Below are 60,948 nucleotides of genomic sequence, written 5' to 3' on the forward strand. Positions count from 1 at the left end.
TCCACAGTCTTTAAGAGAGGTTCACAAGACGTAAGAAGGCTTCTCACCCCAGTGTGTTCTGCATCTGGTGAGGTTTTATATGGGTAGAGACACAAACTGTACTGAGACTGAGGAAAAAACAGGGCCAGGAGTGTGACTTGTGGGTGAGGAAGAATTCAAACAGTAAAGTAAGCGGAATGAAGAGACGGAGGGGAGATGACAATCGGGGTACTTATTTACTCTATCATACTGATTTGTGAACATTGTAAGCATACAACTCCATGAACTGTAACAAAAGAAATGCCCAAATGCAGATAGGAAATTCATGTGCTTATTGAGCTTTGAGGGCTTCGAGGAGGAGTGATGGGATTAGCAAGAATCTGTCTGGGATGACTGGTGAGCCTGGGAGTCCTAAAGTGTTTGGGAGTGTTGATGGGCTTGGGGAGTTACATTAGTGTGAGAGTGTATATGTGTGTGTGTTTTAGTTGCTCAGCCATGTAAGACTTGGAGACCCCATGGACTATAGTCTGCTAGGCTCCTCTGCCCATGGGATTCTCTAGGCAAGAATACTGGAGTGGGTTGCCATTCCCTTCCCCAGGGGATCTTCCTGACCCAGGCATCGAATCCAGATCTGCTGCACTGAAGGCAGATTCTTTATCATCTGAGCCACCACGGAAGCCCTCATGAGCCTAGAGATGAGGACAACTCACTAGTCAAGTGATGTGGAGTGACAGGCAGGAGGCTCTTGCTTTATAGTTTCATTGACTACAAGTTTCATCTCTACCAGGTAGAGAGGGCAGCAGGAGCTGGTCATGGATAAGTGACTGAACTTAATGTTTTCAGACAAATGGGGCTTCTTCATGGGACAGGAATTCAGGGAAGCAGCAACCCGTGTCTGTTTTGGAAATCTATCTCTGAAGTTCAAAAGACAACAAAGTCTCTGTTTGCTCTCCATTACAGGAGGTTCCCCAAACAGAGAAACGAAGTGAATCAAATATTTGAGAAGAAGAAACGGAGTCTTGGTTCTTGGTAAAGTCACAGAACAGAGAGATGGAGACAGGATGAGAATGAGGCAGAAGGAAAAGGGAAGAAAAAACAGACAACAGATCACACAGAGAAGAGCAGTGGGATCAGAAAGCAGAGTGGGAACAGGAACAGGCATTGAGGAGGAAGGAGGAGGAAGGAGCACAGGGTCAGGAAGCGAAGGCAGGAAGGAGAGAACGCAGAGAACAAGGACCATGGAGAAGCAGCAGGGAACACGGAGGGAAAGCAAGCCACAGTCCTGGAGCCACAGGCTCAGCTTTGGGGCTGCTCGTGATGCAGTTTTATCCTCCCTGCAGTCTACTAGGAAGCCTGGTTTTGCTCAAAAAGCAGCACCATCCAGGAATCCATGTGGCAAGAAAACTGGAGTGGGCAGCCATTTCCAGGAGGGTAGCCTCTAGGGGATCTTCCCCAACCCAGGGATTGAACCCGGGTCTCCTGCAAGCAGATTCTTTACCATCTGAGCCACCACTGGAGCCCAGGTACAAAGATTCAGATAATTTGCTATACCTGTAACTTTGGGGAAGCACACGGCACACTATTAGAGCCAGAACAGGTCCAGATGCTTCTGTAAAAGGATACACTGTAATTCATACAGGCCAATTCTAGAAGCTCAGAGGACGCTCAGGCAGGTAAAGAATCCCCTAGAACTCCTAGTTTTTCAGCTCAGGGTCCTGGGGACAACACAGAGGGCATTAGACCCTACATGGGCGGTTCCGTGTGACCAGACCCATGTACGGGCCCCAACTAGAGATTTGTGCAGGACAAGGAGGTCGGCATGGGTCCCGAAGCCCACGTGAGGAAATATTTGCTTGGGGCTCTGGCCTCATGGCTGTTGTCACAATCAATGACGCAGCTAATTAGAAGATAGCAAATGTCCTCCCAAAGCTTTTGATCATCTAGGAGAAGAAAAGGCATGAAATGGGACAGAGTGGCTTCTGTGGGAAGAGAGGAGTCTTGCTATTTCAACAGAACCAGGAGACTGGGGTGAATGGGGGGATAGAGGGTTGTGGGGCTGCAAGTAGGAGGAAACACTGAAGGATATATCTTTCTAATGCAGAACTCATGAAGTGTGTTTTATCAGTGACGTTGCTGGCATCGCCACCAACACTGTATCATTATATTACGCAGATGATGCACAGATCCTAGAGGCTTTTAACAAGTTTTCACAAGGCACAGCATCCAAGAGAATGGAGCCAGATCCTAGAATGAAATCAATGATGTTTACCTTCTGACTGAAGAGTCTGGCTGGACGTTTATCTCCGGGCTTTAGGTCAGGTGACCGACTTTGCATCACGCACCCAGCCCTTACCTCAGGTTTCCGGCTTTATTTCCGGTGCTCCCAGCTTTACTTCACATTCCCATCTTTGGTTCACACGCTCAGGCTGAACAGCCACGTGCCGGGCTTTATGGAACACACCTGGAACTGTGACGGTCCCAAGGCTTTTTACCTCAGTTTCCTGGCACTTACCTCACGTAGACCTGCTGTAAGTCATCTTGCTGCAGTTATGGCACTGACCTTTCCCACGGTTCGCGTCACTCTTCAACGTTTTACAGCACAGTTGGGGCTTCTTTTACATTCCCTGTCTTTACATTACTTGGCCCAGCTTTACCTTGGTCTATGCCAATTTCCAGCTTTACATATGCAGACCTGGCTTTACCTCACCTGACCCTGCTTTAGGGACCTTCCCCTAACTGGCCTGAACTCAGGTTTTCGGACTTTTTGGCCAGCGATCTGGCTTTCTCTCTCCCATCCTGGCTAAAATATTCTGACCCTGCTTTTCGCCAGGAGCCTGGCTTTATCTCATGTGCCCTACTTTATATCAGGACTTGATATAGGGAAGAAAGGAAGAATGAATCTGACTTTAAATTACATTTTTATTTTATTTATTTTTTTTTGACATTCCACAACATTGTTATGAAGTTTATTTCTTTTTCCTTTAATTTCTTTTTTTTAATTTTATTTTATTTTTAAACTTTACATAATTGTATTAGTTTTGCCAAATATCAAAATGAATCCATCACAGGTATACACGTGCTCCCCATCCTGAACCCTCCTCCCTCCTCCGTCCCCATACCATCCCTCTGGGTCGTCCCAGTGCACTAGCCCCAAGCATCCAGTATCGTGCATCGAACCTGGACTGGCAACTCGTTTCATACATGATATTTTACATGTTTCAATGCCATTCTCCCAAATCTTCCCACCCTCTCCCTCTCTCACAGAGTCCATAAGACTGTTCTATACATCAGTGTCTCTTTTGCTGTCTCGAACACAGGGTTGTTATCATCTTTCTAAATTCCATATATATGCGTTAGTATACTGTATTGGTGTTTTTCCTTCTGGCTTACTTCACTCTGTATAATAGGCTCCAGTTTCATCCACCTCATTAGAACTGATTCAAATGAATTCTTTTTAATGGCTGAGTAATACTCCATTGTGTATATGTACCACTGCTTTCTTATCCATTCATCTGCTGATGGACACCTAGGTTGCTTCCATGTCCTGGCTATTATAAACAGTGCTGCGATGAACATTGGGGTACACGTGTCTCTTTCCCTTCTGGTTTCCTCAGTGTGTATGCCCAGCAGTGGGATTGCTGGATCATAAGGCAGTTCTATTTCCAGTTTTTTAAGGAATCTCCACACTGTTCTCCATAGTGGCTGTACTAGTTTGCATTCCCACCAACAGTGTAAGAGGGTTCCCTTTTCTCCACACCCTCTCCAGCATTTATTATTTGTAGACTTTTGGATTGCAGCCATTCTGACTGGTGTGAAATGGTACCTCATAGGGGTCTTGATTTGCATTTCTCTGATAATGAGTAATGTTGAGCATCTTTTCATGTGTTTGTTAGCCCTCTGTATGTCTTCTTTGGAGAAATGTCTATTTAGTTCTTTGGCCCATTTTTTGATTGGGTCATTTATTTTTCTGGAGTTGAGCTGTAGGAGTTGCTTGTATATTTTTGAGATTAGTTGTTTGTCAGTTGCTTCATTTGCTATTATTTTCTCCCATTCTGAAGGCTGCCTTTTCACCTTGCTGATAGTTTCCTTTGATGTGCAGAAGCTTTTAAGTTTAATTAGGTCCCATTTGTTTATTTTTGCTTTTATTTCCAATATTCTGGGAGGTGGGTCATAGAGGATCCTGCTGTGCTGTATGTCAGAGAGTGTTTTGCCTATGTTCTCCTCTAGGAGTTTTATAGTTTCTGGTCTTATGTTTAGATCATTAATCCATTTTGAGTTTATTTTTGTGTATGGTGTTAGAAAGTGGTCTAGTTTCATTCTTTTACAAGTGGTTGACCAGTTTTCCCAGCATCACTTGTTAAAGAGATGGTCTTTAATCCATTGTATATACTTGCCTCCTTTGTCAAAGATAAGGTGTCCATGTGTGCGTGGATTTATCTCTGGGCTTTCTGTTTTATTCCATTGATCTATATTTCTGTCTTTGTGCCAGTACCATACTGTCTTGATAACTGTGGCTTTGTAGTAGAGCCTGAAGTCAGGTAGGTTGATTCCTCCAGTTCCATTCTTCTTTCTCAAGATCGCTTTGGCTATTCGAGGTTTTTTGTATTTCCATACAAATGGTGAAATTATTTGTTCTAGCTCTGTGAAGAATACCGTTGGTAGCTTGATAGGGATTGCATTGAATCTATAAATTGCTTTGGGTAGTATACTCATTTTCACTATATTGATTCTTCCAATCCATGAACATGGTATATTTCTCCATCTATTAGTGTCCTCTTTGATTTCTTTCACCAGTGTTTTATAGTTTTCTATATATAGGTCTTTAGTTTCTTTAGGTAGATATATTCCTAAGTATTTTATTCTTTCCGTTGCAATGGTGAATGGAATTGTTTCCTTAATTTCTCTTTCTGTTTTCTCATTATTAGTGTATAGGAATGCAAGGGATTTCTGTGTGTTGATTTTATATCCTGCAATTTTACTATAGTCATTGATTAGTTCTAGTAATTTTCTGGTGGAGTCTTTAGGGTTTTCTATGTAAAGGATCATGTCATCTGCAAATAGTGAGAGTTTTACTTCTTCTTTTCCAACTTGGATTCCTTTTATTTCTTTTTCTGCTCTGATTGCTGTGGCCAAAACTTCCAAAACTATGTTGAATAGTAATGGTGAAAGTGGGCACCCTTGTCTTGTTCCTGACTTTAGAGGAAATGCTTTCAATTTTTCACCATTGAGGATAATGTTTGCTGTGGGTTTGTCATATATAGCTTTTATTATGTTGAGGTATGTTCCTTCTATTCCTGCTTTCTGGAGAGTTTTTATCATAAATGGGTGTTGAATTTTGTCAAAGGCTTTCTCTGCATCTATTGAGATAATCATATGGTTTTTATTTTTTAATTTGTTAATATGGTGTATTACATTGATTGATTTGCGGATATTGAAGAATCCTTGCATCCCTGGGATAAAGCCCACTTGGTCATGGTGTATGATCTTTTTAATGTGTTGTTGGATTCTGATTGCTAGAATTTTGTTAAGGATTTTTGCATCTATGTTCATCAGTGATATTGGCCTGTAGTTTTTTTTTTTTTTTTTTTGTGGGATCTTTGTCAGGTTTTGGTATTAGGGTGATGGTGGCCTCATAGAATGAGTTTGGAAGTTGACATTCCTCTGCAATTTTCTGGAAGAGTTTGAGCAGGATAGGTGTTAGCTCTTCTCTAAATTTTTGGTAGAATTCAGCTGTGAAGCCATCTGGACCTGGGCTTTTGTTTGCTGGAAGATTTTTGATTACAGTTTCAATTTCCATGCTTGTGATGGGTCTGTTAAGATTTTCTATTTCTTCCTGGTCGAGTTTTGGAAAGTTGTACTTTTCTAAGAATTTGTCCATTTCTTCCACGTTGTCCATTTTATTGGCATATAATTGTTGATAGTAGTCTCTTATGATCCTTTGTATTTCTGTGTTGTCTGTTGTGACCTCTCCATTTTCATTTCTAATTTTCTTGATTTGATTTTTCTCCCTTTGTTTCTTGATGAGTCTGGCTAATGGTTTGTCAATTTTATTTATCCTTTCAAAGAACCAGCTTTTGGTTTTGTTGATTTTTGCTATGGTCTCTTTTGTTTCTTTTGCATTTATTTCTGCTCTAATTTTTAAGATTTCTTTTCTTGTACTAACCCTGGGGTTCTTCATTTCTTCCTTTTCTAGTTGCTTTAGGTGTAGAGTTAGGTTATTTATTTGACTTTTTTCTTGTTTCTTGAGGTGTGCCTGTATTGCTATGAACTTTCCCCTTAGGACTGCTTTTACCGTGTCCCACAGGTTTTGGGTTGTTGTGTTTTCATTTTCATTCGTTTCTATGCAAATTTTGATTTCTTTTTTGATTTCTTCTGTGATTTGTTGGTTATTCAGCAGCGTGTTGTTCAGCCTCCATATGTTGGAATTTTTAATCGTTTTTCTCCTGTAATTGAGATCTAACCTTACTGCATTGTGGTCAGAAAAGATGCTTGGAATGATTTCTATTTTTTTGAATTTACCAAGGCTAGCTTTATGGCCCAGGATGTGATCTATCCTGGAGAAGGTTCCATGTGTGCTTGAGAAAAAGGTGAAATTCATTGTTTTGGGATGAAATGTCCTATAGATATCAATTAGGTCTAACTGGTCTATTGTATCGTTTAAAGTTTGTGTTTCCTTGTTAATTTTCTGTTTAGTTGATCTATCCATAGGTGTGAGTGGGGTATTAAAGTCTCCCACTATTATTGTGTTATTGTTAATTTCTCCTTTCATACTTGTTAGCATTTGTCTTACATACTGCGGTGCTCCCGTGTTGGGTGCATATATATTTATAATTGTTATATCTTCTTCTTGGATTGATCCTTTGATCATTATGTAGTGACCTTCTTTGTCTCTTTTCACAGCCTTTGTTTTAAAGTCTATTTTATCTGATATGAGTATTGCTACTCCTGCTTTCTTTTGGTCTCTATTTGCATGGAAAATCTTTTTCCAGCCCTTCACTTTCAGTCTGTATGTGTCCCCTGTTTTGAGGTGGGTCTCTTGTAGACAACATATGTAGGGGTCTTGTTTTTGTATCCATTCAGCCAGTCTTTGTCTTTTGGTCGGGGCATTCAACCCATTTACGTTTAAGGTAATTACTGATAAGTATGATCCCGTTGCCATTTACTTTATTGTTTTGGGTTCGAACTTATACACCGTTTTTGTGTTTCCTGTCTAGAGAATATCCTTTAGTATTTGTTGGAGAGCTGGTTTGGTGGTGCAGAATTCTCTCAGCTTTTGCTTGTCTGAAAAGCTTTTGATTTCTCCTTCATACTTGATTGAAATCCTTGCTGGGTACAATAATCTGGGCTGTAGGTTATTTTCTTTCATCACTTTAAGTATGTCTTGCCATTCCCTCCTGGCTTGAAGAGTTTCTATTGAAAGATCAGCTGTTATCCTTATGGGAATTCCCTTGTGTGTTATTTGTTGTTTTTCCCTTGCTGCTTTTCATATTTGTTCTTTGTGTTTGATCTTTGTTAATTTGATTAATATGTGTCTTGGGGTGTTTCGCCTTGGGTTTATCCTGTTTGGGACTCTCTGGGTTTCTTGGACTTGGGTGATTATTTCCTTCCCCATTTTAGGGAAGTTTTCAACTATTATCTCCCCAAGTATTTTCTCATGGTCTTTCTTTTTGTCTTCTTCTTCTGGGACCCCTATGATTCGAATGTTGTAGCGTTTAATATTGTCCTGGAGGTCTCTGAGATTGTCCTCATTTCTTTTAATTCGTTTTTCTTTTATCCTCTCTGATTCATTTATTTCTACCATTCTATCTTCTAATTCACTAATCCTATCTTCTGCCTCTGTTATTCTACTATTTGTTGCCTCCAGAGTGTTTTTAATTTCATTTATTGCATTATTCATTATATATTGACTCTTTTTTATTTCTTCTAGGTCCCTGTTAAACCTTTCTTGCATCTTCTCAATCCTTGTCTCCAGGCTGTTTATCTGTGATTCCATTTTAATTTCAAGATTTTGGATCAATTTCACTATCATTATTCAGAATTCTTTATCAGGTAGATTCCCTATCTCTTCCTCTTTTGTTTGGTTTGGTGGGCATTTATCCTGTTCCTTTATCTGCTGGGTATTCCTCTGTCTCTTCATCTTGTTTAAATTGCTGATTTTGGGGTGTCCTTTCTATATTCTGGCAGTTTGTGGAGTTCTCTTTATTGTGGCTTTTCCTCACTGTGTGTGGGTTTGTGCAGGTGGCTTGTCAAGGTTTCCTGGTTAGGGAAGCTTGTGTTGGTGTTCTGGTGAGTGGAGCTGTATTTCTTCTCTCTGGAGTGCAATGAAATGTCCAGTAATGAGTTATGAGATGTCTATGGTTTTGGGGTGACTTTGGGCAGTTTGTATCTTGAAGCTCAGGGCTGTGTTCCTTTGTTGCTGGAGAATTTGCTTGGTATGTCTTGCCCTGGAACTTGTTGGCCCTTGGTGGTGCTTGGTTTCAGTGTTAGTATGGAGGCGTTTGATGAGCTCCTGTCAATTAATGTTCCTTGGAGTCAGGAGTTCCCTGGAGTCAGGGTTTGGACTTAAGCCTCCTGCTTCCAGTTATCGGTCTTATTTTTACAGTAGTTTCAAAACTTCTCCTTCTATACAGCACCATTGATAAAACATCTACGTTAAAGATGAAAAGTTTCTCTACTATGAGGGTCACTCAGAGAGGTTCACAGCGTTACATGGAGAAGAGAAGAGGGAGGAGGGAGTTAGAGGTGACCCAAATGAGATGAGGTGGAATCAATAGTGGAGAGAGTGGGGTAGCCAGTAGTCACTTCCTTATGTGCACTCCACCACTGGACCACTCAGAGATGTTCACAGAGTTATACAGAGAAGAGAAGAAGGAGGAAGGAGACAGAGGTGGCCAGAGGGATAAAAGGGGAGAATGAAAAGGAGGGAGACAGATCCAGCCAGTAATCAGTTCCCTAAGTGTTCTCCACCATCTGGAACACACATAAACTCACAGAGTTGGGTAGAGTAGAGAGGGGTTAGGGAGGAGACACAGGCGACCTGGTGGAGAAAAAGGAGAGTCCAAAGGGAGAGAGAGCAGTCACGCCAGTAATCTCGCTCCCTAGTGAAAAATGGGTCCTGAAGATTGGGTTCTTAAAGGTACAAAATTGGTAACAAATACATAAAAGCAAAAATTAAAAATCTAGAGTAGAGTTTGGAATTTCAAAAATACAATGTTAAAAAAAAGGAAGAAGAAACATAAAGAGAGAAAACAAACAAACAAAAACAATGTCGCAAAAATTATAAAGAAAATATAGGTACAAATTTGATATCAAATACAAAAAAGCATAAATTAAAAATCTAGAGTAGAGTTTGGAATTTCAGATATACAATGTTATATAAAAGAAGAAGAGAATGAAACAGAAAAAAAAAAGTCACAGAAATTATAAAAAAAAACTGTAGGTACAAAATTGATAACATATACCAAAAAGCTAAAATTAAAAAACTAGAGTAGAGTTTGGAATTTCAAAAATACAATGTTAAAGAAAAGAAGAAGAAAAAAAAAAAGTCAAAAAATTATAAAATATATATATATGAAGTTTGCTGAAGAAGAAAAAAATAGGGTCTTATTTTTTTTTTTTTGCAAAGTAATAAGTTATAAAAGTGAAAATTAAAGGAACAATAGAGGACTTAAAAAAATTTTTTTAATTAAAAAAAAAGAAAGAAAGAATGATCGTAAAAATAGTAAAAATATATCTAGGACTTTCTCTGGTTTTGTTGTATTGTGGATTCAGTTCATTTTTGGCTAGTTCCTTGGTCCAACTTATATTTCTCAAGATCTATAGGCCCCTTCCTATGTAGTCCGTAGTAACCACGGTGTTTTAATCTATTGCCCGTAGCTTCCAAGGCGTTTCCCTCTGTTATAACTTCTTCTGTTTGCTGGTCTCTTCAGTGTCGGGCTTCCGCCCTGACACAAAGGGGACAGTGGGGGAAACATTTTTTTTTTTAGGCTCACTTGTTCAGTCGCACTGTGGGGAGGGAGGGAGGGATGCTGCAAACAAATAACACTGGCGTGAGCTCGCAGTGCCTCAGCCACACTGGGTCTGCCCCCACTCATGGCACGTGTAGCCTCCCTGCCCACACTGCTTGGGCTCTAGGTTGTTCCGCCGAGAACAATCCGAGGCCGGCCCTGGGCTGCATGTACCTCCCAGGTCCAAGCCGCTCAGGTTCAGGCACTCGGGTAGTCCTCAGAGGCGCAGACTCAGTTGGGCCTGCATTTTGTGCTCTTCCCAGGTCCGAGCAGCTCAGGTGATGAGGTGTTTGGCGAGCGCCAATGCTGCGACTTATCGCCTCCCCGCCACTCGGTTATCTGGGCGTAAAACCGGCGCACCTTCTCAGGCAGATGTTGACCGTCCAGACCCCCAAGAAGTTTTAGTTAGCAAAGAAGCCTGCTTACAGTTTTATAGATAATGTCTCTCTGGGGCTGCGATTGTCCCCTTCTGGCTCTGGCTGCCTGTCACCGGAGGGGGAAGGTCTGCAGCCGGCTATCTCTGTTCAGTCCTTTGTTCCGTGCGCGGGCCTGGCGGTGTCTTAGGTTGGGGCTGGCTTTTCGCGTGGTAGATATCCCACAGTCTGGTTTGCTAGCCCAAATTACTTCGCTCAGATAGCGCTCAGGGTATTCAGGCCAGATTCTTACTCTCAGCGATGCAGCCCACGCAGCGCCTCCCTGCCCAGCCCCGGCTTGCTAATGGCGTGTGCAGGCGTCTGCGCTGCTCCTCCGCTGGGGGAGTTACTGTAGGGCTCGCAATCTGCGAGTTTTACTTGTTTATTTTTTCTCCCTGTTATGTTGCCCTCTGTGCTTCCAAAGCTCGGCGCAGATTCGGCAGTGAGAAGGTTTCCTGGTATTTGGAAACTTCTCTCTTTTTAAGACTCCCTTCCCAGGACGGAACTCCGTCCCTCCCTCTTTGTCTCTTTTTTTGTCTTTTATATTTTTTCCTACCTCCTTTCGAAGAGTTGGGTTGCTTTTCTGGGTGCCTGATGTCCTCTGCCGGCATTCAGAAGTTGTTTTGTGGAATTTACTCGATGTTTAAATGTTCTTTTGATGAATTTGTGGGGGAGAAAGTGTTCTCCCCGTCCTACTCCTCCGCCATCTTGGCTCCTCCCCCTTTTTCTTTTTTAAAAAATATTTATTTACTTTTGGCTGCACTCATTTTTTGTTGCTGCACATAGGCTTTCTCTAGTTGCAGTGAGCAGGGGCTACTCTTCCTTGCGGAGCACAGGCATCTCATTGCCGTGGCTTCTCTTGTTGCAGAGCATGGACTCTGTAGGCACATGGGTTTCAGTAGCTGTGGTGCAGGGATTAGTTGCCCTGAGGCATGTATCATCTTCCCCTGGCCAGGGATCGAACTGTCTCCTGCATTGGTAGATGGGGTCTTAACCACTGGCCCCCTGGGGAAACCTTGTTTCTTTTAACCTTTGCTTTCTACTGTTTTTACAAGGTAGTCACTAAAGGAATGTCGCCTATTGCCAAAAATATGCATAATGGCCTATCTCCAACCCTGTCCCCCCATGCCTGAATGTTAAACTAAAATACCTTTGTAAAGCTCCCAGGAAATATCCTGAACCAGCCCACCTGTGAATAGCTACAGGAAAGAAAAAATTAACACATCCCCTCCCACAGTCTGGCCAAAACCAGATCTTTGCAACAATTCATGGTCTTTTTATCCTCACCTCCCCTTTCTTTCGGAGAAGGCAATGGCACCCCACTCCGGTACTCTTGCCTGGAAAATCTCATGAACAGAGGAGCCTGGTAGGCTGCGGTCCATGGGGTTGCTAAGAGTCAGACACAACTGGGTGACTTCCCTTTCACTTTTCACTTTCATCCATTGGAGAAGGAAATGGCAACCCACTCCAGTGTTCTTGCCTGGAGAACCCCAGGGACAGGGGAGACTGGTGGGCTTCCGTCTATGGGGTTGCACAGAGTTGGACACGACTGAAGTGACTTAGCAGTAGCAGCAGCCCCTTTCTTTGTTCTTTAAAAGAAATTAGCTTCCAGGCCCTGGTAAGATGCTTTTCTAGGACACTGGCTCATCATCTTCTCGGAATCCCGGCATTATGAACAAAGTCCTTATTCCATGCCCCAACACCTGGCTCCTGATTTATTGGCCTATCGTGTGGCAAAGAGAATGAGCTTGGAGCTGGGCGGTTTCCCTTGTGCTGCTATTCCATGGGAAGTGTTACTGCAAATGGCCAACCAGCTGGGTTTCTATGGATGCACAATCCATTCTCTTAAGATGTGCTTATCTGGAGAGACCATAAACTTGCTTACTGAGCGGACCCTGCATGGCTGAACTTTTTATTTCTGTCTTTGCCACTCAACCTCCCAACTGGGTGGACATTCATACTTTCTTGAATAGAAAGCTTGTGTATATTAGTCTCTCAAGCTTATCTGACTCTTTGCAATCCTACAACCCTATGTATTGTAACCCGCCAGATTACTCTGTCCTTGGAATTCTCCTGGCAAAAATACTGGACTGGGTTGTAATTCCCTTCTCCAGGGGTAGGATGCTTACCGGGAACAAATATTTAAATAGTTCAGTCGCTCAGTGGTGTCCAACTCTTTGCAACCCCATGCACTGTAGCACACCAGGCTTCCCTGTACATCACCAACTCCCGAAGCTTGCTGAAACTCAAGTCCATCATCTCATCCTCTGTCATCCCCCTCTCCCACCTTCAGTCTTTCCCAGCATCAGGGTCTTTTCCAATGAGTCAGTTCTTCACAGCAGGTGGCCAAAGTATTGGAGTTTCAGCTTCAGCACCAGTCCTTCCAATGAACAGTCAGGACTTATCTCCTTTAGGATGGACTGGTTGGATCTCCTTGCAGTCAAGGGACTCTCAAGAGTCTTCTCCAACACCACAGTTCAAAAGCATCAATTCCTCAGCAATAAATGGAGGATAAATGGAGGGTGGATAAATGGAGGATGGCTTTTGACAAGGCTACAGAGGAAGGCTTCCCTGGTGGCTCAGACAGTGAAGCATCTGCCTGCAATGTAGGAGACCTGGGTTCAATCCCTGGGTTGGGATGATACCCTGAAGAAGGAAGTGGCAACTCAATCCAGTACTCTTTTTTTTTTTTTTAATTGGAGGCTAATTACTTTACAATATTGTGGTGGTTTTTGTCATACATTGACATGAATCAGCCATGGGTGTACCTGTGTTCTCCATCCTGAACCCCCTCCCACATTCCTCCCCATCCCATCCCTCAGGGTCATCCCAGTGCACCAGCCCTGAGCACCCTGTCTCATGCATTGAACCTGGACTGACGATCTGTTTCACATATGGTAATATACATGATTCAATGCTATTCTGTCAAAGCATCTCACCCTCGCCTTCTCCCACAGAGTCCAAAAGACTGTTCTTTACATCTGTGTCTCTTTTGCTGTCTCGCATATAGGGTCATCATTACCATCTTTCTAAATTCCATATATATGCATTAATATACTATATTGGTGTTTTTCTTTCTGACTTACTTCACTCTGTATAATAGGCTCCAGTTACATCCACCTCATTAGAACTGATTCAAACACCTGGAAAATTCCATGGACTGAGGAGCCTGGCAGGCTACAGTCCTGGGGTTGCAAAGAGTCGGACACATCTGAGTGACTTCACTTCCACTTTTCACAGAGGAAGCACACCAGCTCCAACTAGTGTGCTTCTGAAGATGGATCTTCAGAAGCAAATCTGGCAGTTTCTATTGCTGACCCTAGGGGCTTTCCAGGTGGCTCAGTCCACCTGCCATTGTTGGAGACTCGGGTTGGACCTCTGGGTTGGAAGTCCCCATGAAGGAGGAAATGGAAACCAACTCCAGGCCTTGCCTGCAAAATTCTATGAATAAAGGAGCCTGGTGGGCTACAGTACATGGGGTCCCAAAGAATCAGACATGACTGAGTACAACACAACAGAATTGCTGAGCCTAACTGAGATGCTAATAATGGAGGCATACCATACCTAGAGCATTATAGAAAGTGTATCTTAGCAGGTCCTAGGCAAAAGAGCTTAAACAAAATTCAGGAGATACAACAAAAACTTAATGAGGCTCCATCAGAGTTATGGCTCAATTGGTAAAGAATCCACCTGCAATGCAGGAGACACAGGAGATGCAGATCCGATCCCGGGGTTGGGAAGATCCTTTGGAGGAGGGAAGGCAACCCACTCCAGTATTCTTGCCTGGGACATCTCATGACCAGAGGATTCTGGCGGGCTACAGTCCCTAGGGTAGCAAAAAGTCAGACACGACCGAGCATACACGCAAACACAGGCACACATGCACACACAGTCAAAGAATTTATCAAGCTCACAGGTGCTATAGGAACACAGACCCTGAGGCCCCTGAGAATGTCAGGACAGTAAATATGACCTTCATTGAACAAACTATCCCAGATATAAGAAGAAAATTACAAAATTCAGATGGTGCGTTTGGAATGAACACTTCTCAGTTGGTAGATGTTGCTTTTAACATGTTCAACAACAGGGAACAATGACAGAAGAAAGAAGACGCAAAGTGGAACACCACTTTCCTGGCAGCAGTGTTGGATTCTGGAAAGTGCGTAACCCGAAGAGAGAAAAGTCACCACTGGGGAAGGAGTGATGCACTTACTGTAAGGAGGAAAGAAACTGGGAAAAAGATTGCCCTGGGCTAAAACATAGTATTGGCAACATCTGCTGGATCATTGAAAAAGCAAAAGAGTTCCAGAAAAACATATTTTTCTGCTTTATTGACTATGCCAAAGCCTTTGACTGTGTGGATCACAAGAAACTGTGGAAAATTCTGAAAGAGATGGAAATACCAGATCACCTGACCTGCCTCTTGAAAAACCTATATGCAGGTCAGGAAGCAACAGTTAAAACTGGACATGGAACAACAGACTGGTTCCAAATAGGAAAAGGAGTACATCCAGGCTGTATATTGTCACCGTGCTTATTTAACTTATATGCAGAGTACATCATGAGAAACGCTGGGCTGGAAGAAGCACAAGCTGGAATCAAGATTGCTGGGAGAAACATCAATAACCTCAGATATGCAGATGACACCACCCTTATGGCAGAAAGTGAAGAGGAACTAAAGACCCTCTTGATGAAAGTGAAAGAGGAGAGTGAAAAAGTTGGCCTAAAGCTCAACATTCAGAAAACTAAGATCATGGTATCTGGTCCCATCACTTCATGGGAAATAGATGGGGAAACAGTGGAAACAGTGTCAGACTTTATTTTTTTTTGGCTCCAAAATCACTGCAGATGGTGACTGCAGCCATGAAATTAAAAGACGCTTACTCCTTGGAAGGAAAGTTATGACCAACTTAGATAGCATATTCAAAAGCAGAGACGTTACTTTGCCAACAAAGGTCCGTCTAGTCAAGGCTATGGTTTTTCCTGTGGTCATGTATGGATGTGAGAGTTGGACTGTAAAGAAAGCTGAGCGCCAAAGAATTGATGCTTTTGAACTGTGGTGTTGGAGAAGACTCTTGAGACTCTCTTGGACTGCAAGGAGATCCAACCAGTCCATTCTAAAGGAGATCAGTTCTGAGTGTTCATTGGAAGGACTGATGCTAAAGCTGAAACTCCAATACTTTGGCCACCTCATGCGAAGAGTTGACTCACTGGAAAAGACCCTGATGCTGGGAGGGATTGGGGGCAGAAGGAGAAGGGGACGACAGAGGATGTGATGGCTGGATGGCATCACCGACTTGATGGACATGAGTTTGAGTGAACTCCGGGAGTTGGTGATGGACAGGGAGGCCTGGTGTGCTGCGATTCATGGGATCCCAAAGAGTCAGACACGACTGAGCGACTGAACTGAACTGAACTGAAAACATAGGAACAAAAACAATTACAAGGAAGCCAGGAGCCTCTTGTATGGTCGAAAGAGAGGAACACTCAAGGTAAACCCAGAGATCTAGGGGGCTCCCTTTAACTAGAGTCATGCATGCATGAATGCATGCAATTCCAATTTCCCCACAGGAGCCCCGGGCTACTTCGACGGTGAGGAACAAGTTGATTGACTTCCTAATAGATACGGCACAACAGTCTGTGGTAAGCACCAAACTGACACAGAAAACATCTCAATTCACCCCAGTTACAGGAGTCCCTGAAGAAGCACAAAATCATTCCTTCTTACAATCTCCAGAATGTCAACTAGGGGACCCCCCTGAACACAGTTTCTTAGGATATGCCAGAGTGTCCAATCCCTCTTTGGGGACAGAATCTCCTTTGTAAGTTAAAAGCTCAAGTAACATTTTTGCCAGAACAGCTTGACATCAGGGGCCCACCCACCAGAGCATGCTTTGAGCCTACAGATGGCGCTCATGGAAGCCCCAGAAAAGTAGATGGAGCTCTTTCTTCCCTGAGCTATTTGCTTTTACATGGCAGGGCCCAGAAACAGAGGTAACTCAACAGTGTGCTTGGACGGACCTCCATCAAGGATTTAAGAATTCCCCTACTGGAAGCAGCTCTTTGCAGGAAACTGCCCTCAGGAGGAAGCCACTGTCCTTGTTACCTTAGCAAAGCTATATTATAACTCACTTTCACAGGTACCCCCATGTTCTCGACTCCAACCCAAGCATACTTTTCAAATCTTGTAATCTCACAATCCTTGCCTAATTTGTTGGTTCTTTCCATAAATCAAAGCAGTAGACATGAAGAATAAGTAGTTAACAGGTGACCAGATCTCTTCTCTAGCTTCCCCTTCAGTAGTCTGAACACATTGTGTGAACAAGAGTAACATGGAGGGAAGATCATGAGGAATCCACAAGCCTGCACTGTGGAGAACGGCTACGACTCTCACTCCCTACCTCAGAGATGAACTGAGATTACTTCTGTTTCCCTTTCAAAACTTTCAGGGCTGAAGGGAATCTTCGGAAGTGGCTTCCCAGGGACGCTGAGTCCACCTTCTCCCCAGATTTCTGCCATTCTGATTAAAAGCATCTTTTCTCTCCACTGACATTTGTGGGCATTGATTTTGTAAGGAGTGAACAGCAGGACCCGATTCACTGGGTAACACTACTTTGGGGAAACCTTGGCTAGGAACCTTAGAAACTTAAGATTAGACAAAGGACTCTTACTCCAGTATGTGGACAATTTGCTCAGAGTGAGCTCTACATATGAGAAAAGTCTACAAAACACAATCAGAACTCTGAACTATTTGGCCAATTCTGGATATAAGGTCTCCCAGAAAGAGGCCCAGACATGTCAGCAACAAGTCATCTATCCAGGCTTTTTCCTTTCCTAAGGACAGTGGGATCTTTTGCCCAAGAGACAACAGGCAGTTCAGACTTAAGAACACCCAAGACCCACGGGCACCTGAGGGTCTTCCTGGGAATGGCAAGGTTCTGTCACATTTGGATCCCAAACTATGGGCTCAGAGGAAAACTCTTCTAGGAGGCTTTAAAGGGACATGATCTTGAGTCCCTTACTTAGACTCAAGAGTACCAGACAGCCTTTTAAACAATAAAAACAAAGTTAGCCTCAGCCTAACCTTTCAAATTGTATGTCCAGGAGACACAAGGCCTGAGTAGGGGGTGGGGGTGGGGGGGGTGTTAATTCAAGCTCTGGGGAATGACCCCCTGCCTACTTTTCAAAACAACTAGTATAGACTGTTAAGGGGTGGCTCCCTTTCCTTCCAGCTGTAACAGCTATATGTGACAGGCTTCAGGAAGCTGAGAAGTTTACCCTGGAGCAATCCACCACTGTGTCTGTCCCTCCTCACATCTTTTCTTTACTGGAACAAAGAGGGAGCTATTAGCTGACTTCTGAGAGAATTCAGTATTCTCTTAGACAATCCCAACTTAAGACTTCAGGTCACTTCAGCCTGAAATCCAGCCACATTGTTCTTGACTGATGCTTCACACCCCTCAATACACAACTGCCTACACGTGGCAGATGGAACTTAAGGGACTTAAGGGACTCCACTAAGCCTCATGTGGGACTGATGACCGATGGAAGCAGCTTCATGGACCAGAAATAATTGCTCTGACAAGATCCCTACTAAGCACTGAAGACAAGGGAGTACATATACACACAGACTCTCACTATACATTTTCCCTGGTGCACACTCACGGGCACTCTGGAAAGAATAGGGGCTCCTCAGTCAAACCGTCAAGACAGAAAGCATGCTTCTGAAATCCTGTCACTATTAGAAGCGGTCCATAAGCCCTCCCAAGTGGCCATAAGGCCACCAAAAGGGTGAAACTCATACAACAGAGGGTGACTGGTTAGCTGCCCAAGCTGCAAAAAAGCAAGCAAAGAAGGTGATGATCAAGCCTTGCTGGGGTCAAGGAGGAATCAGGAGCCTACCAAGGGCACGCCCACAAGCGCCCCGGTTAGGCCTGGTCTCCTAACCTGCATAGCCTCGCCCACAGAGCCCCATCCTCAGAAATGAGGTCAGCTCCGCCTTTCGCGGGTTTGGGCAGGGACTAGTCAGCCTACACATTGCCTTCGCAAACTCACCCCTCTGCGCCATGAGGTTCCCTTTTGCCAGAGGCCACCAAGCCCTTAGGCTTCCTGAATCCCCAGACACCCACAAAAACTTCCTGCCTCTGAGAGGCCCGCCTCTCGCCTTAGTAACCGAATCCCTTAAGTTGGCCAGACTGCGCACAGTACTCCGACTGCGGGCGGCCCCTGTCGGTCAAGCATTTTCTCTCTGTCCAGTGTCCACTCCACCTTCCTGCTCCTGCCTTTCCTGGAGGATAACTGAGGATGAAGTGTCTTCCATTCTGGCGAGTCCCATCTCATCTATCAAGACTTAGGCTGCGAGCTTCCTCCAGGGCAGAGAGGAATAGGCCCCAACCTTCCATTGGGTCCGGATAATGTCAGTCAAGGGATGGGCGGGTCCAACAGCGACCTGACGCAAGGTTTCTGTGGAGACACTACTCAGACGGAATGGGGCGGGACGACCCGAGGGGACCGGCTTCGCTATATTGGGCCAGAGGCGAGGCAGTCCGCCCTCCGTACTCCGGATTGGCTGAGCGCGAGCCGCGCCCCCCTCACGCCGGCGGCTTTCGCACGAGAAGTGGGCCCATTTCGCCCCAGTTGTAGCCACACGTGCCCTCGCTGAGGGAGTGAGTGCAGATCGGGACGGCCAGATCCGTCGTAGACCTGGGAGCAGCGCGGGCCATTTCAACGGTGAGGGAACACAAGTGGGCGGTGGGAAGGAGGGGTCTGGCGCCCGTAGGGCGACTAAAGCTCCGCAACCGGAAGTACCTTCAGAGCGGCGTCGCACCCGGAAGTGTGGCAGGACGGCAGCCACACCCGGAAGTGTGGTGCTTCCGGGGCTACGGGAACTAATGGTACCTAGCCAATTGAGATGCAGAGTTAAAACAGGTGTTTGTATATCTTTATTTGCTGAGGCTTGGCAGAGCCTTCCTTTGCGGGAAGTGTTGGAGGTTGCAAGTATGTGGTCGTGTTTTTGAATGTTTCATCTGTTGAAACGCCAGGAGAGAACGAGCCCCAGGAGTGTGTGCAAGGAGGCCAGGCTGAGTTAAAGCTTTTAAGAAGTTTCTTTTGCTGCGGGTCACCCTCCATCCCCGCTCCCCACAGGGATGTGCAGATGGAGGCCGGAGGAGACACTGCTGCCCCAGTCCCTGGGGATGCGGAGGACTTGGAGGAGATGCGGTTCCCCAGTGAGGAGGCTGAAGATGGTGGAGGGGTTCACAAGGACTTACCCGATCCTGGAGATGCAAGCTTGGAGAAAGCAGGTATACATTCCCTTCACGAGGGTCTTGGAATTCCTAGGGGATGTTATTCTTGGGGAAGGTTCTTGCGGACCCAGAGAGGAGTCTTTGGGACTCAGGGAAGTAGTTTAAACCATACTTTGGGTCAGTGGGAAGTCATTGTGGACTCAAGTTGTAGTTTAAATCATTGAGGAGTGAAAAGGAAATCAGCGAGTATCAATGGATGTTCACTGGGGAGTGGTGTGAATATAGGCCCTTGAAGAATCAGAAAGGGATCAGTTGGGGTTAGAGAGGGACCCTGGGGGTTTAGGCTGTTTAGATCAATGATGACCAAAAGAAAGTTAATATGGTCAGTGAAAGTGAAAGTCACTCAGTCCTGTCGGACTCTTTGCGACCCCATGGACTATACAGTCCATGGAATTCTCCAGGCCAGAATACTGGAGTGGGTATCCTTTCCCTTCTCCAGGGGATCTTCCCAACCTAGGGATCGAACCCAGATCTCCCGCGTTGCAGGCGGATTCTTTACCAGCTGAGCCACAAGGGAAGCCCTAATATGGTCTAAGGGGGACTATTTAGAAGTTAGTGTCTTTGGGGGCTTTAAATCACTGAAGTGGGAAAGGGGATCTGTGGAGGCCATTGGACACTCAGTATTTACATCTTTGAGGAGTTGATGGCAGTTGTTGGAGGGAATCTTTAAGGAGCCAGATCTTAGTGGATTTAATGGTGATCATTATTGGAGAGACAGTGGACATCAGTGAGACAATTAGAGAGTCAGAGGACCAGTAGGAAGATCTTTGAAGTCCCCAGTGTATATGTAGTGGTATAAAGTGGAGGATTAGCAGAAATCATTGGGGAATGAGTGCTCATTGACCACTTTGGAATTAGTGGATGTTGATGGGGTCGTTGGAAAGGATCATTGAACATTACTGAAAATCAGTAACAGGGGTTGTCTTTGAGCACTTGGGAAGTATTGGGAGGAGGTAATTGGGGACTGTCAATGAGAGAGTGAGGAAATATGAGGTCATTGGGATTTTATGGGGAAAGTATTGATACATAGTTGCCAGTGGATAATACTGGTTGTCAATGGGGATCAGTAGACATTGACTAAAATAAATGGGAGGGTAGTCAGTAGAGGGCAATGAAATTGTGGATTTCACTGTTGAATGTTAATAATGGTCATGGGGAAGGGCCATAGAGGTCATTAAAGTCCTGTGTGTTAGTATATATTATGGTGGTTATTGTAGGGGGGGGGTGGATATCAGTGAGGATAAAGGAGAGTCATACCAATGAAAATAAAGGTCAGGGGAGTCAGTAGGGGTCATTGGAAGCCTTGGATGTTAATGGAGGTCAATGGTGGTCATTATTGGGAATGCAGTGGACATGGAGTAGATTAAATTGTGTGTTGGGGCAGTCGCTGAAGATCATTGAAAATCTAGGTATTAGTTATGTTAATGTGGGGGTCACTGAAATGTTACCGAGCAGCAGTGGGAACGAATAGGAAGTTGGGGGAATCCTAAAGATCTGGATGTTAGTGGATCATCATGGCAGTCTTTGGGAGAATTAGTGGTCTTCCCCAAGAATATAAATGGGTGACCAGGAGAGTCAATAGTGTCGTTAGGATCAGTGGACATCAGTGAGGATAAAAAGGGGTTAGGGTAAGGAGGGGTGCATAACTGCTGACACAAATGTTAGTAGATATAATGGTGGCCATTAAGTAATGAGCAGATATCAGAGTAAATGAGTGGTCAGATTAAATGGGAGTTCACTGAAGATGAAGATATCGATGATCATTCCCAGGTGTTTGGGTGTTTTGCAAACTTGGGAATGGCAGTTATTGAAAAAGGGAAATAATTATTCAGCAGGGAAATAGAGGATTCGGTAATAAAAGTTAGATGGGCTGATTGGAGTTTTTGTGGGGGAGGACATTGAAACCTAAGTGTTAGTAGACGTCATTGAGGGGCAAAGGAGACACCTGGAGGTGTGTGTCAGTGGCAGGGATCACTGCAGGGCTGGTACGGATTTGATGGTTCTGTGGACACATGGGGTTAGTGGGGGTCCACAGGCAGATGACTTACTGGGGGGCTCCCTTTCAGGATCTAAGACCAAGGACCAGTCACCTAGCCTGCTGCTCCAGTCAGAGGCTCCATCATGCACCTATGGGCTCTGGAGCCCCTCGGCCTCTGAGGGCAGTCCTCTGGGCGGCCCTGAGATTGGCTCCGGGGGCCCGGGCGGGGACCCGAGCGACGAGGATTGGCGCAGCAAGCGGAAGCACGTGTTTGTGCTGAGTGAGGCTGGCAAGCCCATCTACTCGAGGTACGGCAGTGTGGAAGCCCTGTCAACCACCATGGGTGTGATGACAGCCCTGGTGTCCTTCGTGCAGAGCGCAGGAGATGCCATTCGCGCCATCTATGCTGGTGAGCAAAGGGGCAGGAAGCAGAGTAGGCGACAGTGACTGGGATCTGGCAGGAGGTCTGGCTGGCTGGCTGGCTGCCTAGGGCACTATGGAGCTAGTTAGGAGTGAGTCAGTGTGTGTGGAAGCTGGCCAGGCATCTGTCCAGGGGGTCTATCTGTCCGTTTACCCTGCTGAGTTCTGATTGATCAACTCACTGGAATGTAACTGGCTGGTTACTTCCTTGTTGCCTGAGAGCCTGAGCGTGGGGGCTGTGTGAGTTGGGTGTTTTTCTAGCTCTGTTAGTTTTCCTTTCTCTCTCTTCCCCACTGCATGCTGTATGCCTGATTCTTGACCATCCCATCATATCTCTGCAAATGTCCCAACTCCCCCAGTTTGCCCTCACCCTAGTCTTGGTGTCCCCGGAGTGACAGTGGGCTTGGACCAATTGTGTGTGCCTTGTCGGGGGTGGGGGGCGGAATGTGGAAGAGCCCCATGTGACCCCCTCCTGTCACCACTGACCCATCTCCCTCCGACCGTCCCTTCCCTCCCCTCCCCCAGAGGACCACAAGCTGGTGTTCCTACAGCAGGGCCCGCTGCTGCTGGTGGCCGTGTCAAGGACTCCACAGTCAGCCGCCCAGCTACGTGGGGAGCTGCTGGCTGTGCACGCACAGATCGTGAGCACTCTGACGCGCGCCAGCGTGGCCCGCATCTTTGCGCGCAAGCAGAACTATGATCTCCGCCGCTTGCTGGCCGGCTCGGAGCGCACCCTGGACCGACTTCTGGACAGCGTGGAGCGGGACCCCGGGGCCCTGCTGCTGGGCGCCGTGCGCTGCGTGCCTCTGGCTCGCCCGCTGCGGGATGCGCTGGGCGCGCTGCTCCGACACTGCACGGCACCCGGCCTGGCCCTCTCGGTGCTGGCGGTGGGCGGTCGCTTGGTGACAGCCGCCCAGGAGCGGACAGTGCTGGCTGAGTGCCGGCTGGACCCCGCCGACCTGCAGTTGCTGCTGGACTGGATGGGGGCACCGGCCTTCGCGGCGGGCGAGGCCTGGGCACCCGTGTGTCTGCCCCGCTTCAATCCTGATGGTTTCTTCTACGCCTACGTGGCCCGCCTGGACGCCATGCCCGTCTGCCTGCTGCTGCTGGGCACCGACCCCGAGGCCTTCCATGACATGGCCACCTGCCGACGCCTGGTCGAAGAGGGCATGCACTCGCTCGGAGCCATGCGTGCCCTCAGGGAGGCTGCCAGCTTCTCGAATGCTGCATCGGCCAGTGCCTCGGCCTACAGTGTGCAGGCTGTGGGTGCTCCTGGCCTCCGGCACTTCCTCTATAAGCCACTGGACATCCCTGACCACCACCGCCAGCTGCCCCAGTTTACCAGGTGGGCTCTGCCCCATGCGCATTTGGCTGGGTGGGGAGGCTTATCTAACTGGGAGGTTCAGCCGCTCAACAGACAAGACTCTGGAGAGAGAGCCGGTCGTGCTCTCAAGACATGCAGTAGAATGGGTCTCTGCCTGATGCAGGAGTCAGCCTCCAGCCTCAAGAAGTCCCCTGTCCTGATGGAGAGGAACTCCCCAGGACTCCAGGAATCCCCATGTTTCAAGGGGAGGTTAGGCCCTAAGAAGCCTCCAGTCTAATGGGGGAGGAGGCTCAGCTCCCTTACTTTAATTGAACTCCCTAGACAGAGGAGAGATGGGCCAACCAAGAGAACTCTAGACTGACCCTGTCCCTCACCCCCCTCTGTCACTGCAGCCCTGAGCTGGAGGCCCCCTACAGCAGAGAGGAGGAGCGACAGCGCCTGTCCGACCTGTACCACCGCCTGCATGCCCGGCTGCACAGCCCCTCCCGGCCGCTGCGCCTCATCTACCACGTGGCTGAGAAGGAGACCCTTCTGGCCTGGGTGAGTTGCACAGGGCTCTGAAGGAGTCGATTCCCACACTGCAAGCCTTCTTTCCCTCCGCTATATCCCCTCCAGCCACAGCAGCCTCCTTCAAGCGGTTTTGTATCCATCACTGTCGCTATCGCTCCACGTGTCTTTGTTTTTAAATATTTATTTGGCTGTGCTGGGTCTTGTTGTGGCGTGCAGAATCTTTCTTTAGTTGGGGCCTGTGGGATCTAGTTCCCTGACCCGGGACCCAGTCTGGGTCTCCAGCATGGGGGGCACAGGGTCTTAGCGGCTGGACCACCAGGGAAGTTTCCCATGTGTCTTTGAAACCCATCAGTCTCAGTGTCTGAAACCTCGTAGACTCATCCTTCTGTTGACCATTCCCTCATTAATGTCTTCGCCTCTCAAGAGGTCCCATTAACTAGGATCACTTTGCCTGTCAGTTTCACATCAGCCCCGCCCTCTGGCCAGGGCACCAGTTGAACTTTGATTCTGTCTGTCCCCAGCACTTGAGCACTGCAGGCTTGGTTCCATGCTGTGCCTTCCACTTGGGGTATCCTTCCCTGTGGTCTCTTCAGGACTGCTGTCCACACTTGTGTTAAAGGTCAGCTGTTTGGGGGGTTTGGTCAACGTGACTCCACTGGAGATGGCGCTTCCCTTAGATTCTGACATTTAGTGCACATTTTTTAACTCATCTATTCCATGTCTGTTACGTATCAGGTATTATTCTAGGCTGAGAATTGTATTAAAAAATTTTTTTTTGTTTTCATTTTCAAGCAACTTTAAACTCACAAAGAAGTTGCAAAAAATTATATGAAGTAGGTCTTTGACTTTGTTTCTCCAGATGTTAACAGTTCGGAACTCATCAACATCAGGGAATTAACATCAGTGGAATCATATCTTATCCACAGGCTTCGTTCAGACTTCACCAGTCGTCCCATTCATGTCCTTTCACTGGCCCAGGATCCAGTCCAGGAGCACATGTTCAGATTGATTGTGTCATCCTAGTCTGGTTTATTCTGGAACATTCCCTTGGTCTTTTTTGTCTTTCACAACCTGGGAATTTTTAGGAAGTACCAGCCAGTTAGTCTGTAAGAATGCCCCTCAACTTGGTTTTTTCTAATAACATTTTGTCAGGTCACACCTCTTGAGCAAGTCTCTTGCAGAAGTGTCAGATGTCCTTCTCTGTGTTGTATCAGGAGGACCATGACATCACTGTGTCCCATTGTTGACATGACTCCTGTTCACTTCATTAAGGTGGTATCTGCCAGGTTTCTCCACTTTATAGTCAATCTTTTTGCCATTTGTAATTAGTATCTTGTGGTGATTAGGTCAGTGTGCTCTTTTTTACCATATTTTCATCCACTAATTTTAATATCCATTAATGATTTTTGCCTGTGACAGCTGTTTCTCTGGCATTTACCATATGGTGATTTTTCTCATTTCATCCTAACATCTGTGTTTATTGGTTGAGATTCTGCTGTATGAAAGAGCTTTCCCTGCTCCTGTTTATTTGTTGAATTTTAAATTTCATATCATGGATTTTTCTTGAATTCAATGAGCTAAAATCTTTTCCTGTCTTTTATTTTTGTGCTCAAACTCTCTCTTATTTAGTCAGCAGAAGCCATGGATTTAGCCAGACTGACCCGTATATCTTTTTATTTTTTTCTTCAAATAAGTTTTTTGACTGCTCTGTGTAGGCATGTGGGATCTTAGTTCCCTGACCAGGGATCAAACCTGTGTCTCCTGTGGTGGAGTATTAACCACGGGACCACCAGGAAGTCCTCCCCCTATGTCTTTTTGACACATCTGTATCACTGCTTAAGTACTTCTTACTTTCTGGCAAAAGATAGTCCAAGCTTATTTTGTAATTTCTCTGTGCCTGTCCTGAAATCTACCATCTGTCCAGTGAGTCCTTGAACCTTTTAGTAGAGGACGGTATTTCAACACCAGGATCTGGTAGTCCCAGGATTTTAGATCGGGCGGTCAGGAAATGACATCTAAGTGGAAGGGGAGGTCACAGGGCATGTGGGTGTCTCAAGGAACAGTACACCTGGCAGAGGGAAAGGACTGTGCGAGTGCCACGAGGTGAGGCTGAGCCTGGCTGTGTCTGAGGAACAGCAGGCAGAGGCTCGTGGCTGGCACAGAGGAGTGAGGGGGAGAATAAAGGCGGTGTGGAAAGGTGCTGGTGACCGATCGGGTTAAGCCTCTCAGGTTGGTATGAAGATTAAGTTGAATTAATCCTCACATCACACCCAGGCTACAGATGATAAAAACTTAAGTGTGTGGAACTTAGAACAGGACTTTGTATACGACAATTACTCATTAAATGTTAAGCACTCTTGTCATTATCTCCAGTCCACAGATGAGTGAACTGAGGTCCAGAGAGTGTATACACACACACACATAGCACCCAGTTGAAATCACTAGTTCTAGCTGATCCCCTGGCCCACTCATGACACAGAAGCATCAGCTTACCTGCTTTAGCCCAGTGACCAGGTTGGAGCTGCTGCCAGGTGCATTTTCCAAACAGGAGACAGGTATGGGGCTAGGGTAGGATGGACAGCACTGAGCTTGGCCAGCTCGGGACCAACTGACCATGTCTCCTCTCAAACCCGCAGGTGACCTCCAAATTTGAGCTGTATACCTGCCTCAGCCCCCTGGTGACCAAGGCGGGTGCCATCCTCGCAGTGACCAAACTCCTGCGTTGGGTGAAGAAAGAGGAGGATCGGCTCTTCATTCGTTACCCACCCAAGTACTCCACACCCCCAGCAGCCCCAGCGGCCTCTACGGACCAAGCTTCCCACAATGGCTTGTTTACTGGCCCTTGAGAGGCAGAGCTTCCAGACTGGGCAATGTTGAGAACCACCACCTTGGGCTTTTACCTCTGTCTTCACCCTGGAAATGGGGCAGGGTTGGGGGGTTGGTGGTGGTAGTATGTCTGTGTGTGCTCAGTCGCTCAGTCAAGTCTGATTCTTTTGCAACCCCACAGACTGTAGCCCGCAAGGCTCCTCTGTCCATGGAGTTTCCCAGGCAAGGATACCAGGGTGGATTGCCGTGTCCTGTGGCTGGTCCCTATCTCCCTGGGCAGTGCAGCAGGATTTGGGGGCCTGCCCACCAAAGACACATGGGTGGCAGTGTGATTGCACACAGGTGAGCAGGCTGCCTGACCAGCCCTCTCATGCCCCTCTGCCTCTGGGAAAATCCTTGAGACTCCCTCTTCCCCTCCCTCTGCCTTCACCTCCTCCACTGGGATGGTGTTCCAGCCTCTGTCAGGGACCGTCTCCTCCATTCCTGGACACCACACGCTCAGTCCTGCGTCAGGGGCCTGCCTCCTCCCTGGGATCTCAGCCCAGAGTGTCTAGGGCTGGCCAAGGTCTCCCTTGGTGGCCCACGGCAGTTATGGAATTGGAAATGTAGGACTAAGTCTGTGCCCTGAAACAGCCTGAGGATATTTTTAAAGAAAAGAGAACTGCACATAAAAGGCCTAAAACCAATATCCACAAGGATGTTTCCTTCGCCCTTCATGTGCTTCATCTTTACCCAGTAAAAAATGACCCCATCCGTGCTGGCTGCTGCTAATATTAATAAGAAGGTGACCTCCAGCATCTACCTGCCTGTGTAACCCGGGGCAAAGTACCCGACTTCACACAGTGACTGAGATCCAGAATTTTTACACAGATCCACTTAGCTTTCACGGCCCATTCTATTCATTCGTGAGCTGGAGATAACTAACCGCTCATGGGCTGTTAAATGAGGATTTGTGAAAGAGGACTGCACCACTTGCTCACCACCGCACAGCACCTGCACAGTCGTCCCAGACTCACAAACCGCACAACCCAAGCAAAGACGAGAGAGAGAGAGCGAGGCCTGCCTGTAATTCCTGTGTGTGTGCAACACCCAACACCCCAATAACCAAGACCCTAGTCCTGCCTCGGGTTTCGCTAAGCTGGAGCTTGGAGCCTCGTGCTGCACGTGTGCGTGCTAACTGTCGCTCAGAGATCTCTGGGTGGTCCACTTTGGTGAGCTGATCACCCGTTGCTTTTCACCCTGGTCAACTGCTGCGCAGAGACGCACTGGACGCGTGCACGCTGTACCGCCTTTCTGCCGTCGCGTGGTTTTGTTTTGTTTTTGTTTAAACCAATCACCAAAGCGCACGCGTATCAGCTGCGTGCTGGAAGATGGCGGGGAAGCTGGAGCCTCGGGAAGTGAAGTCGCCGAAAGTCGTCATGGAGGATGGTGAAGGTAGTGAGGGCAAGGGGCCTCTGGCATCCAGGGTTGAAGGGAGGGAACCTTCGTCCCCTTGCCTTAGTGCAGTGCGTAGTCACTCCGTCGTGTCCGAGTCTACAGCCCCATGGACTGTAGCCCTCCAGACTCCTTCGTTCAGGGGATTTCCTGGCAAGAATACTGGAGTGGGTTGTCTTCTCTAAGGCATCTTCCCAATCCAGGGAAGAAACTGGGATCTGCATTGCAGGCGAATGCTTTGCCGTCTGAGCCACCAGGGAAGCCCTTTGTCTGCTACAATAATGAAATACTGGTACCAGTTCTAAAAATAAAAAAAAATTAAAAACTGCTGTTCAACAAAGATGAGATAAAAACATGTATAATTCTCAGCATCTAGATTAACTTGTCAATTTTATTGATTATACGTGAGTTAAATAGATCGAATACGTCAGTATTCATCTTTTCAAACAAGAAAGGGGTGGATCTCACAAAACCCACTCAAGTGCTGCCACATCTAATAAAACTTAACAGTAATTCCAATATTGTCATTTCACACCCAACACATGCCTCACTTTGCATGGACTCTTAAATCTTAATTGTGGATGGCCACTCTCAAGAGAGCTGCTTTTCTCCCGGGCATTTTGTTAATACTGATGCCCGCTACCCCAGTGAGAGGAAAGACAAAATTGTTCTAGAGGGAGTTGGAAATTGCGGTCTAGGCAAAAGAAGAAAATTGTCTAAGACAATGACCCCCCGCTATGCCTCTAGCACTTTGTTTTTAACTATAAAAATTTTCAAAGTGTACCTAAGCACAGAAAATAAAATGAATGCCCATGTACTGGTCACTGTGTATATACAGTTGTCAACTCTTTGCCCTCCTTTCATCTATCTCTGACCTTCCTACACACTCTTTCGACCACCTTATTGGTAATAAACACATTGGATTACATCTTTCCAAGCACATCTATGCAGATGACAACAGTGATTATGGTTATGTACTTGTATATTGTCTGCCCTACGTTGTGAGCTTGAGAACAGACCATTCATTACCATTTCCCCAGCACCTAAAGCAGTGCCTACTTGGCAAAAGTAGGTGCTCAGTAATTTTCTTTTTTTATTGTATGAATAATGAAATAACACTGAGAGTTCTCTTAGATTATGGCCTCATGTTGAGTGCAAGCTTTCAACAATAAGATGCCAATAAATTGCCCTTATTAAGCTCTTAATATAGCTGCTACTGTGGGGAGAAAAACTCTAGTATTATTACATTTTTAAAAAAAAGGAAGTTATGATTAACTTCACCAGCAATGGAGAAAATTGAAAAGCATATCAAGTTGCCCTTTCTAAACCATCCAAATTGGCTTTAGAACAGGAAGAATATCTGCTATTGATTACTCTGGCAGAACAGGACTTCTTTTGCCTTGATAGTAGAAGTGGCCAGCAAAGGCTTTGCTGGAGGCAGTTTGTCAGAATATGCATAGCATCTAAAACGCTATTTCTTATCTTTCGTTGCCATGCTTGAAAATCAGACTACACAGATGTGTGGACCAGGCAGGGTCATTGGAAAGTTGTTGATGGGAGCAAAACACAGAAACAGTCATGGAAATGGCTAACTTTAAGAACATTCACGCATTATGGAATGCCTATGTGGTGAACATTGTTTTTTGTTTTTTTTTTAAGAAGCAGGAGGAAATAATTAAATTCCAATTAATTCATTACAGTTAGGAATTCCTTGACAGTCCAGTGAATTAGGACTCAGCACTTTAACTGTTGTGGCCACGGTTCAATCCTTAGTTGGGGAACTAAGATACTGCAAGCCTTGCAGCACGGCCGAAAAAAAAGGGCGAACACCGTGATTCGTTAACCAGAGTAAGCTTCATAGGGATCATGTTCTTACGAGGGAAAGCAAGTTGGAATTAAGAAAAAGAGGCAGTTCAGTTATACAATTATAGCTCTATGTGTGTTACATAGAAAAATGTCTGAAGGCTAAAGGCCTAACTGGTGACTCTGAACAAGGGTCTTGAATTTTGGAGGTTGTGCAGAAGTGAAAGCATTTTTTTTAATTTTAAAGAAAAATGCCAGTAGTAATGAATAACTTTAAAATATAAGAGGAAAAACTGTTGAATGGCATCTGGGGATTGTACATTAATATTGGTCTAGTGTTTAACATCTCTATTTTGATGGTTATACTAGTAGAGTTCCCTTAGAAATATGTACTGGAATATTAAGAAATAGTGGGTTATGATGCCTGCACTTTGTGTGCAGAAATGCTCCCAAATGTGGAATCTGATGCAGGGGCAAATAGCACTGTGGCCTATTTCTACAGTTTTCATGTACGTCTGAAATTATTTCAAAATAAAATGTTTCAAAGGGGCTCATACTCCATAGGCTGTTTTGTTTTGTCACGTTGATTTTTTAAAATTTTTGTCAAGATTTTACTTGAACTATTTAAAAGGTTTACCGATCACTCATGATCTTACTTGGAGAAGGCAATGGCACTGCACTCCAGTACTCTTGCCTGGAAAATCCCATGGATGGAGGAGCATGGTAGGCTGCAGTTCATGGGGTCGCTAAGAGCTGGACATGACTCAGCGACTTCATTTTCATGCATTGGAGAAGGAAATGGCAACCCACTCCAGTATTCTTGCCTAGAGAATCCCAGGGACGGGGGAGCCTGGTGGGCTGCCGTCTATGGGGTCGCACAGAGTCAGACACGACTGAAGCGACTTAGCAGCAGCACCAGCATGATCTTACTGCGTGACTAGGACTCGAAATGCAGTGGAGAGGAAAAACTGAGCTTTCACAGAAATGGTTGAACAAGCCAGCTCTAAGAGACATATGGGGACAATCAGGGGAAACCGCATGTGTTGTGGGTATTTGGTGATATAAATGATCCAATGATTAGTGATGATTGTTAATCTTGGTGAGACTCTAGAACTGCAGTCATCTAAGAAAATGTCTTCTAGTAGTTGAGACTGTTTTTTTTTTTTTTTTGAGATTCTTAATGAATTTCATCTAGGGATGAAGTGTCATGAAGTCTGGGACCTACTTGAAAATATTGCAGCACACACACACACACAATAGCTGAAGCAAATATCAGTGGATATTAATGATTGTTAGATCTGGTAAACCAGAGTTCATCACGGTATCCTATCTAATTTCATGTGCATTTGGAAATCCTCATAATATTAAAAACAAAACAAGTAATCACAAACACCTCTCTTTATTATTAAAGTAGATTTATTTTTTTTTATTCCAAATACTAAGGGTATTTGAAGAACTTAAAAGTATCCAGAGGAGACATACCAACCAATGATACCAGAGAAAGACTAAGATTTAGAGCTAAGAAGAGAAGGGAGTTGCATTTTACTTTACATATTTCTGTAGTGCTTGAATGTTTTTAGGATGTTACTTGGGTAAGTGAAAATTAAAGCAGTACATGTGATACATCTTACCAAGTTCTAAGTGTCTTCCCCAGACTTGGAGTGACTTGGTTAAGGGACTGTACATGTGATACATCTTACCAAGTTCTAAGTGTCTTCCCCAGACTTGTAGTGACTTGGTTAAGGGACTGTTGGTGAGAGGAGACTTTTACTTTTTACTTCTTGTTCTTCGACAGTTGTTTATTAAGTAATTTAAAAATTCAAATGCAAAATTAAATGAATACATACTAATTTAAGGAAAAAAGATGTAAAGAAAGTGAACATAATACCAAATATTTTAGCAAAATTTAATAAGCTCGAGTTAAGAGTCCCTGATTTACAGCATGAGTTTTAATGGCTGCAAAGAATTTTAGCCTATGAAGGTGCTGTAATCAACTAAGGTATCTTTAAGTTGCTTCCATATTTTAAGATTATGGACAATGAAACAGTCTTGCCCACCATCCTTAATTATTTCCTAAAATAGATGCCTTGAGGTGGAATTTCTGATCCAGAGGAGTTAAGTAAGTTTTTGGTATTTACTACCAGAAAGTTTGAAATGAAATACTGTTTTTGCCTATATGATTGGCAAAAGTGACAAAGGTTGAAAAAATATTTGAATGATAAGAGTGTGAGGAAGGAGTCTTCCATGGGCCTCTAGGGGGAGGGCAACTTCCAAATACCAAATTTAGTAACATACATGCCCCTTGATCCAGCCAGTAGTCTTCTAGGAATTCATTCAGTAACATTCCCATGCATGCATAAAGAAGAATGTACCAGGATCTTATATTAGATTGAATTGTGTCCCCTTAAAATTCTTGTCCACTCGAACCTCAATATGTGACCTTATTTGGAAACAGAGTTTTCGAGACTGTTTCATGCAGAATAAGGTGTACCCTAATCTAATAACTGGTGTCATATAAGAAGAGGGAAATTTGGACATACAAAGATAGAATTTAAGGTGAAAGACCCAAAAGAAGGACCCACATAGAGGTATTGTTATGGCTTCTCAAGAAAACTAATGCAGATAGTCACTGTGGCATTATTTGTAACAGCAAAAGCAGCAACCTAAATGTCCATCAATAGAGGACAACTTTAAAAGATCATTAGTATATATATTAGCAAATGGAAGAATGCAGGGACTTCACTGGCAGTCTACTGGCTAAGTCTGCACGTTCCCAATGCAGGGGGCCCGGGTTCAGTCGATCCCTAGTCAGGGAACTAGACCCCAGTGCCACAGCTAAGAGTTGACAAGCTGCAACTAAAGATCCTGCGTGCCACAACTTAAAAAGCAGATGGCGCATGCCGTAACGAGAGACCGCAAATGCTGCAAGGAAGATTGAAGACCCTGCGTGCCACAAGACCCAATGCAGTCAGACAAATAAATATTTTTTAAATAAGGAAAAATATAAACTGTGAAATGCCATTTAGGACATGACACCATCTTTATCAGAAAATGCTTGTATGTGATTTGAATGATCACTGAGTACACACAGACAGCCTGTCACACAGGTGGCCTTGCAGAGGGTAAGTGAGGAACTTAGGTCTTGAGGGAGGGACTTTGCATTGTATACCAAGGTGGGTAAGCATTTCTTTGTTTACTCTTTGGCTGTCATATGTGTTTTGTGAGCTTCTTTTCGTCTTCTCTGCCTAATTTTTCTTAGAGAGCAAGCAATGGGTCACTAGGAGTTGCCCTTTTCTCACTGATTTTACAAGAGTTTAAGATGTTGGTATTTTTTTCTGTTTTTGTTGTTGCTATAAGTAACACAGGCTCACTTTAAAAAGTACCTAGAAATATATGTGGCAAAATTACATTTGAATCAAGACCTAAATAAAGTCTGTCCATTAGAGTTGATTGCTCTACGTCTCATCTCTTAATCTAGAGTTTCCTCTTCCCCTCTTTTCCTTCTTTGCAGTTTATTTGTTGAAGAAACCAGGTTGTCCTATGTGTGGAATTTCCCAGCATCTGGATGATGCTGACTTCATCCCCATTGTGTCCTGTTTTCCTTTTCCTCATATTTCCTCTGAATTGGTATTTAGAAATGGAAACCTGATAGTATCCCATCCCTTTTTCTCTTTTTCTTGGTTGGGGTTGGGGGACGGGGAGCAGAGCCCTTCACAGGTGGTGTTTGTTCTTCCATCAGGAGGCTTACAATATCCAGGTGTCTTTTGTGGATGTTAGCAGCCATTGCTAAACCATGCCCTAAACCCGTCACTTCTTTCAGAATTTGCAAATAGTGGCCTACAGTTATTGGAAAGAAATTCCTATGAAATCATTCTGGCCTGTCGCGTTGCCTGCAACTTCATACTGATTGAGAACAGCAGCAACAAAAGTGCCTCATCTTCTCTCACCCCTGAATTTTGCTAAGGGTGGTGTCCTGCGACCTCCTGGGGAGAACTGACCAGTACAGGTTCTGATTCACCCACCGTACTCCCTCGGCCTCCGGGACAAAAGACGGGGGTCCTGTAGGGACCCTGCTCTGGCTGGGGGCTGCCCCTCGGCCAATCCTTGGCTCAGCCCGGGGTGTTCTCAGAACCTGCTGAGACTTTCTTCCTCCCTTCCCAGACAAGTGTGGACCTTTCCTCAGTCCCCTCTCACTCTCACTGCATGCTGTAATTCTGGTTTTCATTCCACAGGTCAGACCGAGTCATCAGAGAAGACCGAAGACTTGCTGGAAATGGTGAAAAAGTTGCAGAAAGGTCATGTGTCTCCTTGTGTCTGAGGCTTAGCTCAAAGAGGTTTTAAGACAGGAAGATGTGGTTCAATTCCCGACCCCTCAACTCACAACCTTGGGGAATTATCCCATTGCACTTTCTTCCTCTTATACCGTTTAGTTCTTTCAACCAAAAGCACAGCTTCGAAATTCAAGACATATAAGCTCCTCCCCAACACACAAATGCATGTGTACACACACACACACACACACACACACACACACACCCCAGCCATCCATTTTCTTGACCCATAGGCCAGCAGCAACTATTTTTAAATTTTCTGGTATTTTTCTGGAGATTTAAAAAAAAATTCCATTTTGGGTGTATATTCTTTGTCCGTTTTTATATACAAATGGCAGATGGCAACACAAGAAGCTTTGCACCTGGCTTTGCTTGTTGATGGGAAACTGGGAGCCAGCCTGCATCCAGTATCTACGTCAGGGCTGGGGCAAAGTACTGGCTGGGTTTGAGGTTGGATCTCCCTCTCCCCTAGTCCATCAGCAGCTTAAAATACTACAATCCACTGGTCTGTTCCAAATAAAACCTTCCCTTCCCTGACTCTGTGGCTACAGCATTGGAGCTGCTGCCTAGGCTAAAATTAGGTAGAGGAATTGGGGGATTGAAAATGAAGAGTGACCCTGACCATCCCCGGAAAAACAAAGACCTCAGGGAGTCATGTCCTAATCAGCACCTCGGAGAGCACTCAGTCTCCAAGAAGTCACAGGAGCTGGGGTTGGTGGCCTCCGAAAAATCCAGAAACTGAACTTCAGGATGTCTTGGGGTGGTAGTGACACCCAGCAAAGGTTGGGCAGATTTTCCCCTCAATTTTGCGCTTTCAACCTTGAAGCCAGAGAGGATGAGAAGGGCTTCCGCATTCGGAGCACTGAAATTTGGACTGTGCGAAGTTAGAGGTGACTCCCTAAAGAGGCAGTGATCTCCCTGTCATTGGAGAATTTGATAGCTGTCAAAATGCAAGTGGCATCTTCCTCATATTTCAACACCAGAGTCCAGATATGCAGAAGCCACAACCCACCCTGCCAGGCTTTCCATGCGGTGGGGGTTTTCAGGAGTTGTCCACTGTCTCCCACCTCATTCAGAATTACGTGCACAAGCCTCTGCCATGGCCCAGAAGGCCCTGAGCCATCTGCCACCCCCAAGTCTCCACCTTGCCTCCTGCTGCTGTCAGCTCACTAGACTCACACCAGCCCTCCAAGGTCCCTTAGCCGTATGTTTTAGGCATATGTCTCAGTCACTGCAGGGGCTTTGCATTCATGGTCCTTCTGGCTGGCATGTTCCCCTCTCCACGGTCCCTAAGCCCCACACCCCAGAATCACGGGGTTCCTTCCTCCACATCATTTGGGGCCTCTCCATAGCTCAAGAGGCATCTTCTTTGATTCTTCAGCCCCTTGTTCCACTTTATTTCCTTTCGCAGCATCCACTGCCACCAGCATTGACATCACGAATCTTTGCTCAGTGTCCATCTTTCCCACCCAGAACATCCTGCAAGGGTTTCTCTTGCATGCTCCATAAATGCTGATCAACAGCAGCAGAGACACAGTGCCAACACCCACCCCGCTCCTTCTGCCCAGGACAGCCAGGCACCTGCCGTCTCTGGCTCAGTCTTCTATTTCCTTCTGCAGAGGGAAGCCTGGAGCCACAGATTGAAGATCTGATTAACCGGATTCATGAGCTTCAGCAAGGTAAACTCCAGGATCTAAGATCCACTGGCCAAGAGGGGCATGGGCTGGGGAAGGCCCCACTGCATCACCTGTAAGATCCAGGCCCCTCTGGACTGTCTGAAGGTGGGTGTGTAGCGTCCCGGGCTGCAGGAGAACACAGCAAGGCTGGAGGCCGCCTCACACTGTGTCTTCGTCCTTTCTCTGGCCCAGCGAAGGAGAAATCCAGCGAGGAACTGGGAGAAGCCCAAACTCTTTGGGAGGCCCTGCGTAGGGACCTGGACTCCTGTAAGTGCGAACAGCAGAAGGGTGCAGAGAGCTCGTGGCCAGTGCTGATCTCAGGGTCTTTGCACGGGCTGTTCCCTCCACCTTTGATGCTTTCGTCCTACATAACCCACATCACCTCACGCTGTTTTGAGTCACCTTTCAGCTGAAATTTTACCCCAACAGGTCTACCTTGGCGGCCCCCTCTAAACACCAAATACCACCTCATCTCGCACACCGCCCCCCCCCCCCGCCCAGTTTGATTTATTTCTTCACAGCCTTTATTCCTGCTTGTCATGGTGTACTTTTGCATTTCTCATCCTCTCCACATTCTACTGTGCACGTGCTACACAAGGGAGCCCTGCAGTCCTTCACCCCTTCTTACAGGGCGTGTGGGCTCCCAGGGGGAAAAAGCTGGATCAAGATGGTCCCTAGCAGGAGATGGGTGCAGGGCCAGCAAGAAGACACTGCCCTCCCCTGAGGTTGTTGTACCTTCTGTGTGACCTGGGGCCTTCCCTTTGCATGAAGTTGCAGTCTGGGCATAGGGTGAGGCCCCTGGAGACTCAAAGTGCCTCTGTGTTTTCCAGTGAATGGAGAGAAAGTGCACCTAGAGGAGGTTTTGAGCAGAAAGCAAGGTATTTACCAGCCCCTTCGTCCTCATTATTCTACCTGGTCCCCCTACAAAAGCCTGAAGTTCCCAGGCAGCCAGAGGAATCCCCCTGAGATCAGAGGCGAGGTGCTTCCCTCCCTGCTCAGACCCGCCCCTCAGCTGCCGTCTGACTTGGAGTAAACACTGAAGTCCCATCAGTGCCCTGGCCAGTGTGCTGTGAGGCCCCTTCTGCCCCATCTGACTCCTCAGAGCCCTGGTCCCTCTCCCCCCAGAGGCACTGCGGACCCTCCAGCTGTACTGCCAGAGGAAGGCGGAGGAGGTACAGAGGTAAGAGGTCCCGCCTGGTTCTTCCCCGCCTCGTTTCCAGGCCGGAAGGAGGAGGGGGCAAGAGCTAGGGGAAAGAAATCTTGGACACACACTCATTTTCCCTTTGTATAAAATCGAGTGGCTAGATGAGAGCCTCTCCTGCTCACCTTTGATAAGAGGTAGTGTTCAGATGAACTCATTTAATCATTCATTGCTAGTTTCTTTATCAAGTGGATACTAAATTCCATCCACTGGTATTATTTTAGGTCTTCCCCTATCCAGCTCTTCTGCCATCCAAAACATTTGTTTATCTGTCTGCTCATGTATGCCCCCAGCCACCCATTTACACACCCATCCATCTACCGACCCATCCATCCACTCTCCCATACATCCAACCAACTATCCAACTCTCCAGCCAGCCAGACAGCCATTAATCTCTCCAGCCTTCCATCTAATCGTCTTTCATCCATCCAGCCATTCTTTCTCTTCTCCACGTTTCCAGTCATCCATGCAGCCATTCATTTCTTTACTCAGCCATCCAGCCAGCCAGCTATCTGTCAGTCTTCCCTGTATTTCTCCATCCATCCATTATCCTTCCACTCATCATTTCTCTAACCAGACATCATCATCTCCAGCCTATCACCTATTTTCCATCTATCTCTCCATCCTTTGAACCTTTGCTTAACACATTCTTGTGACCAGAGATCTCACACTCTGGGGCATCAAGATTTTAATAATGTGGGAAAACCTGACGACAGATAGTGAAAGTGTATATATGCTTAATCACACCACATCTACCACTGTCCAAGGAGCAGATAGTGTTCAGTTATCAACCAGTCCTCACAATGACAGTCCCACCATTTTACATGTAAGGAAACAGATCCACAGAGGTTGAATAACTTGTATAAGATTATAGTGGAATAGCAGATCCAGGCTTCAACCCTGGACTTTAGAATGTATGAAACTAAACCAATGTACCCTTCACAGGGATTTCTTGGAAAGGCATGGTTTGATGGGAGACAGAATGGACAGGGTGAGAGTGTCAAGAAAGGCTTATAAGGTCACATTTGATTTAAAAAAAGGAGAATGATAAAGATTCTGAACAGACTCCCAGCCCCACTCCGGCTAGAAGGCTTGGTGGCTCATTCAGAGACTATAACTGAGGGTTTTCTTTCCTTTCCCAGGAACTACATGTTGGTGGAGCACACAGAGCAAATTTCTATCCAAAAGTGTCAGATCACAGAGACTCAAGGACAGAGGAAGCTGGGGTAACCCTGGGGTGACCGTGGGTCTAGGGCTTGGAGTGGGCTGGTGTAGAGGATGGGAGTGGGGCTTGCCTGAGGGAGAGCTTGTTGGAAGGCAAGCTTGTTGCAAGGCAAGCTGTTGGATGCAAGGCTTGGAGGACAAAACCCATGAAGGGGCTCCTAGCAGAGGGAGCCCTAGGTACAGATCTGAAGCCCCAGACTGGGTCTGGCTTGGTGTCAGTCCTACCCTGTGCTTGCTTATTCCTGGATGTCGGCCCCTAGGTTGCCCATGGAAGAACAGCTGGAGGATTTGATAGGCCCGCACAAGGACCTCTGGGAATTCCACGTGAGCCATTATCATCGCCTCTGTTGAAGCCCCTCCTCCCCTGGCTCCAGCATGTCTGCTGATGGGCCCAGGGTCCTCCTCCTGCTCAAGCCCAACGCCAAGGGGTGGTCCTTGACTCCTTTCTTCCTGACACCCGCTCAGCTCAGTCCACCCAGCCACCTCTCACCAACCCCCACTGCCGCACTCAGCCTCTGGTGCCCAGACTGTTGCCCTGGTCTTTGCTAACCTCGCTCCCCTCCTGCTCGCCTCGAGTACTCATCCTGCAGTAGCAAGTGGGAACTCTGACCTAGACATGGCCAGACCATCTCTTCATTCAGCCAGTGTCTCTGGATGTGTCCAGCGGCCCTCCAGAGGGGCCATCTTTGCTGTCCCCAAGCTGGTTAGCGGCACGGGGTGGGCATGCCCAGAGTCTAAAACAAGAAAATAAGTCAATAGATCCTGTAATGCCAGTGGGGAAGTCCTCTGTGAGCAGGTGTCATCTGAACACAGACACGGATTAATAAGCAAGGAAGCCATGCAGTTGTCAGAGTGCCAATGTCCCTGGGAGGGAACCTGCCTGGTATACTTGAGGAAGAGCAAACCGTGGGGCTGGAGGATGAAAGAGTGGGAAGAGGTGAGGTTTAAGAGGTACACGGGGACCTGGCGAGTGACTGAGGTGGAAAGCGTCTCTCCCCGAGCCCCCCAGGCCCCAGCAGAAGCTGCACACCGAATGAATGGGTAGCTGAATGAAGGCATGAACCCACTAATTCAGACAAGGACTTTCCGAGAGGCGCGGAGGAGGAGGGGACCAGGAGGAGAGCTGCAGGGACAGGGCTCCTCTCTCCCTTCGCAGATGCTGAAGCGGCGACTGGCCTGGGAGATCCGTGCCCTGCAGAGCAGCCAGGAGCAGCTGCTCACCGAAGGTGGGACCTGGGCCCGGGGCGGGGGGGGGGGCGGGGGGGGGGCCGGGGCGGCCGGCGGGAGCCCAGGCGCCGCCCACGACGCCTCGCCCGCCCCCAGAGAGGCAGGCGCTGGCCCGGCTGGAGGACTTGGAGCGGCAGCTGCTTGCGCCGCCCGAGGCCCGCGCCGCTCGGGCGGCGATCTGCAGGTGAGAGGGCCGGGGAGGTGGGGAAGGGCCGAGGCCTGCCCCCAGCGCTGGCTCCCTGGAGGGCGGGCCCCCGGGGGTCCTCAGCGCCCCTTCCCTGCAGGCTGAAGGCGGAGCCGGAGAAACTCCGGGGGGAGGCCCCCGCCCAGACCCAGAGCACTCCAGAGGACCAGGCCGGCTCTGGAGAGGTAGAGGGCCGGCAGGCGCACCGAGACAGAGCGGGCAGCGAGGGCCCGGGGTCCCTGCGGGAGGCGCGCGTTGCGGGCGCAGGGCGTCCTCGGGGGGTGGGGACCGGGTCCGCCCCAGCAGGCCAGACGCCCGCCCCCCAACCCCAGCAGGCCGGCCCCCAGCTCTCCAGTGAGGGCGACCTGGCGCCACCGATGGAGCTGGTCCCGACGGCACCCCCAGGCCAGTAGGACCCACCCGGCCCCACCTTCCTTCAAGCTCGCCCGGAAATAAAGGCCACGTTTGCGGACCGTGCTTCTCGTCTGCGGACCGTGCTTCTCGTCTGCGGACCGTGCTTCTCGTCTGCGGGCTGAGTCTGTGCTCTGGGGTCTTTGAGGGTCGGGGTCGGGGCCGGGGTAGTGCCCCACTCCTCTTTTCGCCCGAAGGGGTGGGGCGGCCAGGCAGCCTGGGCGGGGCCTCGGTCGGGCTCCGCCCACCAGCCCCTTGGTGGGCTCGGGACGTCTCAGTGTCCGTTTGAGTGTCAAGGCCACTCCATTTCCTTGGTCTCATCTCGGATTCCTGAATTTTATCAGTAAGGGCTAAGATGTGTGCTCAGTTATGTCCGACTCTGCAACCCAGGAGCTGTAGCCCGCCAGGCTCCTGTCCATGAAATTCTCCCAATAGTACTGAAGTGGGTTGCCGTTGCCTTCTCCAGGGGATCTCAACTAGGGATCCAGGGAGTCTTTTGCGTCTCTCGCTTTGGCAGTTGCATTCTTTACCACCACGCCACGTGGGGAAGCCTCAAGGGCTAAAGGGGGCGTGGCAAGAACCCACTGCAGGTCCTGTCAGTCTGCTGGGGTTCAGAGCAAAATCTCAGCCTGCAGAGCCCCTGCATTCCCCGCCAGCTCCCTCCCAGGCCTCACCTCTCATATCCTCATGTGCGCTTCTAGCCGCAAAGATGATTTTCCACCCTTCTCCCAGCACTTTGTCATCTCAGGGCCTCTGCCCTGCTGTGTCCTCATCTGGGTTGCCGTTTCCCCAGGCTTCCCAGACCGCAGAGCCCGTTAAGGATATCAGCTGCTCAGGAGAGTGGCCTCGGGGACCCAGTTGCTACTTACCAAGCACGTGTGGGTTTAATAAGCATTTGCTGAACATCGGCTTGTGCCCCAGGCACTGCTGTAGGCCCTGGAGTTTAAAAGGCAGGTGGGGGAAGATCTCAGTGAGGAAGTGGGCCAGATGAGGGAGGGTACCTTGGACAGCAGGGTCGGGTGGGCACAGGCTGAGTGTGTAGGGGGAGTGGAGGAGGGTAGCTGAGTTTGCTCTGTTTGGGGAGTATCTGGAGGAGGCCAGCGTGGTGACACAGAGGGAGGTGAAGAGGGATGGGAGATAATGTCAGAGAATCCCTGGGGGGCCAGTGCAGATGGCTCTCGTCTCTCCAGTCTGTTCTGAGCACAAGACCTGGTGCACAGCAAGTGTCAGTGAATGTTGGCGATCACTTATGACGATGACGAGTCATTATATCCCAGTCCACCTACGTCACACGAATGGGGACAGCCCAGATAGTCCACTGACATCCCTTTCCTCCTAAGATTTGAATCCTGGCTCCCCTGGTCACTGAGTGACCTCAGGCAAAGTGTTTAATGTCTACAAAACTCAGTCACCATAGTTGCAAAATGGTGACACCAAGTGCACAGAACTTATTATAAACTTGGTCAACTCCTCCTTCCAAAATCTCCCGAACCCTTAGCTAAGTGAAATTGCCCCTCATGTGAATGCAGTGCAATACACAAGGAGAAGGTTGGCACGTGGGACTTCCTCTCTCAGACTGAACTCTGAAAGTGGAGACTCACTCGACCCAACTGGAGGAAACTCACATCTCAAAAGGCACAGAGAAAAATGCAAGTACCACCACAAATGGCTTTTGTTTAGTAAGTTCAGAGGTTTTACAAATATCTGCAAGGTTTTTGAGATGAATAGGTAATGTTTGCTGCTGCTAAGTCGCTTCAGTCGTGTCCGACTCTGTGACCATAGACGGCAGCCCACCAGGCTCCTCTGTCCCTGAGATTCTCCAGGCAAGAATACTGGAGTGTGTTGCCATTTCCTTCTCCAATGCATGCATGCATGCTCAGTCGCTTCAGTCGTGTCCGACTCTGCGACCCCATGGACAGCAGCCTACCAGGCTCCTCTGTCCACGGGATTCTCTAGGCAAGGATACTGGAGTGGGTTGCCATTTCCCTCTCCCAGGGAATGTTTGGGACTTGGTAAAAAAGAATAGGTGGGCTTTGAATTATTTCTGGAGGCACATGTCTGATGTTGTGAAGATTTGTAAGAAAAGTACAGTTGTTAATTCCTCAAAGGATTGGGCCCACCTGAATGATATGGAAGTTGCCCTACTCACCCAACTACGTTATCCTTAGTTTGCTTCTGTATATCAGGGAGAAGATTTTCAACTAAGATGGAAGTCAGAAGATTCCCTTGTCCTAGGTTTAGACCTATGTGTCTTGGGAATGTTTTAGTAATCCTTCCACGAAGGCTTCAGAAGGTTTTTCCCTGCTCTGGGTACATGGTTTCATTTTAGCTTAAAGGAGAAAGCCTTGGGGAAAAAAACTCATGTCAGGCTCTGAATATCAGCTTCCAAGTTGGTCAGCTTCTGACCATTCTTTAAAAAGAATTCTCTCAAATACCTTGTCAGGTTTCAGCCGAGACAAAGCAAATATTCTTGGCAGTATTGCACAGTTGCTTGGGTGTGTAGGGCTGGAAATTTTTCCACCTTCTTCCCTTCTAGGTTCTTTGGCTGGCCTAATAATTAAATTGATGTGAGAGAGTAATAGGAGAAACAAATTTATGGAGCCCCATAAAGATATGAAGGCTTAAAAGACAGCCAGGTAACAACATCCTATGTAACACCAGAGCTAAGGAGAGGGGTAGGGGTCTGATGATACAAAGGGGAAGAAGGTAATTCACAGGAAAGCAGAGGAGATGTTGCAGAAACAAAGATTGCCTGGTTAGCACATACGTTTTTTAGGTAAAACTGAAACCACACATCTCAGATGGAACTCAGTTCAGTCGCTCAGTCCTGTCCGACTCTTTGCGACCCCATGAATCACAGCATGCCAGGCCTCCCTGCAGACCCAGCCAAAACTCAGATTAGGTCTTGAACCCACAGGCTAGGACTCAAACCCACTGTCTTTCAATTGAAATCCCACACCAGTCTTAAGACAAGCTTGAGTTCTTCATGTCTCATCGCAGAAAGAATTCAGTGAGAGGCAAAGTGATAGATAAGAAATGAATTTATTTAGAGAGATACACATTCCACAGACAGAATGTAGTCTATCTCAAAGGTCGAGAGTGGCCCCGAAATACGGGTGGTTAGTTTCTGTGGCCTGGGTAATTTCATAGGCTAATAAGTGGGAGGATTATTCCAACAATTTGGGGGAAGGGATGGGGATTTCCAGGAATTGGGCCTCCACTCTGGCTTTTTATGATCGGCCTCTGAATGGTCATGGGACCTGTGGCTGTATCATTCAGCATATGCTAATATTTACAATGAACACATGCTGCTGCTGCTGCTAAGTCGCTTCAGTCATGTCCGACTCCATTCGATCCCATAGACGGCAGCCCACCAGGCTCTGCAGTCCCTAGGATTCTCCAGGCAAGAACACTGGAGTGGGCTGCCATTTCCTTCTCCAATGCATGAAAGTGAAAAGTGAAAGTGAAGTTGCTGAGTCATGTCTGACTCTTAGCGACCCCATGGACTGCAGCCCACCAGGCTCCTCTGCCCATGGGATTTTCCAGGCAAGAGTACTGGAGTGGGGTGCCTTTGCCTTCTCTGAATGAACACATAATGAGGTGCAAAGTCCACTGAAAGTCACATCTCCCACCGTCTTGTACCTCACTGGTTCTGAACAGTTTATGTTGTATCCTCACCAGCTTTGTCATTCTTTTGAAAGTTGTGCCCAGCCCTTTCCCTCCTGTTTCAAAATGCTATCTTTGATAATACTTTTCTTTCGGGTACAGGCCTTCTTTCCGATGTAAATTAGGCAGTGGAAGGGAAGGTAAAGAGCTTTTCCTGAATCTACTGAGTTCTTGGTTGCCTTTAGCTAAAAAAAATAATCCTGATATGTAACTGGCATATTTTGGGGTGGCAAAATCCACTCCCCTTCAGCTCCAAAAGATATTCCTAAGGAGAGTGCAAAAGATACTACTCTCCCAAGACCGAAACCATTCCCAAAACACAGCTGAGAGATAGATGTAGACATTTGCCTTGAAAGCTGGCAACAATCGGTAGAACTTTAGTTGCCACTGGCGTTTCTTTCTGCATTTCTACCCTGCATTTCTTTCTGGTCACATCTTGGGGCCCCCAACTTGACTGTTCCAAAGCTAAGGTCTCAGGACACAAAATCAGACAAACAAGAAAAGCAAAAGCTATTCTTGGAGAGAAAGGTTCAACAACCAATAAGTACTAACAAAATGAAGGATAAAAATCATGATCATTTCAATAGACACAGAAAAAGCATTTGATAAATTTCAACATCCATTTATGATAAAAATTCTCAACAGAGTGGGTATAGATTGAATGTACCTCAATATAGTAAAGTCCATATATGACAAGACAAGAGCTAAAATTATACTCAGTGGTAAAAAGCTGCAAGCTTTTCCTTTAAGATCAGGAACAAGACAAGGATGCCCACTCTAGGCAATTTTATTCAACACAGTATTGAAAATCTTGGCTAGAGCAATTAGTCAGGAAGAAAAAATAAAAAGCAATGAAATTGAAAAGGAAGAGGTAAAACTATTATTGTGGACAACATGATTTTGTATATGGAAAACCCTAAAGACTCTACCAGAAAACCATTAGAACTAATACACATATTTAGTAAAGGTGCAGGGTTAAGCAAAACCAATGTACAAAACCTGTTATGTTCTTAAATACTATCAACAAACTATTTGAGAAATCAAGAAAATAACCTTGCTTATAATTGCATCAGAAAGAAGAAAATGCATAGGAATAGATTTAACCAAGGCAGGTGGCAAAAGATCCATACACTGAGAACTGTGAGACATTGATGAAAGAAATTGAAGAAGACACAATGGATTGGAAAAAATAATATTGTAAAAATGTCCATGTTACTCAAAATGATCTACAGATTCAATGCAATCCTCATTGAAATCTCAGTGGCATTTTCACAGAAATATTTAGAACACATAATACTAAAATCTGTATGGAACCGCAAAATATCCTAAATATTGAGATATTGAGCCAAAGCAGTATTGAGAAAGAGGAATGATGCTGAACGCATTATACTTTCTGATTTCAAACTGTACTACAAAGCTATAGTAATCATGGCACTGGCATAAAAACAGACATATAAATCAGTGAAATGAATAAAGAGCTCAGAGATAGACCCAAGCATATATAGTCAATTTATGCCAAGAATATACAGTGGGGAAGGGACAGTCTCTTTAATAAATTGTGTTAGGAAAACTGGACCACTATTTCATACCATACACAAAAGCTAACTCAAAATGGATTAAGGATTTGAATGCAATACCAGAAACTGTGAAACTCCTAGAAGACAACATAGGCAGTAAGGTGTTTGACATTGCTCTTTGTGATGTTTTTTTGGATCTGACTCCAAAGGCAGTGACAACCACGACAACAACAAACATAAATGAATGCAACTTCATTAAGCCAAAGAACTTCTGCACTGTGAAGGAAACCACCAACAAAGTAAAAAGGCAACCTAATGAATGGCAGAAGACATTGTAGATCACATATCCAGTAAGGGGTTAATATCCAAAATAAAGAGCTCATAGAACTCAATAACAATCCAACTAAAAAACGGACAGAACATCTGAACAGACATTTTTTTCAAAGCCATTCACATGGCCAACAGGCACATGAAATGATGCTCAACATTCCGAATCACTAGGAACATATAAATGAAAACCACAATGAGCTATGATCTCACAACTGTCAGAATGGCTGTCATAAAAGGAAAAGAAGTATTGGTGAGAATGTGCATCTGTGCAGCCACTGTGGAAACAGTGGAGCGTCCTTAAAAAAAGTTAAAAATAGAACTACCTTATGATCCAGCAACTCCACCTCCAGGTATTTATCTGAAGAAAATGAAACCCTGACTAGAAAGAATCTATGCACCTGTATGTTCACTGCAGTGTTATTCACAATATCCAAGATGTGGAAACAACCCAAGTGTCCAGATCATTGGGCAAGAGATCCTGTAGGTTGGGGACCCCTACCCTAGAGAACGAGTGAGCCAAGGACTCAGTGTAAAGGGTAGAAGAAAAATTCCTCTTCCTTCTCTCCAGAAACTGCAGAAGGGAACTTGGGAAAATTAGCAGAAGCCACCAAAGGGTGGAAATTGTTACCAGGGTCAGCTTTCCCAGGTCTCTATCTGTGGTGCCTAGTCAAGTGAGGGAGGTAAAATTTTACATTGCCCTTTTCTTTGCAAACTCAGTCATTAATTTGGTTCTGGGATTCAACTGTGAGTGGATAGAAATAAAGTGCACAATAAATGTAATCCGACTGCATCATCCCCAAACCATCCCCCTCCTCCCTCATCAGTGGAAAAACTGTCTTCCATGAAACCAGTGCCTGATGCCAAAAAGGTTGGGGACCGCTGCTTCAGGGCATCTTGTAAAGGGATAAGCTTCAGATCAGATCAGATCAGTCGCTCAGTCGTGTCCGACTCTTTTCGACCCCATGAATCGCAGCACGCCAGGCCTCCCTAAGTTAAAAAGTTCCCCATGGATTATGTTTGATAGGTTTAACCTGCTATTTCAGCTGTAAAACACAATTGTATTCACCTGAGACCTCAGCCCCACCCTAAGTCAGATCCACTCTGATGCCAGACACTCTCCTTCCTGCATCAGAGCCGGCAGCCTCTAGCAGGTTTCCTGACCCAGAGCAGAAAAAGAAATGCTCAGATGGCCTGGAAGCTCAGGAAGCAAAAGCTGGGGATCCAGGACCAAGTGGACTCACCCAGCACCTCCAGGGACAGCGAGAGAACAGCAGATACCGGCCCGGGTTGCTCTGGGCGCCTGGTGGCTTTCGGGAGAGGGGACATTTGGGGCATTGTAAAACCTTTAGAGTTTGAGCAAAAATTGATTTCAATCAGGCAGTATCCAGTCAAGTAGGTGGAAAGAAACTCTGAGAAGCTGTACAAAATGAAAGACTTTTATAGACAGAAAGGAGCAGGAACTGGGGAGTTTTATTAGTCAAAAAAAGCTAGTTGGTTATTGCACAATTATTTCCTTTAGGGCAGCAGTCCCCAGCTTTTTTGGCTCCGGGGACTGGTTTTGTGGAAGGCGGTTTTTCCATGGATGGTAGGGAGGGGCGTTGGTGGTTCAGGCGGTAAGGCCAGCGATGGGGAGCCGCTCACCTCCCACGGGGTGGCCCAGCTCCTAACAGACCGTGGACTGGTACTGGCCCCAGGCCTGGGGGCTGGGGACCCCTGGTTTAGAGGCTAGCAGGGGCCAGTCATGCAGATACCCTGACTGGTGCTGGTCAGGGGGTTTCTGGTGGACTTACTGAAGATGCTGTCTCTGGGAAAGCTGAAACAGTCTCAGTTTGGTGACGCGGGACTTAGGATAAGCGACTCTGTTCTGGGCCTGATGTCTTGTTTTTAACAAAGGCTCGGGGCACTGTTTATATCTTTGTTGAAAACATGGGGTGGAGGTGACACCCCGGGCTTTGAAATGGCAGATCCAAGTTTGGTTTCCACGTCCTCTACGTGCGTGTGGGTTCCCAGTGCTTCAGCCGACTTTGCAAGAAATACAGCTGGTTGGTTTTGCTTTATGTCTGCACCTGAAGTCAGTTCTTGTTAACCGTCAATACCGAAAATACTGCTTTCAGTTAAAAAGAAGCTCAAATCAACTGTTGTAACTCTTTCTGTTGAAAGAAGCTGCAAAGATTCTTCTGCTCCTGTGCACATAAGGCTGGGTTCCACTGGGAGTGAGAATCTGTTTCATTTGCCTTCTCATTTTCCTTAGAAAATTTAGGAGTAGCTTCTGAATAGATAGGGTGGGCAGAAGATGTATGTCATAAAAATGAATTTTAATTCTCACGTTCTGGCCAGGGCAGCAGTGCCTGGGAGCCAACTCTAGGTGCGAGCTAACTCCCTGTTGCAGAACCCTAGATGGCTGGCTTTGTTTTTTATACACTTGCTTAATGTGTTAGTGAAATAAATAGAAGGAAAGAAAAAAAGAGGAAAGGGGAGAGGGAGAAGAAGGAATAGGGAGAGGGAAGGAAGGATGGAAGACCTTGATTTCTCGTTTCCTAAGGAGGGATTATTCAGTAAATAGTGAACTTGCTAGACAGACCATGAGGGGGTTGTGTATTTCTCACCGTCTCAGACCCCATCCTGTGTCTAGGTGTAATGAGGTCTTCAGGGGGATGTGGAAGAAGTTACGAAACCAAAGCAGGGTCAGAGAGGGACCTCCATCCTGGATTCTGAGCTAGGAAAGGAGCTGTGTGTTATCAGACAGTCAGATACGCGAATTTGAGGAAGAGCAGAGGTCAGTAAGGATAACTTCAGAACTAATACCACTTGTAACTTTTTACAGAGTACTTCTTAACACTATAGATTTTATATATATCCATGATCTCATTAAACTCTCAAAATAATAGTGTAAATAAAAGGGGTACATGTGGCAACCACAATGAGGTTCCGCCCTTGCAGTAGGGAGAATTCTAGCCCGAGTCAATGATCCAAGGCTGCCTGGAATCCAGCCTTCTGATTGGGGGGCGGGGCCTGTAACCATAGAGACGCACGTGGGGCGGGGCCTTCTTGGGTGGGGAGGTTCGGACGGTGGCCCAGATAGTCCCAGGGAGGTTGAGTATCCTTGTGCTTCTCAGCTGAGCGCCACTGGGTGCTTCCTGGTGAAAGAGGTTCAGATCCTGAGAGGGGTTCTGTACTGTTAGGGTTCACGAGGGGCTCATAGCTATAGTTAAAATATGGCCCATTGTGGCGACCCGACAAACAAGGGATGAAGTCACAGCGGCCACCTGGCCCTGGTGGGCATCCTGTTTCTTCTTTAAGGCGATATCCTGTTTTTCTCTGCTGGTGCCAGTTTCTCAAGACTATGTGACCACCCGACCGTGAGACCCCTTCGACTATGTGACCACAAGACCCCAGCTGCAGGCTAAAGATAAACTGAGGCCCCCCTCCCTCCAGGGCTCAATTCCCCATTAATAAGAAGGGTTGGCTGTAAAAGGAGAGCGCTGGTTTCTCTCTAAAGCCAGTCAGTTTCTTTCTCTCTTCCTGTAATAAATCTTTCTCTGCCTGACTGCCTGGCTTGCTCTCTTTTTCTCCGCGCTCGCCTTCCGTTTCTGGGGCTGAAACCCGGGAGGGAAGACCCACCGCGGCTAGGGGGGCTCCTCTCCTGAGCCCACCTTGGGGAATTCCCTCCCTTGGACCTCACGAGAAAGTGGGCGGAGCCCCCGGGATGGGACTCTCCACTTGCCTGGCTGGATTGACGTCCACACACCGGCTCTCATTTCATGGGCTGCAGGGGTGAGTGAATTCCTGCTCTCTCGGATCCTCTTTCTCGTCTGGTTTTTGAAGCCCTAGCGCTAGGAGGAGGGCACCCTCGGCCCTTGGGCCCTGGTCTCACTTTGGAATAGGGGGCGCCCATTTCACAGTGAACCCTGTCGCTGACGAGAAGGCCGTGAGAACGGGACGCCTTTTTTCTCGGGCCTTTCTGGTTTTTTCACTCACCCTTGTTTGCCTTCCCTCCCTATTCAACTAGAACTGGAAATTCTCAGTCTAACCTGCAAAATCTACCCCTTTAGGCTGCCTTCTCCAAAACCAAAATACCTTGGCTTTTCAAGAAGTAAGCCCAAAGGGACTCACTTATTACTCCAACACGTTCTGGCCACAATATCGACTGGATGTGAGGTCCCAGTGGCCAGAAAACTGAGCCCCCGATTGCCGCCACAATGGCGAGTGGTCAGAGGTCCCTTCTGCCCAGGCTTTCTTTGCTCTCGGCTCTCTGGCCCTCTCTCTGTACTCAGTGTTCTACTTCTCAGATACGTTCAGCCCATTCTGGACCACATCCCCCTACTACTATATCTTCTGATCCCTGTTTGGATTTTTCCTCGTCTTTTGACCCTTCTGACCACAGTGCACCTCCAATCGCCCCTCATCCTATTATAGCAGAGCCGGTCCCACAACCTCCACCTTACATTCCACCCCCACCTTCCTCCCCCCACCCCCTACTACCGAGTCTCAAGTCCCCATCTGACCTCCTTAAACCCCCTCCTCATACCCGGCTGAGAACAGCCTTAAAGAAACAGGACCCCGATCCCTCCCCACTCCCCTCCTTCCCTTAGGAGAGATGGCTGGTACAGAAGGCATTGTTCGGGTACACGTCCCATTCTCCCTCTCTGATTTATCTCAAATCGAAAAATGTCTTGGCTCTTTTTCCTCTGACCCTGACACTTATTTAAAAGAATTTAAATACCTCACCCAGTCTTATGACTTGACCTGGCATGATATTTACATTATACTCTCCTCTGCCCTCCTCCCAGAAAAAGGAGGAGGAGTCTGGCATGCCGCTCAGGCTCAAGTCGATGAAATATATCAAACTGATGATACTAAGCCTGTAGGCTCAGCTGCCGTTCCCAGGGACGACCCTAATTGGGAATTCCAGGCAGGGCGTCCAGGGAGAACAGCCCATAATCACGTTTATATTCATCTAAAAGACTCAACAAAGTTTCCCAATCAACCTTAATAACCTTATTGCAGGCCTCCAAAAAGCAGGACTTCACTTTCACTTTTCACTTTCATGCATAGAGAAGGAAATGGCAACCCACTCCAGTGTTCTTGCCTGGAGAATCCCAGGGATGGGGGAGCCTGGTGGGCTGCCATCTACCGGGTCACACAGAGTCAGACACGACTGAAGCGACTTAGCAGCAGCAGCAAAAAGCAGGACATAAAGCTATTAACTTTGATAAACTCAGAGAAATAACTCAAAAGACCAGATGAAAATCCAGCAGAATTTCTAGCTAGATTAACAGAAGCCCTACAAAAACATACAAAATTAGATCCAACTTCAGCAGAGGGTACTATTGTCCTTAATACCCATTTTATTTCCCAGTCCCCAGACATTCAAAAAAAAGCTAAAAAAGGCAGAGGAAGGCCCTCAAACCTCTCAATGAGATCTTTTAAATTTGGTTTTTAAAGTTTTCAATAACTGGGAAGAACAGGCAAAACTAGAAAAGGCTTGAAGAGAGAAATAACCACTGCCCTGCACGGCTCCAAACCTCAATCCTCTGGGAGAGAAAAGAAATCATCTAAGCCCTGTTATAAGTGCAGTAAAGAAGGGCACTGGGCCCCTTCAGGTCCATGTCCTTACTGTGGCATAAAGGGACACTGGAAGGTAGACTGCCCTAATCCTCCTCTAGGGATCCGGACATCTCCTCCTTGTCCTGAGCAGAAGTCCTCAGACCCAGCTCTGCCGAGACCCCTGAGACTTGCCACCAAAGGCTGAAGGTGCCCAGGGCCCCAGGCCCCAACTCTCCTCATCTCTACAGAGCCCAGGGTAACTCACAGTGGCAGGTAAGCTGATCTCTTTTTTTTATCTACACGGCCACCTATTCTGCCATGCCTGCTTATTCTGGAAAAACTAGTCTGAGATCTCTGTTGTGGGGGTTGATGGTTTGGTGTCTATACCACAGATTACTGAGCCTCTGCACACTTCAGAATACCCCGTTCTCTCATTCTTTCCTCACACTCCCAGAATGCCCCACTCCAATCCTTGGAAGGGATCTACTCTCCAAATTCAAGGCTTTCCTCTCTATTCCAAATCTTTTTCCTGACCTGGCCTGGCTACTGCTTCTCGAACCTACTATGTCCTAGCCCCCCTCATTATCCTCCTCCTCTGTAAGCTGTATAGTCTGGGAAACTGATCACCCCTCCCGCCATATTCTGTTTATATTCATCTAAAAGACTCAACAAAGTTTCCCAATCAACTTTAATACCCTGTTTCCCAGATACATTAACAGGGGTTTAAACTCATCAACTCTAAGCTGCTGCGTCAGGATCTCTTGTGCCCTACTCACTTTCCTTATAACACGCCTATCCTACCTGTTGAAAAGCCAAATGGCTCCTACGGCCTGGGTCAAGACCTGAGACATTAATGCTGCCGTCGTCCCCGCTGACCCAGTAGTCCCCACTCACTGGTAGTCCCAAATCCCTGTACTCTTCTTGCCCTTATTTCTCCTCCTACTGCCTATTTCACTGTCCTGGACCTCAAGGATGCATTTTTTGCCCTCCCTTTACACCCAGACTCTCAAGATCTTTTTGCTTTTACCTGAACAGATCCAGACCCTCATCTCTCCCAACAATTAACACGTTCTGTCCTTCCCCAAGGGTTTCGTGATGGTCCTCATTTCTTTGGCCAAGCCCTGGCCTCAGAGTTAACCTCCCTCAATCTTGCCCCAAGCTCTATCCTCCAATATGTAGATGATCTCCTCCGTTGTAGCCCCTCTTAAACTCTCATCAACATACAACTCCTCAACTTCCTAGTTGATCAGGGCATTGCGTATCTTCTATTAAGGTTCAACTTTCCCTTTTTGAGTCACCTCCAACACCTATGTGTTGGAGTTCTCCTGACACCAACAAAGAGACATATAACTACTGATAGAAAGTCCCTTATATCTGCCCTACCACTCCCTGTATCAAAAAGAGAGATCTGTCCATCTGGGGCTTGGCTGGGTATCTACACCTCTGGATCCCCAATTTTGCCCTCCTAGCACAACTCCTATACCAGGCTACCCGGGGGATCTTTTGGACTTCTTGAGCCTAAGTCAAACATCCGATCAGCCTTTAATGCTCTAAAACAAGCTATCTTCTCGGCCCCAGCTTTAACACTGCCTGATCTCTCTCGCCCTTTTATACTCCATACTACTGAGAGACATAAAGTTGCCCTAGGAGTCTTAGGACAGGTGCAGGACCTTTCCTTTGGCCCCATGGCTTATCTGTCAAAACAACTGGATACCACCACACACAAGGATGGCCAGCCTGCCTGCGTGCTCTGCCTGCAGCTGCGCTTCTTGCTCAAGAAAGCAAAAAACTTACTTTTGGGATACCCACGGTCATTTACTCTCTTACTCTTAGTAAGTGGGTCATTTTCCCACTTACTCTCACACAAGACCATGGCTCTTCTATCCCCTTCTTGTATCCAACTACTCCACATCACCCTCCTAGAATCACCCGAGTTCTCTTCTGAACGCTGCCCTACTCTTAACCCCACCACCCTTATCCCTAATTCTTCTGAGCCTCCAACTCACACTTGTAATGAGACGTTAGAAAGTCTTGATACCTCATTTCTCCCATATCTCCTCAGTCCCTTTAAATAACCCTGATCTTACTTGGTATATTGATGGTAGCTCCTATACAATCCCAAAAGGAAAAAGTAGCTGGATATGCAATTGTTTCTGACACTGAGGTTATTGAATCTCAACCTCTCCCTGCAGGAACCTCCTCCCAAAAGGCAGAACTTATTCACTAACCAGGGCACTTACACTTGCAGCTAACAAATGAATAAATATATACACTGACTCTAAATATACCTTTCACACCATACACTCACATGCAGCCATCCGGAAAGAACAAGGGCTCCTTTCTACAAAAGGACCCCTCATAACTAAAAGCCCAACTTATACTTCAACTCCTAAAGGTAGCCAATATGCCAACCAAAGCTGGCATCATACATTGTTGAGGTCACCAAGTGGCATCAGACCTCATCTCACGGCGTAACAATGCTGCTGACAGGGAGGCAAAGCAAGCCTCACTCCGAACACCTGCTCATCAGCTCATAGTAATCCCTAACATAAATCCTCTCTATCACCCCGAGGAAAAGACATAGTTATTACAGAGGGAGCCCAACTTTAAGGAGACTGGTTGCAAAAGCAAGGCCGCTGCCATAGAAATTCTTACAGACATTCATTGAGCTTTATGTATAGGCACTAAACCTCTCTACCACATTTTAAGACCTCTTATCACTTATCCTAACCTCCTTTCACTCCTACAGCAAACCATTCACTACTGTGCGTTCCTCTGTCTCACCCCAGGGAGCTCCAAGCCCATTCCCACGTTCCGCACACATTAGGCACAAGGTCACATAGAGGGAAAAGACTAGCAAATCGACTTCACTCACATGCCTCCTACACATAAAATAAAACTCATACTAAAGTTATCACTAAAGTGGATACCTTCTTGGGGTGGGTTGAAGCTTTTCCTACAAGGTCAGAAACTGCCTCAGAGGTAACACAAGTTCTTATTCGAGAAATCATCCCTCGCTTTGGCCTCGTGCTTTCTCTCCAGTCTGACAATGGACCGGCTTTTGTCTCACAAATCACTCAACAAGTAGCCCAATCTCTTGGCATAACCTGGAGGCTACATAGTCCTCATAGACCTCAATCCTCAGGGCAAATAGAAAAGGCAAATTCAATTCTCACAACGCAACTGACTGAACTTTCTCTTGAACTACAGAAGCCATGGGCTGAATGCCTTCCTGTGGCTTTGGCTCGCATTAGGGCCACTCCACAGGCTCTGTCTTTCTAGTCCTTTTGAGCTCATGTGTGGACGCCCTTTTCTCTTAGGTCAATTTCCTACTACAAGTCCCTTAATGGGAGGTTGTCTCCCCTCCCTTATCCTTATTAGACACCTCATGAGACAACATGCAAATTGCTGTCTCCCAAAGCCTCCTCAAACAAATCCTACTGACTTAACACTCATTCCTGGGGATCGAGTTTTACTTCAGACCTTACACCATAAAGATTTACAGCCTCGGTGGACCGGCCCTTTTGAGGTCATTTTAACCATACCGGCAGCCCCTAAACTGGCAGGTCATCCTTGGTTTCATATCTCCAGGTTAAAGTGGGCCCAGGAGACTCTCCATCTCCACCAAAAATTACTCCCCATTCGGACGTCCCTTGCTACTCCAGCACGATCCCGGGCCCCGACAGGCTCCGACTGGATCAAATCCCTGAAGAAGTGGAACAGCCAAAAATAACCAATATTGATAAGTAAAAGGGACGATTAGATGTATTGGTTACTGGTTGGACAGGGACTCCCTTTACTCACCTTGTTTGGAATAGGACTTTATTCTGTATCCACCTTGAGTGGACTCCTGTTAAGAAATTCCTCTTTTGTTTCATTTATTTCTTTATGGTTTCCATCCTTTGGGGTCTTCTTTTACTGTAAATTTAAATGAACTCATTGCCCACTTTTCTACATGTAATATCACAAAACCTCACTTTTTCACAAAATCTCATAATCACTGATCTTTTCACATCTCTTGATTTTATTACTGACCTATGGTTACAGGGAGACTTAATAGACTTTACACCTGTCCAAATTTACTTTCACACCTGGGTCCTTATCCTCCTCATTTACTCCCCTTAAATACGAGCCACCACATTGTGGTACTGATCTCATTTTCCTTTCTTCTATACATCCATCACACCCTACCTAATTCTCACTCTACCCAGATTTAACTTACCTTTTTAAAACTTAACCTACCGTTTACTCAATACCTCAAATCCAACCCTGTCTAGTGATTGTTGGATCTGTTTGTCCATCTCCTCGCCACGTGGATCGGCCCTACCTGTCTCCACAGATCAGTGGAACCACATAAACACTTCCCTCTATCACACCTACAGGGGAGAACCCCTCTTTTTGTCCTGTATGTGCTATTTATATTCACTAGATCAGATCAACAATCCTGATAAAATGTTGTCCTCCCTTCTTGCTGACCTCACTTCCATCCATATCAACCAGCTATGGGAGGACCTCCTACCTCTGATGTCTGCTTACAGCAAAAGGTTCCCTTCTGTTTTTCTAGACACGACTCTCTAAATAACTCACAGCCACATCTAGGCTCTATGCCGTGGTACCTCTGTAATCACACCTCACATCTTTCCTTTGGGTTGCGCTATTTAATGTGTCTTGGGAGCTAGAGGACCTTCAATTGCTTTCTCAGGAAGGTTTCCTTCAGCCTCTGAAGACACCAGCCCGGTTTGGGGGTCAGCTAACAAATACCAAGAGAGACTCTTGTTTGCTATTGATTCCCGTTGCTGCCTCCTTACTCCTGGAATATTTTTCTTATGTGGAACCAGCACATACACCACAATTAGTCTTCCCACTAACTGGACTGGGACATGCACCCTGGTATATCTAGCCCCAGATACCTCTGTTGCTCCTAACAACCATACTCTCCCTATCCCACTAATCCACAACCCACCCAAATGAGCAATTCAATTCATTCCCTTATTGATAAGCTCAGCAGGGATTGGAACAGGGACTCAGGACTCGTGACCTTTTTAAACTACTCTCCGTGGTGTTGGGGAAGACTCTTGAGAGTCCCTTGACTGCAAGGAGATCCAACCAGTCCATCCTAAAGGAGATCAGTCCTGAATATTCACTGGAAGGACTGAAGTCAAAGCTGAAACTCTAATACTTTGGCCACCTGATGTGAAGAGCTGACTCATTTGAAAAGACCCTGATGCTGGGAAAGATTGAGGGCAGGAGGAGAAGGGGACGATAGAGGATGAGATGGTTGAATGGCATCACCGACTCAATGAACATGAGTTTGAGTAAACTGTGGGAGTTGGTGATGGACGGGGAGGCCTGGTGTGCTGCGGTTCATGGGGTCTCAAAGAGTCGGACACAACTGAGTGACTGAACTGAACTGAGTCTCTCTAAGGTTCTTACTGAACGCCTGGAAGTAGCTGCTGGCCTTATCACTCTCCAGGGCCAACTAGATTCCCTGGCAGCTGTGGTCCTTCAAAACAGAAGAGGGTTAGACCTTCTCACAACAGAAAAAGGAGGCCTCTGTCTTTTTCTAGACGAAGACTGCTGTTTCTACACCGGTAAATTGGGTGTTGTAAAGGAGGCAGCAAAGAATCTGACAAATAGGGCCTCAAGAAAGTGTCAACATTTCAGTAATTCATGGGAAAACTGGTTAAGCAATTGGGATTGGATGCCATGGGTCCTACCTTTACTGGGCTCCCTGCTCATATTAACCCTCATTCTAACTTTCGGCCCCTGTCTAATGCATGTTTTCAAAGCTTCTCCAGGATTGCCTACAAGCCTTCACCAACCAGACTGTTCATGAGTGCCGGAGCCAGCCAGCAAAATCGATCAGGTCCCGAGAATGTGCACGACGCAGCTGAGAAAGAATACTACAGCAAAGATGGGGTTGAGAGGATCAGACATGTCTCCACAAAGGGAAGCAGTCTGACCACGACTTTATTCGGCATCTTATATTTATACAGGAGAGCGTGAGAAAGACAAGACAGTTAACATTTTTTCTTGGTTGACCTATACATCTTACAAAAAGTCACAAGAAATCTTGAGAGCATGGGAATGGCACCCTGTTATTATTTCTTACACCAGATAACATTTCCCTGTGCGTGAGAAGTTTGCCCAGAACTCCAGGTGTCTGCAGTAAATAATCGCCTAATCTCTGGGGTGGCGGGACAGAGAGCTATGTTTGCAAGCAAACCCTCAAGGACTGAGGCAGCTCCCAGAGCTGTGTCCTTTAGATAAAGGACCCCGTTCTCACAGGCAGCTCCCCGCACATGAGCTACTTCTAACTTGCTCCAATTATCAAAAGCTTTGACTCCACTCAGACTTCCTTTAACCCATGTTCCAGCCTTTTCTTATCTTACCCCATGATGTCACCCCAGACTAGTGTGAAGCAGATACAGATGACTGACCTTTGGCCCTTAGCCTATATCAAAAAGGCTGGAATGTTAGGGTTCACGAGGGGCTCATAGCTATAGTTAAAATATGGCCCATTGTGGCGACCCGACAAACAAGGGATGAAGTCACAGCGGCCACCTGGCCCTGGTGGGCATCCTGTTTCTTCTTTAAGGCGATATCCTGTTTTTCTCTGCTGGTGCCAGTTTCTCAAGACTATGTGACCACCCGACCGTGAGACCCCTTCGACTATGTGACCACAAGACCCCAGCTGCAGGCTGAAGATAAACTGAGGCCCCCCCCTCCAGGGCTCAATTCCCCATTAATAGGGTATAAGAAGGGTTGGCTGTAAAAGGAGAGCGCTGGTTTCTCTCTAAAGCCAGTCAGTTTCTTTCTCTCTTCCTGTAATAAATCTTTCTCTGCCTGACTGCCTGGCTTGCTCTCTTTTTCTCCACATTCGCCTTACAAGCACAGTGGGTCGTCGTCATCCCTGGCTTAGAAGCTCAAGGGGCCACGATGACAAGGAAGGAGGCTGTTTCCATCCCCTGGGGGTGACAGCCAGTGAGGAGGCCTCTCAGTTTCATTTGCATTGTTAAATGCTCTCCATCAGGTTCAGAAACATTTCTTGCAGAAGTCATACTGGTAAATACTTAAGGCTTTGCAGTCACACGTAGTCTGCCTCTGGCACGTTTTCTTTCTTGTTTTCATATTTTTGTTCTCCCTCCCTCATTTCCTTCCTTCCATACTTTAAAATGTAAAAAAAAAAAAAAAAAAATCACTCTAAAAGATTGAACCAAAACAGATTCTGGGTGGTTTTCTAGCTCTTGGTCTTAAATAATCAGTAGAACAATAAGTTTAGGCCTGAATTGGTGTTTGCCTTCGTATCAGGCTTCCCTGATAGCTCAGCTGGTAAAGAATCTGCTTACAAGAGATTGCTTGCAATGCAAGAGACCTGGGTTCAATCCTGGGTTGGGAAGATCCCCTGGAGAAGGGAAAGGATAACCACTCCAGTATTCTGGCCTGGAGAATTCCGTGGGCTGTACAGTCCATTGGGTTGCAAAGAGTCAGACATGACTGAGCGAGTTTCACTTCACTTCACTTTTTACATTGAGGATGTGGCCGTGTCCTCACTGGTGGGAGAACAAGGCGGAGCCTGAGCTCTGTGACGTGGGTGGGTCAGGCATGGTGTCTCCGGAGTCTCCCACAGGCACAGGGGAAGTCATTTCTTCCTTGCTTACCCTTCTGTTTAGAGTTCTGTTACAACAGTCGTCTCTGTGTTCTAACTGAATGTTAGAATTCCCTGAGTAAGGTAACTGATGCTTGGATAAAACGACTTCCCTGACATCACAGGGCTGAACATTGCTGACTCAGCATTGAAACCGCATCTTGAATGCCAAGTCCACTGGGGTTTCCATGACGTCCTGTTGCAGCTGAAGTCAGTCACTAGTCTGTTCAGGCCCCTGGCTGGGGATTGAGCAGACCTACGGCTTCTCTGGACGGACTGACTGCAGCCTTGTCTCTGGAAGTGCTTCACCAGTGAGAGGTGTGGTTTGGAGAAGGCTCCTGTGAGGGGTGAGAGCAGGGCCCACCCTGGGCCGTCAGGGGGATGGAGGTGGCCGGGGCACCTCCCGCATCTGAGACAGTTGAGCACAAAAACGGGACTCGTTCCTGCGCTGTGAGCTACAGGGATTGCAGACCTAGAGAGGGGAGGGGGTCTAGGATCCGATACTCGCATGTCCCACATGGATCAGCTTTAATGTGCTCTTATCAGCATGCTTCAGGACCGCTTCTGATCATGGTAGTCTGGCAAGACTCCAGGTGCCCCGGGACCCAATTCATTCACAGCTCAAACGAACACATAGACGTGCTTTGTGAGAAATCATAAGTCCTTTTAAAACAAATACATCATAAAATATTAATGTCAGTATTTTTTATGGAGTTAAACAGTTGAAAACATTGTGATGTCTCAATTTAGCATGGTTTTCTCTTGAATAAATGTTCTTTCCCTATTATAGGACTATGTTTATTCATCAAAGGTAATAGTAACCTTTCCCCTCAAAATAACTTTTCACAGCCATTCAAAATGTCTTATGTCCTCTTTATATTTTGTCTTGGACATCTTAAATTAATCCTTAATCTCAGGGCTTCCCAGGTGGTTCAATAGTAAAGAATCCACCTGCCAACGCAGGATACATAGGAGATGTGGGTTCAATTCCTGGGTGAGGAAGCTCCCCTGGAGGAGGAAATGGCAACCCACTCCAGTATTCTTGCCTGGGGATTTCCATGAACAGTGGAGCCTGGTGGGCTACAGTCCATGGGGTCACAAAGAGTCGGACACAACTGAGCACCCATACTAACCTCGGGGTAGATGAATTTAATTTTCACTGTTTCTTCTCTAAGCTCACATCAGCTACAGGCAATTGGTTTGAGGATTCCCTTTATTAAATATTGTGATTGTATTCTGCTTACTCTGTTGGGAGGGCAGGTGGCTGTATATTGCAGTCACATACACTCAGGGGCACTGCAGATTTCTATTTCCCTTTTTGGAAGAATTTATTGTCTTCAGGATGTTTTATCTTGTTGTCAGAGTTTTCCCAGGTTAAACGTGTGTGAGTCATGTTTCTCTTGCCTTCACTGCGTCTTGGGCTCTTGGCTCCTTATTTATGAGAGCGTCCCAGCCTTTGCCGCCCCCTCCACACCATGGCCCCTGCCCATCATCTAACAGCGAAGGTGCTCTTGTCCTCCTCCTGCCCCCTAGGGTGAGTGCTGGCATCTGGAAGGACCCCCATGTCACTGCTGGATGGAGACATGGAAGTTCCAGCAGGCGGTCTCACCCCCACCCCCCCACCCCCCGCCACGATGGAGCCCCTGAGGCTGATTCCTCCTGTCACTTCTGGGCACAAATGCAGTGCTGTGGTCCAGAGTGTGCCCTGTGGCTTCACCTGGAACGTCTGAAATGCTCAGGGAACACCAGCTGGCACTGAGGAGTCAGATCCTACTGGGCCGGACTTTGACCAGTGAGACAGGAGATGAGCGGGAGCTGGGGGTCTGTGGCCCCTCTTGTCCTCTGATGCTGGACACAGTCCAGAGGTGGCCACTGGCTGGGCCACCAGCTGTGTCTTTTTGTGAAGCAGTGGCCCTGAGTGATGCAAGACTTGCTCTCTGCTTCCAGACATTGCCTGCCTCTCTCCTCCCTCCCCTCACTTTTTCAC

At 46.8% G+C, this 60,948-nt stretch overlaps 2 protein-coding genes across 12 annotated transcripts; both read left to right on the plus strand.

Annotated features, from left to right (window-relative positions):
- Positions 1-18,832: 18,832 nt before the first annotated feature.
- Positions 18,833-30,548, plus strand: MON1B (MON1 homolog B, secretory trafficking associated). 2 transcript variants are annotated; one of them, XM_061386806.1, is made up of 6 exons: positions 18,833-19,129; positions 19,544-19,701; positions 21,771-22,091; positions 22,628-23,447; positions 23,819-23,966; positions 26,573-30,548. In XM_061386806.1, exons 2-6 carry the CDS (start codon positions 19,554-19,556, stop codon positions 26,780-26,782), a joined length of 1,647 nt encoding a protein of 548 aa, XP_061242790.1. In that variant the 5' UTR covers positions 18,833-19,129; positions 19,544-19,553; the 3' UTR covers positions 26,783-30,548. The 2 variants fall into 2 exon arrangements, with proteins under 2 accessions (XP_061242790.1, XP_061242791.1); XM_061386807.1 differs by lacking the exon at positions 18,833-19,129 and adding an exon at positions 19,139-19,327.
- Positions 28,114-58,163, plus strand: SYCE1L (synaptonemal complex central element protein 1 like). Of its 10 annotated transcripts, none has more exons than XR_009730689.1 (12): positions 28,114-28,196; positions 34,232-34,294; positions 35,950-36,009; positions 36,199-36,273; positions 36,837-36,884; positions 37,132-37,186; positions 38,350-38,433; positions 38,692-38,755; positions 39,588-39,657; positions 39,755-39,842; positions 51,433-51,586; positions 57,103-58,163. XR_009730689.1 is itself a non-coding variant. In XM_061386813.1 (12 exons), exons 1-12 carry the CDS (start codon positions 28,133-28,135, stop codon positions 40,253-40,255), a joined length of 837 nt encoding a protein of 278 aa, XP_061242797.1. In that variant the 5' UTR covers positions 28,114-28,132; the 3' UTR covers positions 40,256-40,319. The 10 variants fall into 10 exon arrangements, 8 of the variants coding, with proteins under 8 accessions (XP_061242797.1, XP_061242798.1, XP_061242792.1 ...); XM_061386813.1 differs by lacking the exons at positions 51,433-51,586; positions 57,103-58,163 and adding exons at positions 39,943-40,027; positions 40,175-40,319; XM_061386814.1 differs by lacking the exons at positions 51,433-51,586; positions 57,103-58,163 and adding exons at positions 39,943-40,027; positions 40,178-40,319.
- Positions 58,164-60,948: the final 2,785 nt, after the last annotated feature.

This window comes from Bos javanicus, chromosome 18, assembly GCF_032452875.1.
Source record: "Bos javanicus breed banteng chromosome 18, ARS-OSU_banteng_1.0, whole genome shotgun sequence".
Classification (NCBI taxonomy): Eukaryota; Metazoa; Chordata; class Mammalia; order Artiodactyla; family Bovidae; genus Bos; species Bos javanicus.

What these genes read in the sequence shown, in the direction of transcription:
- MON1B (XM_061386806.1), top strand. Translation starts at nt 19,554, where the DNA reads ATGGAGGCCGGAGGAGACACTGCTGCCCCAGTCCCTGGGGATGCGGAG. An exon ending in CATTCGCGCCATCTATGCTG is followed by an intron (nt 22,092 to 22,627) that starts GTGAGCAAAGGG and finishes CCCCTCCCCCAG; the next exon opens with AGGACCACAAGCTGGTGTTC. An exon ending in CAGCTGCCCCAGTTTACCAG is followed by an intron (nt 23,448 to 23,818) that starts GTGGGCTCTGCC and finishes CTGTCACTGCAG; the next exon opens with CCCTGAGCTGGAGGCCCCCT.
- SYCE1L (XM_061386808.1), top strand. Translation starts at nt 28,133, where the DNA reads ATGGCGGGGAAGCTGGAGCCTCGGGAAGTGAAGTCGCCGAAAGTCGTC. An exon ending in GGTGAAAAAGTTGCAGAAAG is followed by an intron (nt 34,295 to 35,949) that starts GTCATGTGTCTC and finishes TTCCTTCTGCAG; the next exon opens with AGGGAAGCCTGGAGCCACAG. An exon ending in ACCAGGCCGGCTCTGGAGAG is followed by an intron (nt 40,028 to 40,174) that starts GTAGAGGGCCGG and finishes CCCCAACCCCAG; the next exon opens with CAGGCCGGCCCCCAGCTCTC.